The sequence below is a fragment of the Scyliorhinus canicula genome, chromosome 14, assembly GCF_902713615.1.
Source record: "Scyliorhinus canicula chromosome 14, sScyCan1.1, whole genome shotgun sequence".
Classification (NCBI taxonomy): domain Eukaryota; kingdom Metazoa; phylum Chordata; class Chondrichthyes; order Carcharhiniformes; family Scyliorhinidae; genus Scyliorhinus; species Scyliorhinus canicula.
Genome location: NC_052159.1, coordinates 111401547 through 111473635, shown reverse-complemented (window position 1 = coordinate 111473635; position 72089 = coordinate 111401547).

The following is a 72089-nucleotide window of genomic DNA, read 5'->3' as shown; positions in this document are numbered from 1 at the left end:
CCAGTCACTGCAGGACATGTCCCAGATGCAGCTGAACAGCTGAATCCATTAATTATATTGGATTCAATACAAGTGCACACTTCAAAGTTGCATCCTATTAGCGAGTTAAAAATAGTGAAGTAAAATTACTTCAGAGCATTTCCCAGTCTCAGTTGGGCATTGGCGAAGCATTGCAGAGCATGAGCCAGTCGCCGAAGGGACGTGTCCCAGATGCAAGTGGGCATAGTCGGGTACTGCAGAACATAGCCCAGTCACTGAAATCATCAACGCCATGGTGCAGACAATGGGGAACCACCAAGGCCACAGGGCAGGATGACACAGGGGCCTCTGGAGCTCACATCATCTGTCACCCCGTCCCATGGAGTCACCCAGGAGCTCACAGTACCGCCCAGGAGGAGGGAGAGCTGGAGGACCTCCAGGAAGACAATGGCACTCTCAGTGCTTCAGACTCTCTTCCCCAACCCCCCACCCAGCCCCCTTCCAACATTGACACACGTCAAGGTCAGCAGGCAGAACAGGGTGGCCCACAAATCTCCTGAACCTTCCTCACCCTTTGGTTTCCTGCCTTCTCTTGAGGTGCCATCCACCGGGCCAGTTGTGCTGGAGGACCCCGCCATGAACATTCACGCCTGGCCACAACAAGAGCCCCTACACCCCTTACTCCAGACCCCTGCCACGAGGGCACATGCTCAGGTGCCCTCCCCTGATCCACACACTCACCCTCTGGTTGTGGGGATATCCCCTTTGCTAAAGGCCTGCTCCAGAATGTTTGATTATTGGCTGCTGTCTCTGTGGTGATGACTTCCCCAAGGTTCACGCAAAGTGTCCAGGCCGCGCAGTTTGATTAGAATGCTAGGCAATAAAACTTGGCCGGCGTTCTCCGCCAGTGGGATTCTCCATTTTGCTGGCGCTAGGGGGTTTCCCAACGGTGTGAGGCTGCCCCACAATGGGAAACCCCATTGACCGGCGGACATAACGGAGAATCCTAGCGGTGGGTTGGGGTCGAAATATGATGCGGCAGGGCGGAGAAGCCCGGCCCTCATCTGCGAGACGTCACGTGTACTCCCAAGAATACCCTTAAAAGCTGTGAAATGTCCAAATAACTATCGATGCAAATTCCTTATTTGCAATAGCCTTCAGCTGTGCAGTCAGAGGCTGCTCACAGTTAGAGGGAGTTAAAGTACCTTCACCATATAACCTCGAACAGGACTCGGTCCCGGAAGGGTTTGGTGAGGTAGACAGGCAGCTGTTGTTTTCACCTCAGTTATGGGTATACGCAATCAGAGGGATGGCCAATAGGGCCCATAGGGTCCTTTAGGCCATATAGGACCCGGGGGCTCCCTGACCATGGAGGCAGCAGCTTCAGTGCCCCTGTGCTGTATTCCCGGAAACAAAAATGGCTTACTCACCTTGTCCGATCCCCTCAACATTGCGCTAGATTCGAGTTTTTAAAAAGGAGCACTAACGGGCGCCCGTGTGACCTCCTGCTGGGGAGCCAGTTATTTCCAGGGGAGCCATTGAATGGACATCCATATCATTAATGGGATGGAGATTGCCTGTGATTGGTGTCTCGCCACGTCCAGGTAGGATCTGGGGCGCACTAACGGGAGCAGGCTGATTTGATCCAAACTGATCGACGCCTGCCACAGATCCCAATGTCAGCCTCTCTCACGATCTAACACATGGATCTGCACCAGATACAACGTGGCCATTAAATCGCACCCATCGTCTCCTGTATCAAAACTCGACAACCCAGCTCGTAAACTCTTCAGTGGAGAGGTGCATTTATGAGAAGGAATACCCGGACCCTTATAACATCCGAGTTGTTTGAATCTAGTTAAAACTTGTTAAAAGGACTATTTGGAGGATGGTAATATTCTCTGTTGATTCCTTTCCTTCAGAAAGAGTTGGATCAGCTATTCTGACCCATTTCAATGTCTGTAGGGCCTGCTTTTCTCAACCTTATAGTGATCATCCAAGGAGTACGGCTGGAAGAGCCCCAGAAAGGGACTAGGATTATATATCACTTCACTATGTTGTCGCCATTCGAAGAGGTAATTATTTCCATGTTGGATATGAAACTGTTCAACTGCTCCAAATGTCTGGCACTGTTCAAATTCACTACTATGCTGGGAGTATGTTGACAAAATTTAAGGAGACATATTCTCTTTTTTTAAGAGATGTGTCTCAGTGCCCATCAGACAAATAAACTAGAGAGGAGTTGGATAGATCATACATGATGTACCATGCAAAGCAGAGCATTCAACATTCCAATCAAGAAAAGTATACAAGTAACAATTACAAAGTCTCATCAGAAGTTGAACAGAAAGTTTATCTAAAAGTGAAATAAACATCTAGGTTACGATTGTTACTTTAAATTTTACCACAAATGTTTGAAGATTTCTACCTAAGCTGAAGCATAAAGCCAGTTAACTGATATTAGTTCAGTTAAATAAGATTTCAGACATACATAAACTCAAAGTTCTCATTGAGCGGAGCTACGATAAATTTTGAAGCTAACGGAACTTAGCTCACTGATGCACAATATACCAGGCAAGATGCTCATAAAATTCGATGGCTTGAATTTGAAGTCTTTACAATGCTAAAGCTGAAGGTCAGGAATTCTGAATTGCAGTGCCAACAAATTTTTGATAGCATCTCAAAGCAGCTTGGGATTACTTGGCTTTAGATTTAAATCTTATTTAATAAGTTCAATAGCATAGCATATGCATGGAACTTATTAATACCAGACCCAATTGAACTATCCCAGAGTTTTGAATTAGTTTGATATGACCTCAGAAAATTTCCAAATGTTGGAAATGGGGACTCACCATTTTAAGGACTGCTTAAAGATTGAATTTTATTTCATGATCTGGATTCCTGAGGAGAGTTTAACGATGTAATATGAAAGGCTTCTTTATACAGTAGTATAGTTTGGGTGTTTGTCGTGTGACACAAATACACTGCATTATTTTCCTACTTAATGTTTGCTGCCTCATAGAGTATCCCAACTGTGTTTCATGAAATTCTCCAAAATAATTGTACTTTTTCTAAATATAGAGGCAATAGCATCTGAACAGGGCCGACAATTCCACCTCTAACCTGAGAGCTATGGAACTTCAAAGCTCCTTTTCAATGGATGGCAGTTTTAGTGCTGAACTATTGCTATGCGATGCTTTTTGGATTGTGACAAAAACACTGTTGTGTGTTAAACAGACTCAACAGATGTAGAAGGCCTGAGGGGAAAGTGCAGAAATGACAACAGAACAGGAGATCCACAAAAATGCCTTTACCTCTGCCACAATGCATGACTGCTTCCCTGGCAGGAAATAAAAATGCACCAAGGTTTTAGCCAGTTCTATGTATTCTGAGAATCCCACTGGAGTATGTGGGCTTGCTTGTTCATTCACACAACTTGATGACTGGAAAATGGATTTGATGTTTCGCGTGGAGTCCAGGTGGGGTCGGCAGTGGAATATAAAACCACAGCAACATTCGGCATCTGATTACAGCAGATGTTCTAAATAACAAATGATAAAGTGTAGGAGTTGTAAAGCCTTCACATATGAAAATGGCAACTGTTCAATTAGATAATTGCAAAAGGAAAAGCTTTCCCCCAGCTACTTTCTAAGCAGCATTTTTTATTCTTTCATTGGTGTAGGTATTGCTGGAAAGGATGGCATTTGATTCCAATCCCTCATTGCCTCCCTCATTCAGAAAGTGGTGATGAGCCGCCTCCTTGGACTCTTGCAGTCGATTTGGTGCAGGTACGGTGAGATGCTGTCAGGAAGAGAGTTTCAAAGGTGTAAAGGAGGACCAGCTAACCATGGCCACATGTTCTGGTCATGTCCACAATTAGTGGGGTTTTGGACCTCGGTATTTAAAACATTATCAAAAACTTTAGAGGTGGATATTTTACCAGGACCACGTGAGGAAATTTTTGGAATGTCAGAAATACAGGATTAATAGAAGGGAAAAGAGCGATGTGGTGGCCTTTGCCACATTGATCACCTGGAGGCGAATTCCATTAGAATGGAAGTCAGAAGATCCATCAAACATGATTGGGGGACCTTGCAGAATTCCTGAAACTTGAGAAAATTAAGTTTGCCCATTGTGGCTCAGGTGGGGAATTCTGGATGAGATGGAAGCTGTTCTTGTCTCTATTTACAAATCTATTTGTTATGGGTAAAGGGAAGGGGTAGGGGAGATGGGATGGGGGGGGGGGGGGGGGGGGGGGAACTTAATGGAAATAAAAGTGAAAATCTTAATTAAGCAGAGTTCATTTTGTTTTTGATTGCTTGTACGTTGTTATGTATATATTTATTTGAATAAAAATATGTTTTTAAAGAGGAAGAGAGATCCAGGAATTTGTATTTCTTTCTATTTGTTTGTAATAAATTTAGAATACCCAATCTAACATATCCTGTGTATGTTCCTCATGCCCTGTACTATTCCATCTTAGGGCCCACTCTGCTATCTCGTTACTGGTGAATGGGATGGGTCGCACGAGAATGTGCAAACTCAACACGGACAGTGACCCGGAGCCAGGATCGAACCCCGATCCTCGGCGCCATAAGGCAGCAGTGCTAATCACTGAGTTCCAAGATGTTGCCCCAGTGACAGTGAAGGAACAGTGGCACAGTTCCAAGTCAGACTAGTACATGGTTTGGAAGGGAACTTGCAGGTGGTGGTATTCCCAAGCATCTGCTTCTCATGTCCATCTCTAGAACATAGAACAGTACAGCACAGAACAGGCCCTTCGGCCCTCAATGTTGTGCCGAGCAATGATCACCCTACTCAAACCCACGTATCCACCCTATACCCGTGACCCAACAACCCCCCCTTAACCTTACTTTTAAGGACACTACGGGCAATTTAGCATGGCCAATCCACATAACCCGCACATCTTTGGACTGTGGGAGGAAACCGGAGCACCCGGAGGAAACCCACGCACACACGGGGAGGACGTGCAGACTCCGCACAGACAGTGACCCAGCCGGGAACTGAACCTGGGACCCTGGAGCTGTGAAGCATTTATGCTAACTACCATGCTACCGTGCTGCCCAATTATAGAAGTTGTTGGTTTGAAAAATGCTGCCGAATAGGAACCCTTGTGAGCTGTGCAATGCATCTTACATAGGGTGCCACTATGTAATTGTGATTGTGGAGAGTGTCAATGTTTAAGATGATGGATGGGGTGCCAATCAAGTGGACTATTGTCCCAGATCGTTTTGAGCTTCTTGAATGCTGTTAGAGCTTGTTGTCACATAACCCCTTTAAGAGGTGATCCTTCGTGGACCACATGACTCACCCAGAGCCTATGGGGATGGAGCACGCGAATTTGAGCCTATTGGGTGCCAGAACATGGACCAAAGAAATGGGAGATCTCAAAGTAAGTCTGGGAGTCGAGGGAACTAGTCCGAAGTTGGAGTTTTTTGGACTTGTAAAGTAAAGTTTTTCCTTTAATAATAAATCACCAATGTGATTTAACATTGCCTTCTTGTATTGCCTCACACTACAACAGAGCTGGATTCATCCAGGCAAGTGGAGAGTATTCCATTACACTCCTACATTCCTATTCACTATTGGATGCGAATGTATTGCAGATTTCAATAGCTTGTGCACCTACCACCGTGAGCAGCAATGCATGAGTCTCTCATCAGGCTGTGGCTGCAGGCCAAGGGCTAAAACATAGAGTTTAAGCTGCTGTTTGAAAATGTGCCAGTTTTTGTCAATGTTACCTGCTATTTGAAGCTGGGATGCCTTTAAACTCTCCATCTCGACCTTCACCATCTTTTATTGCGTTGAGTCGCCATACGCCATGGTTTACCAGGTTGGTTGAAGAACATTCCTTTTTTTGTTCTGTTCTTCAGTCGGTCTTCCTTTGTCTTTTCTGCTGTTTCCTTAAATGCTCAACACTCCTGGTACCATGTTTTGTTCTGTTGTCTTGCTGTTGCAATGATGCTCACAGGACTGCTGATGACTGACTTGGAATTATGGTTTATTAGTTAACACGTGGAAGGTTAACATGCAGAATTCTATGCAGGCTAGGTTGCTCTGAGAACTGCCCAACATGTGCTTGTCTTTGTGTATGCCTTGCTATCAACTGGTGGGTCTGCCACATCACGTGACTAAGGTCTGACGCCACCAGCTGGCTGGAGGTTGCAGTTTATCTGCATATACTCTTATTCACAGACATATTGTGGTGAATGAGATTCACACGGTATTATAAGTTACCAATGCCACTCTGTTCCCTGTATATATATGTACCGATATTGTAAGTGCCGTTGCACTACCTGACCACCAGAGGGAGTAGCTCTGGGAGTACTCGAGAGTTTGTACTGGGCTCCCCCCTTGGCTCCACCCAGAACTCCTCCCCCTGGAGCTGCTGTATAAAGATCCGTGCCACAGAGTCAGCCAGCCAGTTCACCGAAAGTTCAACGGCTAACATGCTGGCTCTGTTGTAAGTTAATTAAAACCGCTATTCTAATCCTACAAGCACGTGTCCGTAGAATTGATGGTTCCATCACATATCACCACAAGAAGGAAACAGGAAGTGGAAGAGGAAAAGGGAAAAAGAGGTAGGGAGAAAATGGAAGGGGATTCATTTCTGACCAGGTTGCAATGATCAACTCAACTGACTGGGGTTCAACACCAATCCCTCACTTAACAACAGTCCCCACATTTTACTAATATAAAAGCAAAACACTGCAGATGTTGGAAATCTGAAATAAACAGAAAATGCTGGAAAAAATCAGCAGGTCTGGCAGCATCTGTGGAGAAAGAGAAATTCCAGTCTGTATGGCTCTTCTTCAGAACCCACAGCTCTAAAAAAGAATCATACCCCGCGATAAATTACTGCTGAATTCTCCCACCCTGCCCACCATTGAACTCAATTTGGGCTCCCTTAACACCAGACATCATTATAGCCTTGGTCCAAACACAAGCAAAAGAGTTGAATTCAGCAGGAAAGGTGAAAATGAGTGCCCTTGGCAGACTGAATGTAACATCAAGTAACCCTAGTAAAATTGAAGTCAGTGAGAATCAGCGGGGAAAAAAAACGTCACTTGTTGGAGTCATAATCAACACAAAGGAAGATGGTTGTGGTTTTCGGAAATCTATTGTCTCAGCCGAGAATGCTGCTGCAGGAGTTCCTCAAGGTAGAATCCACTTTCTTTGGCTTCTCTCCATCAGACGGTCTGAAATGTGGATGTTTGCTGGTGCCCACAACATCCAGTTCTCTCTGCACCTCTGGACAAAGTGAAGCAGTCTGTGCCCTCATACAGCAAGACCGGGGCAACATTTATACTTTAATTATTAAGGGGCAAATAATACCTGCACCACAGATCTGTGTCAGCTAATGACTGACCATCTCTAACAAGAGGGAATCTAACCATTTCCCCTTGATGTGCAATGATATTAACTTCACTAAATTGACTCACCATAAGCATATGAGGGTTGCCTTTGGCTAGAAATTTCACTGGACGGGCAATGCACAGGAAATAGCTGCAAGAACCTATCAGAGGCTGGAATTCTGTGATTCATCTCCTGACTCCCCAAAAGATTGTCAATCATCTACAAGGAACAAATCAGGGGAGGGACGGAATTTGTTCTTTTAAGCAGCATTGGTTGCCCATTCCTAACTGCTCTAAAGAGTACTTTGGGAATACATTTACCTCGGTCAGCACAGCTCCAAAAACAACCATAAAACAGCTTGTTTAATTGGCACCCCATCCAACACTTTAAGCATTCAATCCCTCCACCTTTGGGTACACACTGGTAACCGTGGTCGGAATGTCCAGGCCATTCTCGCCAGCGGAATCTTCTGATCCGGCCGCCGGCAAACCCCCATCACGGATTTCCTAGTGCATAGAACGGGAAGCCCATTTGACAGCAGTGCGACCAGAAGATTCCACTGCCGGCCAATCACGAGCCACTTCCGCCACCGCAAAACATGCCGGGTCGGGGGGGGGGGGGGGGGGGGGGGGGGGTACGGAATACCCCGCCCTATACAATGTGCCAAGCCTCCCTCCCTACAATTTTCTCAGCCCATGAGCTGTATCACCTAGCGAAAGGGCAGCAGGCACATGGGGCTCATGCAACCTCCCTCCAAGCACACATCATCCTGACTTGGAACAAAATTGCCATTCATTCACTCTCATTGGATCAAAATCCACATGCTCCTAACAGCATTGTAGCTGAATCAAGATCCCATGGACCGTTACTGTTCAAGAAGGCAGCTCGCCACCACCTTCTGAAAGCAAATTAAGGATGGGCAACAAATGCTAACCTTGAAAGTGACACTCACACTTGCCACATGAATCATAGAATCATAGCATTTACAGTGCCGAAGGAGGCCATTCGGCCCATTGCATCTGCACCAGCCCTTGCAAAACGCACCCTACCCAAACCCACACCTCCACCCTATCCCTGTTGTCCCACCTAACCTTTTTTTGAACATTAAGGGCAATTTATCGTAGCCAATCTATCTAACCTACATATCTTTGGACTGTGGGAGGAAACCGGAGGACCCGGAGGAAACCCACGCAAAAACGGGGAGAACGTGCAAACTTTGCAAAGACAATGACCCAAGCCGGGAATCGGACCTGGGATCCTGGAGCTGAGAAGCAACTGTGCCAACCGCAATGCTACCATGCTGAATGAAGGAAATCTGGCTGTGAGCCTTGCAGTAGTATTATATTCATGGAAGTGAAGTAAAATGGTACATATAAGTCATAGGGCGAAATACGTACCCCGGAAGTGCAGAAGATTTTAGTTTAGATGGGCAGCATGGTCGGCGTAGGCTTGGAGGGCCGAAGGGCCTGTTTCTGTGCTGTACTTTTTTTTGTTCTTTGTTCTTGTTCTTTGACTGGCATTTACCAGGGTGGCCCTGATGTGGTGACCTTGCCGTGGAGACCATAAGACATAGTGGAAGAAGTATACCATTCGGCCCATCGAGTCTGCTCCACCATTCAATGATATCTTGACTGATCTAATATAATCCTCGTCTCCACTTTCCCACCTTATCCTCATAAGTGATTCCCTTACTGTTTATAATCTATCTATCTCAGCCTTGAACATAATTAATGACCCAGCCCCTACAGCCTGATCATGGCTAATTTTCAACTCCATTTTGCCACTGCTCTGCTGTGGGTTTCCTCGCAATATGGAGTGGATTCAATGGGAAATCCCATTGACAGCAGCAGGGCCGGAAGATCCCACCATCGGCCAATGGCAGGCCAGCTCCTACTGTCGAGAAACTGCCGCGAGGAGGCCAGAGAATCTCTCCTGTGATTGATTGAAATTGTTAGTCGGTGAGTGATAGTGAAGTGATGCATTGAGCAGTGTCTGAGGCTAGCGGTTCAGTTGGGTGGATATGACATTTGAAGATGTGCCCACCAATCTTAACCACTTGTGTGATGTCCTTGAATTTCTTGCTGCTCTGCATTCAGGTCCTAACGCCTGCAGAGCTGTCATTAACTGCAATGGCTATCTGGTCTCACTGCCTTTGCAATCTTTATCTGAGAGGACCTTCTAGTCCCCTGGCCACTTGGTATACCAATAACTCCAGTGCAGAATCCATCTGGGAATCTTGGAACACACTCTTTCTCCTGTTGCGCTACAGCCATTCTTCATTCAGGTCAGACAGCACCTGATCCAGCCAAAAAGCACCTCTCCTTTAGGAGATGTAAGCTGGGTTTAAGTAATGTCTGCCAACTTCTAAGTTTCAAGCTTACCTCACATGAACTTGGACTGCCTGTTGAGGCATGCAAAGAATCAACAACACATTTTATACTGGGTTTTCCAATTTTGTCCGCTTTATGTTTTATTCCAACATTAATACTGTGTTTTTCTTTCCTGAATTTCAAACATTTTCATTTCACAGCCCATGCTGAGTCTCAAAAAGCCTACTTGAAATGGTTGATGGACGCAATTGTTCTTGGTGGTGCTTTACTTCATTGGCATTCGCTTCGTCATCAAATCAAATTGCTTCGCATCTGCACAAAATTATTTTGTGTTTTAAGATTGGTCATTTAAGAGGGCCTCACGGTAGCATGGTGGTTAGCATCAATGCTTCACAGCTCCAGGGTCCCAGGTTCGATTCCCAGCTGGGTCACTGTCTGTGTGGAGTCTGCACGTTCTCCCCGTGTGTGCGTGGGTTTCCTCTGGGTGCTCTGGTTTCCTCCCACAGTCCAAAGATGTGCGGGTTAGTTGGATTGGCCATGCTAAATTGCCCGTAGTGTAAGGTTAATGGGGGGATTGTTGGGTTACGGGTATACGGGTTACGTGGGTTTAAGTAGGGTGATCATTGCTCGGCACAACATCGAGGGCCAAAGGGCCTGTTCTGTGCTGTACTGTTCTATGTTCTATGTTGGTGAGAAGTTAGCTGTCTTTCTCAACCTATCCTGCAGACATATTTTACCACAAAACTTACATTTGAAAGGTGGATTGTGTAACCACAGAAATAAGACATTTCTTTGCTTCTTTGGCAAAACATTTAAAATTGTAAACTCACTTCATAGACACGAATGGCACAGTTGCCTGTCTTTTACAGCTTCCTCCCATGTGTCATATGTTTATGTCACTATTATAACTCTTTGGGTTGGGTTTCAAAGTTTTTTCTAGCCACTAACACATCTTTATTTGGAGCTCTGTTTCGAAGAAAATAGCTGCCTCAGGAATCTAGAGATATTTCTTGGTTCATACCGACCTGCTTGTAACGGTGACTGTCAGCTACCCTAATATGGTTGTGACATTCATGCTGCCTAAATGGCTGCTATCAAAACTGCATAGTAATTTGCACCATGATTAATTTTCTGGTTTGATAAGTGTCAGGAGAGAGAGGACCAACTGAGCACTAGGCTGTTTAGCACAGGGCTAAATTGCTAGCTTTGAAAACAGTCCAAACGGGCCAGCAGCACGGTTCGATTCCCGTAACAGCCTCCCCGAACAGGCGCCGGAATGTGGCGACTAGGGGCTTTTCACAGTAACTTCATTTGAAGTCTACTCGTGACAATAAGCGATTTTCATGTCATTTCATTACTTCCATAGAAACAAGGATTTTTTTTTTTATTGCTCGGTTTTCTCTCTGTTAGACCCGATAGTCTCAATGGCAATCATCAGGATGTGTACATGAGAGAAGATACTTGCAACAATGAAATGTCTTTAATGGCAACCCAGCTGCTGCTTACCTACCATCCAAACAGTGTCAGAATGCCACGAAAGCACTTAGTTACTTGAAACGTTAGTCCTCCTATTATTGCCAGCAATGCAAAACATAACAAATGGTAAGTAGGTGGATTCATTGGCACGGTGGCTGGAATTCACCGGCCGATGGGATCCTCTTCTGTTACTGCTGGCAGCGCAACCCTGCCCATTGGTTTCCCGACGGTGTGGGGTGGCTTCAATGGGGCAATCCCAATTATAAGCGGCAGGAGTACAGAATCGTGCCGCCAGTGGATGGCATTGCCGAGAAACAGGTGGCTGGGGGAGTGGAGAATCCAGCCTCTATGTTCATAACCACTCACTAAGAACAGTTCTACAACTTTGTTTTTTAGTCGTTAATTTGAAATACTTTTACACAATATTTTGCAACATTAATTAATGGAACATTATGCAATAATTTTTAACAGTTGATTAAGTAACACCTCAAAGTTTTTGGTATGTTAGGATTAAAATTATGGACAGACACTGGGTGGGATTTTCCGGTCCCCCAGACGTGTGTTTCTCGGTGTTGCCACTCCCGCCGCTTGTCAATGAGATTTCCCATTGAAGCCACTCCATGTCGCCGGGAAACCCATCGGCAATGAGGCGCAGCAGTTGGAACAGAGAATCCCAATGGCCGGAAAATTCTGGGCACTGTTTCTTCGCAAACATAGAACATAGTGCCGAAGGAGGCCACTCGGCCCATCGAGTCTGCACCGACCCACTTCCTCCCTATCCCTATAACCCCTCCTAACCTTTTGGACACTATGGGCAATTTAGCATGGACAATCCACCTAACCTGCACGTCTTTGGACTGTGGGAGGAAACCGGAGCACCTGGAGGAAACCCACGCAGACACGGGGAGAACGTGCAGACTCCGCATAGACAGTGACCCAAGCCGGGAATCGAACCTGGGACCCTGGTGCTGTGAAGCCACAGTGCTAGCCACTTGTGCTACCGTGCTGCCCACCATTTCCCCTCCTTCACTACTTCTCGTTATTTGATGTAATGTCGCAATCTGCATCAGAATGAATAACCACAACTTCTTTAGCCAATCTTTGCCTCTACTAACATCAGTGAAAAAATAGACGTCCAAATATTGGTGTAGATCCTGCAGAATACATGAATGTTGTTCGGGTTTATTGCTATACCAACTGTACCAAGTTGAATGCATGTCAATACGATGCAACATGAGAAAAGAGCTCTTAATGAATGCTGTCATTATTCTCTATCGAAATCTCTATCTACCATTAGGCATGGAATTTGCTTTCTAAACATCCCCACCTCAAAAACTGAAGAATTAAGTGGAATAAAGGAATTATGCCAGAGAGATAAGCTGATACGAGAGCAAATTTGCTCATGCGTTACACAATAAACATATGTAGATACTTACTCAGCAACAGCCCTGGTTTTTTGGGTTTGGGGACAGCACAAAGGCAATTGCCGGACTGTGACAACAATTTGGAAAGAATCTGCTTGTACGAGGGTGGGCACTGCCATTATCAGATGAACTTACCTTCATCTCAATACATCCAGCTCTTTCCTAACTAAGCTCGGTGATATTTACAGTATCAGTTAATTTGTCATTCATAAATATCGCAAGCAGGTGATTGATATACTTTCCAACAAGACCTACACTTCCATTGCCATTCCCACTAAATACCCATGGCAACATAGCATAGTTGCCCAATTTCATTGAATGACCCCAAATCTAAGGAACCATCTTATTGACAAGGCATCCATCAGCCAAAAGCTTCAACTTCATCAGTATTCAGCTGGGGAGTGATCTAAACCTCTGAATCCTGCAGTTGTTTCTTCCATTAATTATATTGGATTCAATACAAGTGCACACTTCAAAGTTGCATCCTATTAGCGAGTTAAAAATAGTGAAGTAAAATTAGCATTTAAACATTTTATTCTAATTAGTGAGAATATAGCCTTGGATCTTACAGGGCTATAGCAAGTATATTTCTATGAAAAAGATACCAACAGAAGCAAAATATTCCACAGTAACATTATAGCATAAGTGGTCATTATTTTCATTTGCATACAAAAGGATGACAAATTTCAAATTATTGCTATATATTACAAAACGGTGTAGAAATACACCATAGTTGCCTATTTCTAGAAGGAAAATGGCAGAGGTGGAGGTCAGGAATGAAAGTATTCAGGGATTCAAGCTGGCTACCTAAAATGGGCATTAGGTCCTTGCATAATGAGGGTTTGACTGCCTGTTTTAGGATTCCCCAGGGAAACTGAGCAACCCTCAATAGTGTACTCATCTGGTTGCCTCTGCTCAGGTTCTTCAGGAGAAAATACAGCTTAGCAAGTTGCACCATAAAATGTTAAGGTCAAATTTGGTTTTATTTTAATACTTATGGAGCCACAAAAAGAAAGTGAGCTCCCAGCTCCATAGCATTCCTGCTCCCATCCATCCAGAGAGGTAGACACAACTCATGCATCGCAAGACCCATGGCACTCAACAGCTATGGTTCAAATACGTGCCCACCCCCCTCGTCCAGTCGCATCTGTTGGCCCTGCTCAAAAGCATGGCACCGTTCGGTGACACATGGTGCCTCCCCACCCCTACACCACAACCAGGTGCCACCCTGCTGGCGGGGTAGCACATGGCCCACCCAAGGAGGACACCCTCAGTAGGCCGCAGAGGAGGGTGCAGGACAGGGGCCGCAGAATGTTGTGCTGGCATGGTATCACCAGCCACAGGCACCTTTTCTGGCAGGGGCGGGTGGCAGAGTTAGAGGCTCCTTGCTGCCAGGCACCGACAAGGCCTGGGGAACGATGCGTATGGCAGTGTGTCGGGGGAACGTCCGGGAGTGGGAGGGGGACATGTGGGGCAGAGACTGAAATGCAGGTCAGGACCACCACGTAGCCCATTGGACATAGATGGACATGGGAGTACATACTATGCAAATATGCCTGCCCTTTATACCCTGCAAGCAATGAATTTTAAGTCCAGCAAGGATGGGCAGCATGGTAGCACAGTGGTTAGCACTGTTGCTTCACAGCGCTAGGGTCCCAGGTTCTATTCGTGGCTTGGGTCATTGTCTGTGCTGACTCTGCACCTTATCCCCATGTCTGCATGGGTTTCCTCCGGATGCTCCGGTTTCCTCCCACAGTCCAAAGATGTGCAGGTTAGGTGGATTGGCCATGCTAAATTGCCCTTAGTTTCCAAAAAGGTTAGATGGGGTTACTGGGTTACAGGGATAGGGTGGAGGTGTGGGCTTAGGTAGGGTGATCTTTCCATGGTCCGGTGCAGACTCGATGGACCGAGTGGCCTCCTTCTGCACTGTAAATGCTATGATAATTCTATGATTCTATGAATGGTTGGCATCTGCCTAGTTGCAGTATCCCTTGCAGACACAATGAGCCTGCAAAAGCAGGAGCTGCTTGGGGAGGACGCTGCAGAACAGGAGCCTGCCCCAGAGGAGCAGAGGCCAGCTAGTGAGGCTGTAGAGTCAGCCGTCCAGCAGGGCAAGGAGGAGGTGGGAAGGAGGCGCCGCATCAGGCCCCGTGTATTTCGGCAGCACCTGTCCTTCGACCTGCCGGATAAAGCATGTCACCGGGACTGAGCTACGTTGAGCAGGGAGACTGTGCGACATCTGAGCGAGATGATGGCGCACCTAGAAATGCCGGAGTGTAGGGGAGGATATGCACTCCCGGTGACAGTCAGGGTGACGATCACCCTCAAACATTTTGTCACGGGCTTCATCCAGAGCAGAGTTGGGACCAATCTGGGATCTCCTAGTCGTCCCTTCACAGGTAATTCTATGCTCTCACGGATGCCCTATGTGCCTGGGCGACACAATACAGCAACATCATTCTGAACTGAGCCCACCAGGTTGCCTGGGCAGTGGGATTCACCGCCATTGCAGGCATGGTCCAGGTCCAGGGGGTGATAGATGGGACACATGTCCCCCTCCGAGCACCGGCGCATGAGGGGGTGCCATTCATCAGCTAATAATAATAATAATCGTTATTGTCACAAGTAGGCTTACATTAACAGTGCAATTAAGTTACTGTGAAAAGCCCCTAGTCACCACATTCCGGTGCCTGGGGGACTTTAACTTTCCAAATATTGACTGGATACACTATAGTTTGAGTACTTTAGATGGATCTGTTTTTGTCCAATGTGTGCAGGAGGGTTTCCTGATGCAGTATGTAGATAGGCCAACAAGAGGCGAGGCCGTATTGGATTTGGTACTGGGTAATGAACCAGGAGAGGTGTTAGATTTGGAGGTAGATGAGCATTTTGGTGATAGTGACCACAATTCGATTACGTTTACTTTAGCGGTGGAAAGGGATAGGTATAAACCGCAGGGCAAGTGTTATTGCTGGGGGAAAGGCAATTATGATGCGATGAGGCAAGACTTAGGATGCATCGCCTGGAGAGGAAAACTGCAGGGGATGGACACAATGGAAATGTGGAGCATGTTCAAGGAACAGCTACTGCGTGTCCTTGATAAGTATGTACCTGTTAGGCCGGGAGGAAGTGGTCGAGTGAGAGAACCATGGGTTACTAAAGCAGTTGAATCACTTGTCAAGAGGAAGAAGGAGGCTTATATGAAGATGAGACATGATGGTTCAGTTGGGTCGCTTGAGAGTTACAAGTTAGCAAGGAAGACTCTAAAGAGAGAGCTAAGGAGAGCCAAGCGAGGACATGAAAAGTCTTTCGCAGGTAGGATCAAGGATAACCCTAAAGCTTTCTATAGGTATGTCAGGAATAAAAGAATGACTAAGGTAAGAGTAGGGCCAGTCAAGGACAGTATTGGGAAGTTGTGCGTAGAGTCCGAGGAGATAGGAGAGGTGCTAAATGAGTATTTTTCGTCAGTATTCACACAGGAAAAAGACAAAGTTGTCGAGGAGAATACTGAGATACAGGCTACTAGAGTAGAAGGGCTTGAGGTTCATAAGGAGGAGGTGTTAGCGATTCTGGAAAGTGTGAAAATAGATAAGTCCCCTGTGCCGGATGGGATTTATCCTAGGATTCTCTGGGAAGCTAGGGAGGAGATTGCTGAGCCTTTGGCTTTGATCTTTAAGTCATCTTTGTCTACAGGAATAGTGCCAGAGGACTGGAGGATAGCAAATGTTGTCCCCTTGTACAAGAAGGGGAGTAGAGATAACCCCGGTAACTATAGACCAGTGAGCCTTACTTCTGTTGTGGGAAAAGTCTTGGAAAGGTTTATAAGAGATAGGATGTATAATCATCTGGAAAGGAATAATTTGATTAGAGATAGTCAACATGGTTTTGTGAAGGGTAGGTCGTGCCTCACAAACCTCATTGAGTTCTTCGAGAAGGTGACCAAACAGGTGGATGAGGGTAAAGCAGTTGATGTGGTGTATATGGATTGCAGTAAAGCGTTTGATAAGGTTCCCCACGGTAGGCTATTGCAGAAAATACAGAGGCATGGGATTCAGGGTGATTTAGCAGTTTGGATCAGAAATTGGCTAGCTCATAGAAGACAAAGGGTGGTGGTTGATGGGAAATGTTCAGACTGGTGTCCAGTTACTAGTGGTGTACCACAAGGATCTGTTTTGGGGCCGTTGCTGTTTGTCATTTTTATAAATGACCTGGAGTAGGGCGTAGAAGGATGGGTGAGCAAATTTGCAGATGACACTAAAGTCGGTGGAGTTGTGGACAGTGCAGAAGGATGTTACAAGTTACAGAGGGGCATAGATAAGTTGCAGAGCTGGGCTGACAGGTGGCAAATGGAGTTTAATGCAGAAAAGTGTGAGGTGATTAATTTTGGAAGGAATAACAGGAAGACAGAGTACTGGGCTAATGGTAAGATTCTTGATAGTGTGGACGAGCGAGATATCGGTGTCCATGTCCATAGATCCCTGGAAGTTGCCACCCAGGTTGAGAGGGTTGTTAAGAAGGCATACGGTGTGTTAGCTTTTATTGGTAGAGGAATTGAGTTTCGGAGCCATGAGGTCATGTTGCAGTTGTACAAAACTCTGGGTGCGGCTGCATTTGGAGTATTGTGTGCAGTTCTGGTCGCCACATTATAGGAAGGATGTGGAAGCATTGGAAAGGGTACAGAGGAGATTTACAAGAATGTTGCCTGGTATGGAGGGAAGATCATATGAGGAAAGGCTGAAGGACTTGAGGCTGTTTTTGTTAGACAGAAGAAGGTTAAGAGGAGACTTAATTGAGGCATACAAGATGATCAGTGGATTTGATAGGGTGGACATCGAGAGCCTTTTTCCTCGGATGGTGATGTCCAGCACGAGGGGACATAGCTTTAAATTGAGGGGAGATAGATATAGGAAAGATGTCAGAGGTAGGTTCTTTACTCAGAGAGTAGTAAGGGCGTGGAATGCCCTGCCTGCAACAGTAGTGGACTCGCCAACACTAAACGCATTCAAATGGTCATTGGATAGGCATATGGACGATAAGGGAATAGTGTAGATGGGCTTTAGAAGGGTTTCACGGGATGGTGCAACATCGTGGGCCGAAGGGCCTGTACCGCGCTGTAATGTTCTATGTTCTATGTACACGGAGGGAGAATTCAGAATGTCTAATTCATCCAGCATCACGTTTTTCGGGACTTGTGGGAGGAAACTGGAGCACCCAGAGGAAACCCATGCAGACACAGGGAGAGCTTGCCGACGTCGCACAGACAGTGACCCAGTCGGGAATTGAATCTGGGACTCTGGAGCTGTGAAGCAACATTGCTAACCACTGTGCTACCTGCTGCCCACACTGGAACTGGAAGGGATTCCACTTGATGAATGTGCAGTTGGTGTGTGACCACCGGCTGCACGTCATGCATGTCTGCGCCCAGTATCCGGGTAGCGTGCATAACACGTCCACTCGTTACGACACCTTTTGGGTGCAGTCTCGGGTGAGGGGTTGGTTCTTGGGTGACAAGAGGTTATCCATTGCTGTCGTGACTGACACCTATCCAGAGGCGGCAGACCAACTTGGAGAACCGCTAGAACGATGCCCATGTAGCGTACATGGGTGTGATCGAGCGGTGCATCGGTGTCCTCATGATGTGGTACAGGTGTCTGAACCACTCTTTTGGGGCCCTCCAGTTTAGCCCCAGGAGGATTTCTCACATCGTGGTTACCTGCTGCGTCCTCCACAATATGGCGAAGCAGAAGGGTGGCATGTTGGAGGAGGTGAAGGAATCCCACCACCCTCCTGACACCAGCACATCCTGACACCGGCAGCAGGCAGAACAGGGTGGCACGGTGATGCCTGGAACGCTGATAAGTTGGCAAGTGCCCTTCGGCTCCAGGCCCTCCAGAGGATGCCCATTAAAGGTATTAAGGGCCACAGGGCATGGAAAGCAGCAGGCTGCCTCCACCTCTGAAGGCATGTGGACACATGTAGATGGAGCACTAGACTACGAAAGATCAAGAAGCTTGAGGAGCACTGAGTGGGGACTGGGGGAGGGTTCACTATCTATAGTTGGGGGGACTAGAAATGTAAAATGTTCTCTATTAAAACATAACACCTGATACATGTGAAGCCTCTATCACATTACTCTGTCACGTTAATCTTCACAGCAGTCCTGCCTGTACCCCCACCTTCTGCTGCCCTCCGTTCCCCCTAACCCCTGACCCCGGGCACAATGGTTCAAAATCAAAAGCCCCAATGCTAACCCTGTTCAGAGGATGGGTATGAGTGCGTTGTCAGCAGAAAGACAGGAGTCAGACTTTTGCAGAAACTGAGGAGATGCAGAGCTTTCCTCACACAAGCGATCATCCTCTTCCTCCAGCATGTCGCCTCAATGCAGTGCCATGTTGTTTAGGGCACAGCAAGCCATCAGAAAGTGGTAGGCCACCTGGCGGGTGTGTACTGCAAGACACCACCACAGTGGCCCAGGCACCGGAACCACATTTTCGGCAGTCCGCTGCATTGCTCAATGAGAGCACATTGATCTCCGCTTTGGGTCTCCACTTTGGTCTCCGGCCTCTGCAATGGCATTGTCAGCATTGACCTCAGCGGGTATCCCTTGTCCCCCAAGAGTCAACCAGCCAGTGGTTCAGGAAGACATCAGAGATCTCCGAGTGCCCCAGGATGTGGCTGTCATGCACACTCTCTGTGTAGTGGGCACACATGATATGGAGGTGGTGGTTGCACATGACCTGAGCATTCAGGGAGTGGAACCCCTTCCTGTGAATGTAGGTGCCCCGGTGCTCACAGGGCAACATGCTCGCAATCAATCATCCCCTGGATCTGGGGCACCCCAGTGATGGCAGCAAATCCTGTAGATCGGGCATCTTAGTGGCCTGGTCCCGCTCAAAGGTTTTTTAAAAATTTAGAGTACCCAATTAAGTTGCAATTTAGCGTGGCCAATCCACCTACTCTGCACATCTTTTGGGTTGTGGGGGTGAAACCCACACAAACACAGGGAGAATTTTCAATCTCCAGATGGACAGTGACCCAGAGCTCGGATCGAACCTGGAACCTCGGCACCGTGAGGCAGCAGTGCTAACCTCTGCGCCACCATACTGCCTCTTGGTCCAGCTCAAGTTGATAAAATCTGATGCTTGGGCACTCAGAGCATCCACCACTTCCTGGATGCACCCGTGGGCTGTAAATTGTGAAGTGCCACACAGGTACCTGCTCGAGCCCAGGAATGACCCAGTAGCATAAAAGGTGAGGGCTGCAGTGACCTTCATGGCCACCGGGAGCGGGCGCGCTCCTTCTCCACAGGGTGCCAAGTCTTTGAGTTTCTCAATATAGACTAAGTCTTCTGTGGCACATGGTGTCGGTCATCTCGGTGCATAACCATTGACCGCTGTACACCTTGGACTGCTGCTGACCTCACATTCTGGGTCCCTCCTTGGCCTGATGGGCAGCTAGGTCTTCAGGATGTGCAGCATACATGGGGTGCCCCCTCCAGCCTGTGTCCTTGTTGCTGCCTTCTCCAGAGCCTGCCCGCCTTAACTGCCACCAGCAGCATGAGGGCAGCCTCTGCGGGATCGACGCCAACAAACATCATTATATCTGTAAGGAATTGGAGAAGGAAAGAGACCGACAGTCAGTTAGTGCTTCCATCACGGGACCCTAAAATCCCCCAAGCCTCCCCCACCCTTACGTGTCCCGCCTTCTCTCAGAGTGCCATCCAGCGAGCCAGTTGTGCTGGCAAACCTAGCTCTGCATACTCACTCCCCCCATCTCAGGAGCTCCTAGACCCCCAGACCTCTGCTTGGAATTTTAGGGAGAGCGTGCTCAGGTGCCCTCCGTTGATCCTTTGATCGCGAGAGGATCCCCAATGCTGAAGCCCAACTCTTTAGTACTTGTCGTCGACAGCTGCCTCTATGGTTCTCCTGTTGCTTTTTTACCGACTGTAAATATGGTAGCGAGTGATGTTGCCCTCCTTTCTTTGGATATCTATATTATATTGCTCAGAGTCGCCAGGTATAAAATGATACCACCACAAGGTTAAACTGGCTATCGATCAAAGAGCCAAACACCAGTTGGTTAGTTCAAGATCAAGTGTACTTTATTTACACACACAATTAATCATGCAACATAGACACTACTAGTTAAAGTACGCCTATCAACTATGACAACCTGTACTTAACTTCAGGCACCCGGCTTAGGTCAGAGGAACAGTGGCCGTTGTTTGATTCTGGATCTGTAGAAGTAACTGCTGCTCAGCTAGGGTCATCCGTCTGGTAGCGGGCGTTGAACTTGAACTTGCTTCTGGTGGTGCTGCAATTGGAGGTGGACGTAGCCGGAGTGCCAGGTTGAAGAGAGGCTGAACACATGGTGGTCTCTCTTTTTATCCTTGGGGGTTTTCGCGCTCTTTTGGGCGGTCCTTCAGTTTGGACCCCACTAATTGGCTAATTCTTGATCACTGTGTTCGATTCGAACCAATTAAGGGGCGGGTACCTTGATAGCTGGGCATGTCCTAAACGTTCATTGACCCTGTCGTTTATGCTTCCCGAGTACAGGGAGTGGTGCCGAAATGTCTGGGATTGTATCGGTCGCTCAAGTATCAGTCCTTTGTCTGGCGGAGATGGGCCATCAAAATGCTAATCGGTTGGGGTTTCGATACCATCTGGATTCCTCACTTGCAAATATACATTCAGGCTCTGAGCCTGCCTGAATCTCGCATTGTCCATTCTTCCCGCTATGCTTTGCGACCTTCCCTGTTCTTGGTTGTAAGTGGTCATCCCAGATGGCTACACTCCTCAAATTCAGGCACACTGGGGCAGCACGGTGGCACAGTGGTTAGCATTGCTGCCTACGGCGCTGAGGACCCGGGTTCGAATCCCGGCTCTGGGTCACTGACCGTGAGGAGTTTGCACATTCTCCCCGTGTCTGCGTGGGTTTCACCCCCACAACCCAAAAGATGTGCAGGATAGGTGGATTGGCCATGCTAAATTGCCCCTTAATTGGAAAAAATAATTGGGTCCTCTAAATTTATAAAAAATAAAAAATAAATTCAGGCACACTGTTCAGACATCAAAGTTTGCTTGACATGCGGTGCACTAATCATTGTCTTTATTTGATGAGGGCCTGAGCACAGAACATTCCTCTACAAACCTCTCTATTTATCCTTTAAGGTGATGCTTAAAATCTACTTAGTCTCATGTTTCCTTCTTGGGCTCTGAGGTCAATTTTTGTCTGAGTACAGCGTGCAAAGATCCCAGCTTTAAGGGCGCTATATAAATGCAGGTTGCTGCTGTTATTATACTATTTAGTTACTTTAGAAAAGAAGCTTAAGACATATACAGCTACATTTCTCTCACCAAAAACATGTGTTTTGTCAAGTTATCCGTTTCCAGTTACTGACATTTAAATAAGCAACATCTGTTGATAGAAACTGAGTTAACATTTCAGGTCAATGATCTTTCATCAGAACTGATGTTAATTTTTGATGTTCTTTCTGCCTGCACATCATCCTTGTTATCTGTACATTTTCGGCAACATTCTCTGATCTATTCCCAACACTTACAGGGAGGCAGATAAGAATTATTAGGGTTCAAGTGCTGTCTAATTTAATGGCAGGAATTGGATACCTTTTTTAAAAAAATGTCTCCTGGCTGCAAACAATGAGATTGAGGCGCTAGTTAGATAGGAGGTGGGTACGTCCTGCTGCTCCAGGCTGTAGCCAGGAGCATAGAAGAGGGCGAGGGAGGAGTTGAGAAGAATTTGGAGGGCCAGGAAGATCGTGGTGGGAGGGGAAACATTCTGGAGGGCGCGTGGAGGACATAAGCGTGAAGCCCAAGGAGGAAATCACAGACCAAAGAGGGCATTTGGAAGGCATCAGGCTGGGTGGTGTCACTCCTGCTCCTTCTGACCCACAAGCAGTGCCAGAATAGCGCTTACCTGCTCCATGAAGCAGTCCTTACCTTACTTTAGCATTCAAGTTTTTCAAGGTCAGCGAGGCAACATTAAAACTGGATCAGAGCGAAACAAAACTGAGGCATGCACCCTCCTTAAACCATTTAAATTAAGAATATATGAAATGAAATGAAAATCGCTTATTGTCACAAGTAGGCTTCAAATGAAGTTACTATGAAAAGCCCCTAGTCGCCACATTCCGGCACCTGTTCGGGGAGGCTGATACAGGAATTGAACCGTGCTGCTGGCCTGCCTTGGTCTGCTTTCAAAGCCAGCAATTTAGCCCTGTGCTAAACAGCCCCTATGTCTCATATGTCTCATATCCTGCCTCTATTAAAGCTGGCAGACTGGGGTCAGGTTTGAAACCTTTTACATTTTCATTTCCTGCTGTTTTTAGGGGTGAATCTTCTCCCTAACTTTTCAGGTCATCGTTCTTTTCACTGACTTTTTTATGTATTGCATTGTAATTATCAGCTTCAGCAATTCCCCCTCGGTATTAGAATCAAGTCCAGTTGGCTATTTCAATGCCATTTATAATGTATGTTGATCACCCAAATTTCCTTCCAATCTATAATAGTTGCTGGAAGTCTCATTGAATTTCAAAACGTGGCACAGAGGCAGAACTTAAATCAATGCCCAGAAAAGGACTTTACTGAAGAAATTTCAAACATTAACAATTTAAAATTATGCGTACATGCAAAATTGTTGCTTGAGTTATCGTATGTCTATTTTAAACAGATACTAATTCACGATGAACTTTGGAAAAGTAAATTGAGCAATGATCAGTTAAGATTTCAATAATTGAATTAGTTGCTTGTTATTTGATACAGTTAAGTGTTACATTGGGGGAATATAAATCAGGCCTGATTTTGGGCATGGGCGTCGCTATGCATGATTACCACATGCCTGGTCCTATTCAGAAAGGCAGCAAGCAAACTGGGAGATTCTTGCTCATCCAAATGACTTCAACATGTAATCCAGCACGGAACACACTGCTGATTGTTTGCTCACTCGATGTGGGACCCAACAGTGTGTGTGGCTAGCATGGTGCACAGCTAACCTGGACCTTTTTAAGGTAGCCTGCCCCTCTTAAAGTGGCACTACATTAATTCAACGCCAGCTGCTACACACTGTGAAAAACGTGGCTGGAAGGAAAAGCAAAATATATGGAACAGCAGCCTAGAGAGGGCGCCCAGATTTTCTGATGTGGCATTGAAAGACTTAGTGATGGAGGTCGAAAGCTGGAGGGATGCCAGGTTTCCTCAGGGAGTCAGGAGGCCCTGAAGCAAATCTTGTGAAAGAAATGGGACCAGATGGCGAGGGAGGTCAATTCTCAGAGTCTGGCCCCGAAGATCTGGCAGCAGTGTTGGAACAAATTCAATTACTTCACATGGGTGGTGAAAGTCAGCGACTGCACCGTCACATGACAATTCCTACCCACTGCACCAACAACATCTTACACAGCTCAATGCCCACATCCCCATCACTCACCCATCAGCAACCTCTAGCAGTCAGAATTCATGCCCAACATGATACTCCACCTTACCCTCATACGCTTAGCAACACTGCCAGCTTCATACTCACCTCTTGGTGCTTCCACATAACTCCAGCTAGTCAGCTATGACAGGTTCTTCAGCCAAATGTATTGCAACATACCACTGACATTCTTCACTCTCTTGCATGGCATGCAGCACATGAATCAAGGAGCAGAGTAGAACTGGCAGGGAATGAGCACAATGCCCTAACTGAGGCTTTTGGGGGAAGATGATGTTCCACACCATGGGGCCACCTCTGACTGGCGCATGGGGCCACCTTTTGACAGCCAAGAGCATTATGGATGATGGGATATTCCTACCTCTTACCCATGAGTCTCAAGTGGAAGCTCAGACAGAAGTCATGAGATCGTTTTGAATGTATCATTACAAATCTTTTCAGTACATTATTGGAAGGTACTTCCAATGGGATGGTAACAATAGCAATAATGGCGGCCATGTTGCGTTCGATTCAGGATCTAACGCAGGGGTGGGCAAACTACGGCCCGCGGGCCAAGGTCTTTATGCGGCCCACCAAGTCATTAAAAAAAAATTTACTGGTATAGGGTGGATACGTTGACTTGAGTAGGGTGATCATTGCTTGACACATCAAGGGCCGAAGGGCCCATTCTGTGCTGTACTGTTCTATGTTCTATGTTCTACATGAGGCGCCCAGAATCATAACCGGGTGAAGTAATTATTTTACTTAATATACTATGCGGCCCTTTAAAATTGTGAATTTCTGAATGTGGCCCTTGCACGTAAAAGTTTGCCCACCCCTGATCTAATGGGATCTCATGAGACGTTGCATTCTGGATCTCGCCTTCAATGGGTGGAACCTAAATTTGCATATTTAAGTGTGCAGTTGGGCACACTTAAATTTGTCTCTGCCAAGCAAACTAGCACCCGGGACTATTGGCCTCGCTGAGGAAGCCCCACCGGGTGCCGTTTAGCACTGGTCTCCACAAATGAGGTGGTGAATCTGTGGAATTCTTGGCTACAGAGGCTGTGGAGGCAAATCACTGAGTGTCTTTCAGACACTTAATGTCCTGTTGGAGTTTCACCTGGTGTTGGAAGACTTCTTACTGTGCCTTAAAGACAGAGAGAGATAGATTCTTGATTAATAGGGGGATCAGGGGTGCCATGGTATGCAAACATGCAACCAATGAACACTCAGAATAGGACATGCCCAATGGGCAGTCAGGACACTCAGAGGTGGCATCACCACAAGGGGGCATGACATAAACACTATAAAATGGATGAGGCACTCACGCCTTGCCTCTTTCCACAAACAGACATCTAGAAAGTTAGACAGGGTTGATCAGCAGCATCACACCCCAGCACATGGCTTGGAGCAAGCTGGTACAGTTAGACTGAGTTACTACAGTTAGATTAGCAGAGAGTCAAACTCATTTAAGAACTGTGTTAATAGTTCAATAAACACGTTGAACTCATTTCAGAGCCTGGAGCATCCTTTAGTTAAGACTGCATCAAGTAGCAGCCTGGGTTATCCAAAGCAGCATAACACAACAAGGGGTTATGGGGAGAAGGCAGGAGAATGGGGATGAGAAACATATCAGCTATGATTGAATGGTGGAGAAGACCTGATGGGCTGAATGGTGTACTTCTGCTCCTATGCCTTATGGTCTTACGGCACTTGGGGGGAGGGGGGGGGGGTGTGGTCTCCCTGATGTTTGGAGGCACCGGGTAGCCGGCTTCTGGGCAGCATGCTATGCAGACACTGCCAATGCCACATTGGCACAGCCAACCTGGCACTGCCACCTTGCCACTCTGGCAGTGCCATGGTGTCCAGGTGGCAATGTCAGGCTGGCAGAGGCTCTACCAGGCTGGTGGTGTCATGGTGGCATTATGTCTGCATCAGGGATCGGGTCCTGGAGTGCCCTGCTCTTATGAGGTGCGGCACAGGTGGCTCGAGGACCCTCAACAGGGGGTCACGTTGGGGGATCAAGAGATCGGGGCACCATTCTCCAATTTCTTCCTGCACTGACAAATGGAGGTCCTCAGTGCAAGGAACAAGGGGAAGTGCGGCCTCCGCGAACCCTTCCCCGCCTAGGCCTGAAAAAAATAACAGGGTCCCATTCGATAGTGTGTAGCTCCAAGTGCTGGGAAACACCCCACTAAACCCGCCCACAACAAGACTCATCCCCTCCCCCCCATTAAATCGCGCCCTTTGTTAAAGCACCAGTAATCAAGAGGCCCAGACCAATGCTCCAGAGACAAGAATTCAAACTCCACCACAGCAGCTGGAGCAAATTAAGTCCAATTAAATTATGAAATCTGAAAAAAAACTACTTTCAGTAATGAAGATTGTGAAACAACCATATTATTAAAAACCCATCTGCTTCACTGATGTCCTTTCGGAAAATAATCTGCCCTCCCGACCTGATCTAGCCTTCATATGACCCCAAACCCAGAATACTGAATTGACTCTGAATTGGCCCACCAGGTCTCTCAGTTATATTAAAGTGCTACAAAAAATTCAAATAACAGATAAATTGGACAGCTAACCTGGCAGCAGCTGAGACACCAGGGGCGGGATACTCCCGTACCCGGCGTGAACCACTCCGGCATCGGGCCACCCCAAAAGAGCGGAATCCTCCTCATCCTCAGGGGCTAGGCCGGCGCCGGAGTGGTTTGCGCCCTGCCGGCTGGCATGGAAGGCCTTTGGCACCGCGCCAGCCGGGGCTGAAGGGACTCCGCCAGCCGGTGCGCGTCCGCGCATGCGCGGGAGCATCAGCGGCTGCTGATGTCATCCCAGTGCATGCGCAGGGGCGGGGGTCACCTTCATGCCGGCCAGCGCATAGGCTTACATGGCCGGCGCGTAGGAAAAGAGTGCCCTCATGGCACAGGCCCGCCCATGGATCGGTGGGCCCCAATCGTGGGCCAGGCCACCGTGGGGGCACCCTCCAGGGCCAAATCGCCCCCCCCCCCCCTTACAGGACCCCGGAGCCCGCCTGCAGGTCAGGTCCCGCCGGTAAGGGACCTAGTCCAATTTACGCCAGCGGGACCTGCATAGAACCAGCGCTGCCAACCAGCGCAGAGTGATTCCCGCCCCTGTCAATTCTCCGGCGCCGGCGAATTCGGCGGCCGGTGGGGGTGGGATTCACGCCGCCCCCCGGCGATTCTCCGACCCAGCAGCAAGGGGTTGGAGAATCCCGCCCCAAATGAGACAACGGCGCACCTTGTCCGGTGAATCCTGCAAAATTATCTTCATGACCATCCTCAGGGGCTAGGCCGGCTAGCACTTGGGAGAGATGTCCCAAAAGACTCGTCAAGCAACAGTCTGACATAGTCATGATCTCCATAGCTACCTTACGTTCAGACAGTGGGTAGCACTGTAGCTTCACAACTCCAGGATCCCAGCTTCAATTCCCGGCTTGAGTCACTGTCTGTGTGGAGTCTGCAAGTTCTCCCGGTGTCTGTGTGGGGTTCCTCCGGGTGCTTTGCTTTCCTCCGACAAGTCCCGAAAGACGTGCTTGTTCGGTAGCATTCTCAGTTCTTCCTCTGTGTACCCAAACATGGAATGTGGTGACTGATGTGTTGGGTAAGCTGGGTCTACGTGGACTGCATTTGATGCAGTGTAGAGAGAGACAGGCTTCCAACACTTGAAGATATGCAATACGATTTTATTGATCAACTAACTAATGCATGCTTAACTGTGGGTTGACTCTATGCTGACTTGACTGGAGACCTGAGGCTAATCTGACCAGACTATCTGACTACCACATGGTGTTTGTACTGGCTGCTGCTCACGAGCTCTGACTGTCTCAGAGGCTGGATCCCGAGAGAGTGGGAAAACTGGTGCCCTCTGCTTTATAGTGGTCGTGTCCTGTCTGGTGATTGCCTGCTGTGTGCTGTGTGCTCACTGGTCATCCCGTGTGTCAATCACTACCTGTCTGCCCTCCATCATATACCTGGATGTATATTATGACAGCGACTAGGGACTTTTTGTATTAATTTCATTGCAGTGTTAATGCATGCCTACTTGTGAATATTATTATTATAATTATTTTTATTATTAATGTCCAAGACTCCTTCATCACCATCGCTGAATGTTTCCTGTCCCACCAGCTGACTCACCAGATGTGGTTAAATAGTTGGAATGGAGTTGCCCTGGGCATCCTCAAATTGCCTTAAACATTGACTCCAAATCTGATGAAGTCCATGCCTTCAGGTCAAAACATGGGTGAGGGAACTGACAAAACGAAAAACTGCCAGATCTGACCCTTCTTCAAAAACAGAAGAAATTTAATCCACCTGATTATCACCCCATCCGTTTATTCTTAATCACCAGTAGTGTTGGAAGATATTTTCAACTGAACCATAAAAGCACTAATCAGCAATAGACTGCACCGTGATGCTCAGTTTGGGTTCCAAAAGGACCACTTGGCTTTAACACTCATGACAGCCTTGGTCTCAACATGGATAATGGAATTGAATTCAAGTGATGAGGTGAGAATGACTGCCCTTGACAGCAAGGTAAGTATTTGATTGTGGCATCACAGAACTCAAGTAAAGTTTGGAATCAATGGAAATCAGGGGGGAAACTGTCCGCATGTTGGAATCATGCCTCGCACAAAAGAAGATGGTTGTGGTTGTTGAAGGCCGATCATAGCCCCAGGACATAATTTCAGGGGTTCCGCAGGGCAGTGTCCTCGGCCCAACAATCTTTGTTTGCTTCATTAATGACCTTCCTTCCACAATAAGATCAGGGGCGAAATTCTCCGACCCTTCGCCCGGGGCCGGAGTAATTCCCGTCCCCACCGTGGCCGGAATTCTCCGCCACCCGGGAATTGGTGGGGGCGGGAATCACGTCCCGCCGATTGGCGAGGCCCTTGCGGCGATTCTCCGTCCCGCGATGGGCCGAAGCCCCATGGTTTGAACCACCTCTGGTGGCAGCGGGATCGGCGGCGCGAGCAGGCCCCCGGGGTCCTGGGGGGGCACAGGGCGATCAGACCCCGGGGGGTGCCTCCAAGGTGGCCAGGCCCGCGATCGGGGCCCACCGATCGGCAGGCGGGCCAGTGCCGTGGGGGCACTCTTTTTCTTCCACCACCACCACGGCCTCCACCATGGCGGAGGCGGAAGAGATTCCCCCAGAACGCATGCGCCGGTGGTGACGTCAGCGGCCGCTGACGCACCGGCGCAGCACGAACCGGGGAAGGCCTTTCGGCCAGCCCCGGCGCCAGGCGGCGGGCGTCAAAGGCCACTGGTTTGGGCGCCAGTCGGTGTGGTGCCAACCGCTCCGGCGCGGCACAGGATGACTGTGACAGCCCAGAGATGGAGTGTACAGCTGCCTGACACAGGATGAATGTGGCAGCCCAGAGATGGAGTGTCCAGCTGCCTGACACAGGATGACTGTGACAGCCCAGAGATGGTGTATACAGCTGCCTGACACAGGATGACTGTGACAGCCCAGAGATGGTGTATACAGCTGCCTGACACAGGATGACTGTGACAGCCCAGGGATGGAGTGTACAGCTGCCTGACACAGGATGAATGTGGCAGCCCAGAGATGGAGTGTCCAGCTGCCTGACACAGGATGACTGTGACAGCCCAGAGATGGTGTATACAGCTGCCTGACACAGGATGACTGTGACAGCCCAGGGATGGAGTGTCCAGCTGCCTGACACAGGATGAATGTGGTTGCCCAGGGATGGAGTGTCCAGCTGCCTGACACAGGATGACTGTGACAGCCCAGAGATGGTGTATACAGCTGCCTGACACAGGATGACTGTGACAGCCCAGAGATGGAGTGTACACCTACCTGACACAGGATGAATGTGACAGCCCAGAGATGGTGTATACAGCTGCCTGACACAGGATGACTGTGACAGCCCAGAGATGGAGTGTACAGCTGCCTGACACAGGATGACTGTGACAGCCCAGAGATGGAGTGTACAGCTGCCTGACACAGGATGACTGTGACAGCCCAGAGATGGTGTATACAGCTGCCTGACACAGGATGACTGTGACAGCCCAGAGATGGTGTATACAGCTGCCTGACACAGGATGACTGTGACAGCCCAGAGATGGTGTATACAGCTGCCTGACACAGGATGAATGTGACAGCCCAGAGATGGTGCATACAGCTGCCTGACACAGGATGACTGTGACAGCCCAGGGATGGAGTGTACAGCTGCCTGACACAGGATGACTGTGACAGCCCAGAGATGGAGTGTACAGCTGCCTGACACAGGATGAATGTGATAGCCCAGAGATGGTGTATACAGCTGCCTGACACAGGATGACTGTGACAGCCCAGAGATGGAGTGTACAGCTGCCTGACACAGGATGAATGTGACAGCCCAGAGATGGAGTGTACAGCTACCTGACACAGGATGACTGTGACAGCCCTGAGATGGAGTGTACAGCTGCCTGACACAGGATGAATGTGACAGCCCAGAGATGGTGCATACAGCTGGCTGACACGGGATGAATGTGGCAGCCCAGGGATGATGTAGACAGCTGGCTGACACGGGATGAATGTGGCAGCCCAGGGATGGTGTATACAGCTGCCTGACACAGGATGAATGTGGCAGCCCAGAGATGGTGTATACAGCTGCCTGACACAGGATGAATGTGGCAGCCCAGGGATGGAGTGTACAGCTACCTGACACGGGATGAATGTGACAGCCCAGGGATGGAGTGTACAGCTGCCTGACACAGGATGACTGTGACAGCCCAGAGATGGTGGATACAGCTGCCTGACACAGGATGACTGTGACAGCCCTGAGATGGAGTGTACAGCTGCCTGACACAGGATGACTGTGACAGCCCAGAGATGGAGTGTACAGCTGCCTGACACACAATTACTGTGACAGCCCAGAGATGGAGTGTACAGCTGCCTGACACAGGATGACTGTGACAGCCCAGAGATGGAGTGTACAGCTGCCTGACACAGGATGACTGTGACAGCCCAGGGATGGAGTGTACAGCTGCCTGACACAGGATGACTGTGACAGCCCAGGGATGGAGTGTACAGCTGCCTGACACAGGATGAATGTATCCTGAGTGCTGCCGGTTAGGATCAGTTACTGGTCACACAGCAACTGATTTTAATGGAGCGATAGCCCTTGCTGCAGTGGACCCTTTCCCACTTAACATGTGGTGTTGTCAGAGTCATACGTGCGCAGTTAACTGTCCTTTGTAACATTGGGAATCCCATCAGCCTATCAAAACCAAATGCGTTCTCCTGCTCTCTCTGCTCAGGGGCTGGTTTAGCTCACTGAGCTAAATCGCTGGCTTTTAAAGCAGACCAAGCAGGCCAGCAGCACGGTTCGATTGCTGTGCCGGAATGTGGCGACTAGGGGCTTTTCACAGTAACTTCATTGAAGCCTACTTGTGACAATAAGCGATTTTCATTTCAATCATTTTTCATTTCATTTCAGAAGATTATGAAGTGTCCCTCTATAAAGGGCCTCTGTGATCTCCCTAAAGCAGCAACAGTTGCTGAACTATGAGACATTGTTAATATCTCCCAATCCATGCAGAAGAATCTACTGCTTTCGGATGATGGTGACCTTGACAGCCACTGACAGTGCCACCCTTGTGCAACAGTGCATTTGCAGGTCAGGTTGTAGGAAGTGGCGCAGCTCACTGCATATGGACATGGACTGCTTCAGTACATGAGGAACAATGAGTGGTGCTGGTTATTGTTTGACCTTCAAGGAACATCCCCATTTCCTACCTTCTGATGGAGGGAAGATCATTGAATAAAATGTTTGGGCTCAGAATATTGCCCTGAGGAACTCTTGCAGCAATGTTTGCCTGCCAAGGTATCGTTAAAGGCTGTTTGATGTTACAATCCGCCTGCTCAGCATGCTTCTGGTGCACTACATGAGCCATGCCACAAGCATTCCAGTCAAAATGTTTTCAGTTTGGGACTTTCACAGCACCATCAGAGCTCAGTTTCACAGGCCTGAATTGTGTGTCTCTCTTGGTGTGGGATTTAACAGAGTGAAAATCAAGCAAGCAGCAAAGTGGACATGCTCTGTCAGATATTCTGATACTGTGCCCCAGAGTTCAAACCCATTTCACATGATGCCTTCTCAATATGATTATTAACAATGTAAGCATTTTTCATGTAAGAGCAAGATTCCTGCCAAGAGCCATGAAAGAGTTAATGGCTAAACTGGAAATAGTCACAGACGCTTATCAAGGTATGCCCTTGGGCCCTTCCATTGCTGGCACATTATCATGACTGGCCTGCATGAATTATATTATTTCACCTTATTCCAAGCTATTTCTGAGGCCTATCAATTTAGAGGACTATATCTATTTGCATCTTTGGCTTCATCAACTACAGTTAAACAAATAATCAACATTTTATTTTTGGACTGGCAAAATTTGCCTATTTCTTTCTGAATTTGCAAATGATACAACGAGATATGAATTTCCTACAAATACACCTAGGTGTTGTTCAGGAGGTGTAATTTGTTAAGAGGCAGAATGTTGTCAGTTTTACCTTCTGTTCAATTTAATCCTTAAAAACAGATGTTCACTAAAATACTGCCAATTTTTAATTGCAGTGTGAAATCCAATCACAAAAGTTTATCATCCGTGATTACTGGCACTGTTCAATGTTCTATCTTACTGCAGAATAAACTTGAAAATAATAGAAAGTTTTTGAAACCTTTCCTTTCAGATCTTGCCAAGCCTGTTTGAAATGAATAACGGAAGCTATTTGTGTACAGCGATTGAAGTCCCTGAGACCAACACTGTAACAGAGAAAACACTAGCAAGAACAGGAAACATCATTTATACAACCATTGTTTGGGCAAAACAAGGACTAAAACAATATTTACAGACTATCAGATACCAAAGGATGGAAAAAGCTGCGAAGGATAAGTATAGAGCGAGATAATTAAATGTTCCCCAGGACACACAGGCCTCTGTGTTTTTTGTACCTGGGACGTAAGTGAAAGAAAGTTGCTGTCGGTCAAAGGGAAAATGCTGGGATTGGATAGTGTACTTGTGAAGATGGAGGAATATCGATAATATTTTGATGGTCAGTAGTATTTATTAAGGGCTTTCATAGTGGTAATATCACTGGATCAGTAACCCAGAAGCCCAGGTAATGCTTTGGAGACATGGGGCGGGATTCTCCACGAACCGATGGGGTGGGCCACTCCGGCGGCGAGGAGTGGCGTGAACCTCTCCGGCGTCGGGCCGCCCCAAAGGTGCGGACTCCTCCGCACTTTCAGGGGCTAGGCCGGAGCCGGAGTGTTTGACGCCGCGCTAGCCGGCGCTGAGGGGCTTGGCACCTCGCCAACCAGCGCCGAAGGTCCTCCGCTGGCCGGCACGAGTTGGCGCATGCGCGGGAGTGCTAGTGCATTCTGCCGTCATCACAGTGCATGCACAGGATGGTTCTTCTCCGCACCGGCCATGGCGGAGGTTGACAGCGGCCGGTGCAGAGGGAAAGAGTGCCCCCACGGATCGGTGGGCCCTGATTGCGGGCCAGGCCAATGTGGGGGCACCCCCCGGGGCCAGATCCCCCCAAGGACTCTGCACGCCGCCCATGGAGTCAAGTCCCGCCGTTAAGGACCTGTTGTTATTTACGCCAGCGGGCCCGCCGAAAATGGGCAGCCACTCGGCCCTTCGTGGGCTGGAGAATCACCGGGGGGGGGGGGGGGGGGGGGGGGGTGGGCGCTGCCAGCGGCCGCCGACTGGCGCGGTGCGATTCCTGCCTCCACCAAAACCCCGGCGCTGGAGAATTCGGCAGCCGGCGGGGTCGGGATTCACGCCGCCCCCCGGCGATTCTCCGACTCGGCGGGGGTTGGAGAATCCCGCCCATGGATTCAAATGCTACTAGGGCAGCAGGTGGAATGTCAATTCAATTAATAATCTGGAATTGTAAAGCTTGTCCCAGTAATGGGACCATGAAACCATTGTCTAATGTCGTTAAAAACTCGTCTGATTCACTGATCTCTTTCAGAGAAGGAAATCTGCCATAATTAGTGGTCTGGCCTACTTGTGACTCCAAAGCCACAGTAATGTGGGTGACTCTTAATGCCCTCTGAAATGGTTTGGCAAGCCACTCTGCTCTTTCAAATTGCTGCAGAAAAACCCAAAAGGAATTAAAGCTGGACAGAACCCGGCCACGACCTGGGCACTTGGAATGACAATGGCATACCCAGCACTGTTGACACTGGAATGTCCTCCTTAGTAACCTCAGGGGTCTCGTACCAAAATTAGGAAAGCTGTCCCACAGACTGGTCAAGCAATAGGCTGACAGAGTCATGCTCACAATACAGACAATGTCCCAGCACCTTGCCTGTCCCTGTCCAACGACAGGACTGACCCACCAGAGGTCACGGACAGGAGTATACAGTCTGAAAGAAGTTGCTCTTGGATCAACGATGGGCAACCTAGGCTGGTGGGTGGGCCACATAGAATGGCCCTCCTTCACCTCAGATGGCTGCAAGACTGAGATTAGGCTTATTCACTCACCATGACCCTATGATTAAGATTAAATACATTTAATACATGCTGAATATTTCATAACCAGTTATAGAAGATACTTAATCATTTATTTTTAATAGAACTATCATTAACTTCAAATGGTAAAACCAAAATAAATATTTACATTTTGGACGCAGAGGAAGCACACAGCTCTCACAATCAATGTTGTGTGAAATCAGCACACACCCCACTTTACTTGCCCTTGCTTTATGTACAGATCACTTCAGTCATACCAGTAGGAAAAATCTGCGTGGACAGAAATCAGTGGAATGAGGCATCCTGGCACGTGGGCAGCGGTCAACAAAATGTCTCGTTGGCCGCACTCAGAACCCAGATGGGATGCATGTAGCTCCTGGGCCGTAGATTGCCCACCATTGCCTTAGAGTGCTCAACATTGAATGCAGATCCCTTGAAGTTTCATAGCATCAAGTCAAACATGGGTACAGAAAATGTGTGCTATTTACCACCCATTGCCTCCTTCGCTACCTCACCCCCCCCCCCCCCCCCCCCCCCCCCGCCCCCGCCCCGCTCAGCTAATAAATCAGTACTCCATTTTGAACAACTCTTGGAAGAAGCCCTGAGGGTGACAAGGACACAGGATGGTGGGCTTCAATATCCTTCACTATGTGGCTCAATAGCATCACTATGTGCTTAGCTGGCCAAACCCTAAAGGACATAACTGCTTGACTGGATCTGCAGTAGTTGGTGATGGAATCAAGATGAGGCAAAAACATATTTGACCTCATCCTCACCAATCTGCCTGTTGCACACGTAAATATCCATCACAGTATTGGTAGAAGTGACCATTACAAAGTCGTACGAAGATGAAGTTCCTTCTTCATGTTTGAGGATACTCTCTATGGTGGTGTGAGGTTCGACCACCATGTCAATTGGATAGATTTTGAACATATTTAGCAGCCATTGGATGACCAGTAAAAATCCTCTCCAATTATAAAAACCACAGTTATACAGCGAGAAACTGGACTTGGCAGTACCTGCTTTTTAGGCATTAATCGTTCTCTTAAAGGTTGAAATTAGCTCCGACATTAATGTGCACATTTATGAAGGACAACCTCCCGGCACAGTAATTTGTGGACATGCATCTAACGCTTGCTGGCAGTATGTAGTGTAGGTGGATTATGAAGTTAATCAGCGAAAAGCTGATTTGATGTTAGTGATAACTGTGGAATGTCAAGGCCCTCACATTGTCTTAACTTTGCAGAACCCATCCCATCAGTACTTCACTGTGAGTGCAATTGTAGATATTTGTGGAGCTTTCCTCTACTTGCATAACATTTTAAGTATTCTTGCGAGAATTAGTGCTGCTGCTGACACACATTTCTGTTGATTGAAAAGCCTGTGCCAAAACAAGCTGCCTCCAGACATTTGTGATCTGGTACAAGTTCTTCTTGACATTGAGTATGGCTGTGAGACTGAAGAGAGGTCAACCAGAGCGAGACAAACTTCTCGAAGCTGAAGAACATTGCTGAGAAGGGCTTTCGGCTGGAGGTCATACCTGGTAAGGATCTATAAGGAGCAATTCAGCAAGAACCAATGAATTAAATGTCTTTCCCTCATTAAAGAAGTTGTGACTGAAATCTGTATTTGTTGCAGCCACAACTGTAACCCCAAAGCATAGAAATTCGCATTTTTTCTGTTACTGGCAAAGTGGCTGTGGCTCTTAACCTTAGTCACCTGGCTTCTTCCAGGTTGCTGCTGGAGCTATGAGCAACATCTCACTTGTTCATACACTGTGATATAAAGAAGGTCACTGAGGCTCTCGATACGCAGAGAAAGACTCAATGGGCTGAATGGCCTCGTTCTGCATTGTACATTCGAGCTCCGGTTTGGTAGATTGGTCACGCTAAATTGCCCCATAGTGTGCAAATGTCAGGTGGTGTTGATGGGTTACAGGGATAGGGTGGAGGTGTGGGCTTAGGGAAGGTGCTCTTTCAGGCACCAGTGTAGACTCGATGGGCTGATTGGCCTCCTTCTGCACTGTAATTTCTATGATTTCTATGATATCTGTGTTAAAAAGACATGCTTCGTGTCGTAACGCGTGTAGCCTTCGCATTAAAGCAGATGAATTAATCACACAAATAGATGTAAATGGGTATAATACAATTGGGATTATGGAGGCATAGCTGCAGGGTGATCAGCGATGGGAACTGAAATGGGAACTGAACATCCAGGGGTTTTCAGTATTTAGGAAAGACAGATAGGAAAAGGCGATGGATTGAGGTGCAGGTTAAAGAGAAAATTAACCCAATAGTAATGGAGGATATTAGGTCGGACAATGTGGAACCTGCATGGGTCAAGCTCAGGAACACCAAGCGGCTAAAATGTTAGTTGGCGTGTATATAGACCCCCAAACTGTAGTGGTGATGTTGGGAATGGCATTAAACAGGTAATTATAAATGCATGCAATAAAGGACGCATCTTTAATTACGAGTGATTTTAATCTGCATATAGATTGCACAATTCAAATTAGCTGTGAGGAGAATGCATAGATTCTTCAATGTAATTTGGACAAATTGATTGAGTGGACAAATGTATGACAGGTGTAGTATACTTTGGATCAATGCGAGGTTATCCACTTTGGTAGCAAAAGGAAGGCATACTATTATCTGAATGGCCTTAAATTAGGAGAGGGGAATGTGCAACAAGACTTGGGTGTCCTCGTACACTAGTCACGGAAGTATAAAAGTACAGCAGCAGCAATGCCTAGCTGCAATAACACAGGGCATTGGTGAGGGCATACCTGGAACATTGTGTGCAGTTTTAGTCTTCTTATCTGAGGAAGGATGTTCTTGCTCCAGAGGGAGTGCAGCGAAGCTTTATCAGACTGATTCATGGGATAGCAGGATGGACTTATGAGGAGAGGTTGAGTCGGTTAGGATCGTATTCACTGGCGTTGAGAAGAATAAGGGGTTATCATAGAAATCTCTACAATTCTCACAGGACTAGACAGGATAGATGCAGGAAGGATGTACCCGATAGTGGGTGTGTCCAGAACCAGGGATCACAGAGGATGTGGGGAGACCATTTAGGACAGAGATGAAGAGAAATGTCTTCACTCGGAGAGTGGGCAGCTTGTGGAATTCATTACCACAGGAAATAGGTGAGGCTAAACATTGTATGTTTACAGATAGACATAACACTTGCGTCGAAGGGGATCAAAAGATATGGGGGGAAGGCTATTGAGTTGGATGATCAGCCATGATCATAATGAATGGTGGAGCAGGATTCAAGGCCAAATGGTTTACTCCTGTTCCTATTTTCTATGTTCCTATTGTTTTGTTATGCTCTTGACGTGGCATTAGCTGCTTCCTTTATGTGCACTCTGACAAAGGAAGGTTCAGACTTGGAGATAGCTTTAACACATTTATTAAACTGTTAATGATTCTCCTACTTGGATTCAACTCTCCTGTTAATCCTGCTATAGCTACTCAGACTATCTAACCAGTCTGCTACAATCCACATGGTGGGTATGATGTGTTCCAAATCAACCCTGTCTACTCACTAAGTATCTCCACTGGAAAGAGAAAGATCATGTGTGCTGTGTCCTTAGATATGGGTTTGTGTAATGCCCTCCTGTGGTAGTGTCACCTCTGTGTGTGTCTTGAATGCCCTTTGGTTGTGTCCTATCTTACTGGCCTATTGGTTGAATGCCTGTGTGTCATGTCTCTGGTGCACCCTCTAGCGTCTATCTAGTCTACGTGTATTTACATTAACCCCCTGTGTATTTACAGTGATGCATATCACCACATCCCCCCTTTTTCATTTTACATATTTTCTGTACAGTGTTAAAGAAAATTGAACAAAAAACAGGTAGATAAGTGATGCTATGTACAAGTTATGATAACAGTGATCATTAAACAATAAGTCCAAATCATATGCATGAGTCCAAAACTAATTAATTATCATGGTTGAGTGTCTTTCTTGTTTGGTTGGTGAGTTGGTGATGTTGATGGTGGCATGTCCTTGTGAACACCATCAGTGTCCCTGTGGGGAAGGAACCAAGAAGTGGTCAAATCACTTAGTTTTCTGATGTGGACTCTTTCTTTTTTTCGATGCTTGTGGTAGCGATGTATGCAATCTGTGTCGTCCTACCATGGTGTGTCATTGTACTGAGTTGAGCAGTAACAGTGTCCCATATTTGCAGAGTTGTACCATGTCGTACCAGTCGTAGTTCCATTGTTGTTGTCTTTGTTGTGCTTGTTGTCGATGTTGTTGCCTTTAGTACGCTTCATGTCGTTGTCTTTGATATGGTTTTCATAGGTTGTGTTGTGTTGGTTGGTTTTGTTGCCGTGTTTGCTGTGCTCAAGGACCACACTCTGTGGATAATACGAGTCCTTCACACAGTTACTCGTGTTAGCGTCCTTTGTGGCATCTTCTGTTTCCTTGAGTGTCTCGTCACTGAGTTCGTGGCGCTCCCTGTCTGGAGTCATGTCCGGCTTACATGAATCAGCTTTGGCTTGTCGATCCTCACTGTCTGGAGTCCGGTCTGTGTTACCTGAATCAGTTTTGGCTTGTCGAAGCTCCCCGTCTGGAGCCCTTTCTGGTTCACTTGCATCTTCTGAGGTTTCTTGATGCTCCACATCCGGAGTCAAAACGTTCAGGAATACCTTTGAAGTTTGAAGTAACATGATGTCACCGGAGTCGCCAGTAGTCTCATTGTGATTGTCGAGTGCCTCTGTACACACTAGCTGAGGTCTGTCATGTTGCACATCTGGTATGGAAAGTGGGATGCCGTCATCACTTGTCGCACATACTGTGGGTACAGCCTCAGTATCTTCTTGTCATTCACGTGAGCTGGGGTAGACTGTCAGAGTCTTCTTCTTGTTCACAGGAGCGTGGTAGACTGTCATATTCTTCTTGCTGTGCACTTGAGCATGATAGACTTGCATCATCTGCTGCTGGCTGCTCAGAGGAGTTTGCTAGACCTTCATGGTCTTGTTCACGCAAGGACTGCGCTTTGGAGTCTTGCGCTGCTTCTATCGTGGAGGCTGTCCATGAGCTCGCTGTGGAGGCTTGTGTCACTCCCTCTGTGGAGTCTTGCAGCATTCCCTGTGTGGAATCGTGCATTGGTCTCGTTGTGGAGACTGTCATCACTTCTTGTTCATGCAAGGACTGCGCTCTGGAATCTTGCATTGCTTCTATCGTGGAGGCTGTAATCGCTTTCTGTGTGGAAGCTGGGACCCTTAGTGGCACGTGGACCACTCTGTGTGTGGCAGCAGGCCACACTCTGTGGGCTTGTACCACTCTCTGTCTCTTGGCGTCAGGCCGCAGCAAAATCCTGCACTCACGAGTCGGGATGTCATATATGCTGGGCTGAAGATTCCCCAATCAAAAGAACTTGTCGTCGGGGTCTTCAATGTACAACACGTCTAGTTGCGGTTCGGATTTGGTACTGGGGTAGCCACCTCCCAAGATGAAATCGTCGTCTGAGTCGTAGTCTTCTGGAACCATATCATTACGTTTTGTGTCGGAGCTGGCATTGGGCTTGCGATGTCCAAAGAAGAATTCAAGGTCTGAGTCATAGTCTTCAAGGGCTGTATCATCTCTTTGAGTGGTGCTAACTGCTTGTTGCAGGGTTCTGCAGAGGTTATTTTCAGCTACTGGTCGAATTTCAGGCATTGTGCTGTCGTTCCAGGTGAAAGAATCTGGTTTTGTGGCTTTAAATTTTTTTTTTCGTGTTTTAGGACATGTCCCCTTTAAGTGGGCGTGGTCCGGGGCCTCTGACGTCATGAAGCGTGTGACGTAGGTCGTAGGAAACGATCGCGCAGATTGCTGTTCCTTTACTTGGGGCCTTTTTCGCAATTGCGCATGTGCAGCTTCTCGCGCATGCGCAAACGGACTTTCCCATTCTGTGTGCTCTTTGCGCAACTGCGCATGTGCAGCACCTTTTCCAAGATGGCTGAAAATCAAAACTGCTGTTTGTTTCTGCAAGCCTACCTCGTGGTGAGTGTTGGCGCCTCTTACCTTTTCTTCTTGTATCTTCCTCGCATTCTTTGAATTTGTCCAGGACTGCCTGGAAGTCGCTCTTGTTTTTCCCCTTTGAGTATTTGAAGATCTGGAAGATTTCAGCTGCTCTTGGACCCGCGATGGTAAGTAGAAGCTTTATTTTCTCTGCATCCGCCAAGCCATCTAGGTCGGACGCCAGCAAGTAGATCTCGAATCTCTGCCTGAACCAACGGCAGTTTTCACTGAGATTGCCTTGGTACCTGAGCTGCTGTGAAACCGGAATCTCGAACATCATCTTGCCTGGGTGCCGTTGCTGTTTGTCATTGTTTGCTGAGTTGTAACTATATGGATTTAAACAGTTCACTCACTGGTACCATGTTTTGTTATGCACTTGACATGGCATTAGCTGCTTCCTTGATGTGCACTCTGACAGAGGAAGGTTCAGACTTGGAGATAGCTTTAACACATTTATTAAACTGTTAATGATTCTCCTACTTGGATTCAACTCTCCTGTTAATCCTGCTGTAGCTACTCAGACTATCTAACCAGTCTGCTACAATCCACGTGGTGGGTGTGATGTGCTCCAAATCAACCCTGTCTACTCACTAAGTATCTCCACTGGAAAGAGAAAGATCATGTGTGCTGTGCCCTTATATATAGGTTGGTGTAATGCCCTCCTGTGGTACTGTCACCTCTGTGTGTGTCTTGAATGCCCATTGGTCATGTCATATCTTACTGGTCTATTGATTGTGTGTCATGTCTCTGGTGCTCCCTCTAGTGTCTAAGTAGTCTACATGTATTTACATTAACCCCTTGTGTATTTACAGTGATGCATATCACCACACCTGTGAGTCTCTTACCATCATAAGGCCAGAAGTGGGGATGTTCGCTGATGATTGCACAATGTTCAGCACCAGCCATGACTCTTCAGAGACTGAAGTAATCTGTGTCCAAAAGCAGCCAGACCTGGACATAATCCAGGTTGGGCTGATAAGTGGCATGTAACATTCATGCCACACAACTGCCATGCAATGGCCATCTCCAACAAGAGAGAATCTAACTATCTCCCCTTGACATCCAATAACATTCCCATTGCTGTATTCCTCTGCCAACAACACTCTGGATGTTATTGTTGACCAGAACCTGAACTGGACCAGCCATATAAAAACTGTGGCTACAAGAGCAGGGCAGAAGCTAGGAATTCTGTGGCGGGTATCTCACCTCCTCACTCCCTCAAAGCTTGTCCACCATCTACAAGACACAAGTCAGGATTGTGTTGGGATACTCTCCACTTTACAGGTGAGTGCAGCTCCAACAATACACAAAAAACTTGACACTATCCACGATAAGGCAGCCTGCTTGATCAACACCCATCCACCACATTCACTCCTTCCACCATTGCCATACAGTGACAACAATCTGCACAAAATGCTTTGCAACAACTCGCCAAAACTGACTTCAACAGCGCTTTCCAAACCCGTGACTTCTACTCAAAGAAAGACAAGGGCTGCAGACGCATGGGAACACCACCATCTTCAAGTTTCCCCCCCATGTCACATACCATCCTGACTTGGAATTATTGTCGTTCATTCACTGTCGCTTGGTGAAAGTTAGGAACTCCCTCCCTAATAGCACTGTGGGTGTTCTGAAACCACATACACTGCAGCATAGAACATAGAACAGTACAGCACAGAACAGGCCCTTCGGCCCTCGATGTTGTGCCGAGCAATGATCACCCTACCCAAACCCACGTATCCACCCTAAACCCGTAACCCAACAACTCCCCCAACCTTACTTTTAAGGACACTACGGGCAATTTAGCATGGCCAATCCACCTAACCCGCACATCTTTGGACTGTGGGAGGAAACCGGAGCACCCGGAGGAAACCCACGCACACACGGGGAGGACATGCAGACTCCGCACAGACAGTGACCCAGCCGGGAATCGAACCTGGGACCCTGGAGCTGTGAAGCATTTATGCTACCGTGCTGCCCTAGGAAGCAGTTCAGGAACGTGGCTAAAACAACCTATGGATGGGTAATTAGGGATGGGTAATAAATGTTGGTCGAGCCAGTGACACGCGCATTGTGTTGATCAATATGATAAATTGCATTCAATGTTGTTGCAAAACATTATTACCAGTTCATAAAACATTCTTACAATTACAGATAAATGCACACATACGCATTAGAATTGTAAAGTTGCGTATTCTTACATGGGTTAGCAATATTTATTGTACAAAGAAGCATGACATTCACCTATTTAATTACTTGGTTTCAATTATAAAATTTCCAGTGCCCTTTGCTGGTTTTAATAACCAAATTTGTTTCTTTACACTCCTGACTGACTTCATTGCTAGCAATATATGAAAATATTTTAGTAAATTTGCTATGTTAATTATTTTTGCTTTGCAATGCACTCTGACTCAGTTTGTCAGTTATGTGCAAATAAAAAAGTGAATGTAATTTCAAATTAATGCTTAAATGTAATAACTGAGATAGCTTTAAAGGTGCCACACTTTGAAGATTTCTTTAACGTCAGATTCTTAAATGTTAATAATAACGGGATCCATATTGTTTTCCTCAGGAAACGGCGAGAAATAGTATAACTGATATTGAAACCTTCCAGTGGCTTTTTAACAATGCATGGACTGAGAACTAAGCAGCACAGTGGCACAATGGTTAGCACTGCTGCCTCACAGCGCCAGGGACCCGGGTTTGATTCCGGCCTTGGGTGACTATCTGTGTGGAGTTTGCACGTTCTCCCCATGTCTGCATGCATTTCACCTTTAGTGTTCAAAGATAAGTGGATTGGTCATAATCAATATGCAGAGTCATGGGGATGAGGAGTGGGCCTCGGTAGAGTGATCTTTCAGAATGTCGGTGCAGACTCGATGGGCTGAATAGCCTCCTTCTGCACAGTAAGGTTTCTATGGGACTGTCAATTCTCATTTGATTGAAGTGAGGGTCACTCGTTTTAGCTTGAAAATCTGAATGATTTTCATGAATTTTATTCCAAGAAGTGCCTTGGAATATCGTGACATGAATAGGCAAGTCAGTCCCCACAACCTGCATTTAGAATGTGGCTATTCTGACCTCAGCTCCAATTACTCACCTTAAATTAATATTCCTTGACACATGATACAAGTCTATCAATCAAAGTCTTGAAAGGTAAAATTTTCCTAGCATCCATAAACATTTAGGGAGGCAACTTCCAGGGTTTGTTATGTGCTTTGTGTGAATACCTGTCTCCTTATTTTCCTCCTAATTGGCTTGGCTCTGATTTAGTTAGGCCTTTTCCTTATTGATTCTTCCATCAGAGAAAATTGTTTGCCTCATTTAGTTACCCTATTAAATACTTCTAACATTTGAAACACTGACGAGATCACCTTAGAATTTTTATATTCAAGGGAATACAAGCCCTTGCATGAATACGTTCATGCAATTTGGCTGCATAATTTAACTCTCTAAATCCAGTATCATTTTTATGAATCAACTCTGTACTCGTGCAAGTTCAATATATTTTTCTTGAGGTGTAGTGCGCATAACTGAGTACTGTAGTCCAAAGACTGGGGTCTGACCGAGCCTCTACAGAGTAGCTTTCTCCCCTTTGTACTCCAGTCCTTGCTAAATTAAAAGGATATTTAATTCCCAGTTGGAAAGGAGCATGGGGTGGAGGTAGAGTAAAAACTTTGTAGATCTAATACCCTGACTGGTGCTTCCTTTAAGAACAGCTCCTGGTCCAGAGCAAGGAATCATCTGACACAGAGAAGTGGTCCTAACAGAACTGGATTGAACTAAGGCAGTGATGGGAAACGTCGGCTCGTGAGTGGGCCGCATGAATGGCCCTTCTTCATTTCAGTGGGCTGCAAGATTGAAATCAGGCTTTTTCACTAACCATGACCCCATGAATAAGATTAAGTATGTTTAATATGTACCAAATATTTCAGAACAATTTATAGAAAGGGCTTAATCATTTATATATGAATAGAAGTTTTGTAATGAACTCCAATTGGCTTTATTGGTTGGCCAATTGGAGTATGAGCTCCCTCAATGATAGCTCATTGAGGGGGCCCATATAAGCACCTGTGTAGGCTTTGTGAGCCAGTCTTAAGTTGACTGGGCTGCTAGCAGCACTGTTTGTAGCTGCTCCTGTAATATCGTTATTGGAAATAAATATTAGTGTGGTGACGGAACTCCTGACTCCCGTGGATTACTACAAGTTTCATTAACTTCAAATTATAAAAACAAAATAAATATTTCCACTTTGGATGCAGCCAAAGATCTCAAAGCCAATGTTGTGTTCAGTCAGCATACTCCTCACTTCACTTACCCTTGCTTTACATGCGAGCCACTTCAGTCGGGGAGGCATGGTAACACAGTGGTTACCACATTGCCTCACAATGCCAGGTACCCAGGTTCGATTCCCAGCTTGGGTCACTGCCTATGCGGATTCTGCATGTTCCCCCCGTGTCTGTGTGGGTTTCCTCCTGCCGCTCCAGTTTCCTCCCACAAGTTCCGAAAGATGTGCTTGTTAGGTCAATTGGACAATCTGAATTCTCCTCAGTATACCCGAATAGGCGCCATAGTGTGGTGACTGGGGGATTTTCACAATAACTTCATTGCAGTGTTAATGTAAGCTGACTTATGACACTTATAAAGATTATTATTATCATACCGGAATGAAAAAATATAACGTGGAAGGAAATTAGTGAATGTGGCAACCGTGTACATAGATCACCTGAAGCGTATTTGTGGCCCCTGATCAATGGGAAGGAAATTAAAAGTAAAGTTCACAAGTGATTTGAAGAAGAAAATTTTCAATTTAAAGACTTTAAATACTGTACAATGGTCACCTTGAACTTGTACAGGACCTTATTGAGGCCATAATTTCAATGAAGTTGCAGTTTTGTGTATCCCTTCATAGGTAAATATAAAAGAAACGGAAATTATGCAGCATGAATTCAGCCAGTATTTGCTGAGGACGAGTGGCTACAGCTACAAGAAGATTGAGAGAGTTCTTCAAGATGACAAATAGTCATGATAGGGTAAATGCTAAGGGAATATTTTCACTGGTAAGTCAGATGACAATGAGAGGGAAATGGCAGCAATTGGACTTGCATCCGAGGTAATAATGAAATCCTTTACACGAGAGGGTGATGAGAATGTGGAATTTACTGGAATGAACCACATTAAAGCAGTACCTAAATACTTTTAAAGAGCATAAACAGCTGCTGAATAAATAATAGTACTTAGAACAAGCAATTAATTAAGATTGTGCTTCCTGGCTGATGGGAAAAAATGCTGGCAAAACTTGACAGATAAAATGGGCTCTTTCTTCTTGGATTCTCTGATTTTGTTATATTCTGACTTGACTATTCCAATGATCTCCTGGTTGGTGTTACAACTTCGACGTTCTCATATGAACTCTCCAAATTTGCTGCTTATATGCTAGCTCACACCAAGTCCTGTGATTACACACGTATACTGGCCCCTGGCTCACTAATGGGACAAATTTAAAAATTCTAATTCTTCTCCATTATTATGTATCAGAGAATACTTCCTTGCTGGTGAAGCGTCACTTGAACTAAGATTAAGAGCAACACCTCTTAATAAAACCTCCATACCTTTTCTTTTTGCAGCTACCTCAGAGATGTCACAAAAGAGAGAACTGGCGATGAGGATGGGATGCAAGAGAACAAATTGCTGAAGAATAAAACTGTTGATAAAAACAGTGGAGATGGCTTCGAGAGCAGAAAAAAATTCTCAGGACTAGAACCACACACACATACATGTTGGACGAATTAAGCTACCCATGCTGAAGGTTTAAAAAAAAATAACACAACCATGAGTAAGGACTACATTTTGAAAACTTGCTTACCGTTGAAATGGGTAGAGTCTAGGCTGCAGGGGCTAATCTAAATGGCCTGTTGGGAACTGGGATTCAGAAGCATTTCAACTCTTTACAGGCCATTACTGGGGGGAAAAGTCAAACCACAGTCAAACAAAAATAAAAAAATTCTTAGTTGCATATTGTGGATAAGGGGATAATTTGTGCCGCACATCTAAAATAATTGGAAAGGAGGAAGTTGGTTGAAGTATAGAATCTCTGAGTTGGTATCCAAACTGGTGGGAAAAGTGGGCACCAGGGATGCCTTTGATGAAGAACATGAGACTTGGAACTCATATGAGGAAAGATTCCAATTATTCCCCATAGCAAATCAAACACTGGAGGGCGTAAAGGTCACAACATTTCTCAGTTCAGTTGGGGGTAAAACTTTTATGCTGCAACAAAATTTAGTTCACCCAGCAAAACCTGGAGAAAAGATTTATATCAAACTCATGAACATTTTGGAAATGCATTTCTCACCTACACAGAAGTTTTGTTGCCACTACCGTAGTCAGGAAGAAGGTGAAAGCATTTTATAATTTGTAGCGATTTTAAGAAAGTTTGCAAAATACTGCGAGTTTGGTACAACAATTTATGACACGCTTCATGACAGGTTGGTTTGTGGACTCCGCAGTGAAGCTATTCAGAGAAAGCTGCTTACAGTAAGTGATTGAACTCTCAAAGCTGCTGTGGAAGTTGCCACGTCAGTGGAGCTAGCAATAAAAGAAGCCTCACAGATAGGGATTGGAACAAAGATACACAACATGGTGCCATAAAGAACAAGGCTGTAAGGGTACAACCATGTCACTGATATACACAGGTTGGAACACTGGAGTAGAGAAAATAAGATCAAGAACTGTGGCAAAAAGGGCCACATTGCCAAGACATGTTGAGCTCAGATAACACCCCTAATACCAGGAATCTGCAAAAAAATAAACACACCTAAGCCAAACAGCCATGTCTATAAATTAGTAGACGAAGTTCAAGACCACTCAGAAAAGGACATACTCAAGCAAGTTCAGGAGTTGAAACGAGGCGTCTTGTCAGCGAAGGCCGGTCTGCAATATTTTTGGGCATATCCAAAACTGGAGGGTCGCAAATGAAAACAGTGGATACTGTCGTGGTATCCACTTGTGTATATGGTGAGATGCGGACAGGCAGTGATTGACACGTGGGATGACCAGTGGGCATGTGTCACAGTGCAGCCAATCACCAGACAGGACACTGTCACTGTGGGGCTGGGGGGCACTGGGTTTCCCGCTCTCTCGGGACCCAGCTACTGAGACAGTCAGAGTCCAGGAGCTAACAAGTGCAAACACCATGCGGTAGCTAGTAAGTCTGGTCAGGCTACTACAAGGTCACCAGTCAGATCAGTATAATGTCGACCCACAGCTGAATATGTACAGCAGTTCTATAGTTGAATAAAACAGTGTTGGATCTTCTCCAGTGTTCGACGTCTGTTTCTAACTTCCCTGCATCGAGTGCAGTCCGCATCGAACCAACCTCCCTAACACATCAGATACAGGCTCAGCTATATCATTAATACCTGAAACAAATTATAATAAAAAATTGAAGCATCTGCCTTTAAAATCATCAATTGTGATCCTAAGGACATGCACTAAAGAAGTTATACGGTTAAAAGGATGCATTATGGTCAAAATAGAAGCAAATTGACAAACGGCAGAATGGCCTCTTTACACTGTCCATGGAAATCTTCCAGCTTTATTTGGAAGAGCATGGTTGTCAAAGATTAAACTCAACCGAGGAGCAATAAATTAACTACGGGACGCAAAGGGCAATTTGCAACAATTTCTGTGGAAGTATGAGAAGGTTGTCGAAGATTCACTAGGCTCAATGACGAGAGTTGCAGTGCAGCTAAAAATCAAGCCAAACAGTGCACCAAAATGTCTTAAAGCTAGAACCGCACCATATGCCATCAGGCCAAGGATTGAAGAAGAGCTAGAAAGTCTATACAAACAGGAGTAATTGAACCAGTTACGACAAGTGATTGGGAAACACCAATAGTTCCTGTATTGAAATGTGATGGCTGAGTGAGAATATGTGGAGATTTTAAAACAACTATCATCCCTTTATTGTGTGCAGATCACTATCCATTTCCATTGATTGAAGACTTGTTTGCTGGATTTTCTGGAGGGCAGAAATTCAGAAAAAATGGTGGAATTCTCCGACCCCCCACCAGGTCAGAGAATTGGCGCGGCGCCGCGCGAATCGCATCATGCCGCCCAGACGCCAGGACACAATTCTCCGCAGAGCGGAGAATCAGCGCTATCGGCGCGGCACTAGTTGGGGTATGCGCCGACTCTCCGGCCCAGAACGGCACGGGCCATCGCGCGTGATCTTCCGGCCCGGTTGGGCCAAGCGGCCATCAAAAAAAATCCGAGTCCTGCCGGCGGCCTTTTAACATCCTCTGAGCCGGCAGGATCTCGCCGTTGAAGGGTCCGGGGGCGGCCTGTGGGGGGGAGGGGTTGTCCGACCCCCGGGGGGACCTCCATAGTGGCCTGACCCGCGGTCGGGGCCCACCGATCGGCGGGCCGGCTTCTCTTGCTGGGGGCCTCCTCTCCTCCATGCCGGCTCTGGTAGCCCTACGCCATTTGGCGTTGGGGCCGGCGCTGGGAAGGCCACTACGCATGCGTTAGTTGGCGCGGGCCCAACTGAGCATGCGCGGACCCCGCGGCGCCGGGTTCATGCCGGAATCGGCAGCTGGAGCGGTGTGGGCCACTCTAGCACTGTGCTAGCCCCCTGTGGGCCGGAGAATGGGGTCCCGGAACGGGTGCCAACGCCGGAGTAAAACACTCCTGTTTTTACGCCGGCTTCGACACTTAGCCGCCCGATGGGGGAATCCCGTTTCCTATCGTTCACAGGTGTATTTACAAATGAATGTGGTTGCAAAATCACAACTGTTACTCACCATTGTGATGCACAAAGGCCTGTTTCTTTACAGAAGCCTTCCGTTTGGAATAACGTCTGCTCCTATTCTTTTTCAGAGAGCTATTGGTCAAATTCTGAGTGATCTAAATGGCGTATAATGTTGTGTAGATGACATCCTCATCACTGGTTCAAGTGAACAGGAACACTTGAAGAACTTGGAAGCTACTCTGGAGCATCTGCAGAGCCACAACCTTCGAGTAAAAAAAGGAAAAGTGTGACTTTTTCAAGACATCCATAAATTACATGGGCCACATCATCGAGAAAGGTGGCGTATCAAGGAGCCAAAGAAGCTGACAGCAATCTTAGAAGCAGCACGTCCTCAAAATGTGACAAAACTAAAGTTGCTTTTAGGGTTGAGCAATTATTCCGGTAAATTTGTGCTGAAATTAGCAACATAATCAAAGCCTGTTCACAGCTTGTTATGTGCCAAATAGGTATGGCACTAGTCAGAAGACTGCCTCAGCTCATCCAATGAGGTAAAAGATGCTTTACAGAAGCCAGAGCTGTTGGTCACTACAATCCCAAGCTGAAGTTACAACGTACTTGCGATGCATCACCCGATGGGGTTGCTGCAGTTGTCTCGCACACAATGCCTTCAGGAGAGGAATAACCAATAGCATTTGATTGGATTTGATTTGATTTGATTTGATTTATTGTTACATGTACCGAAGTACAGTGAAAAGTATTTTTTCTGCGGCCGAGGGAACGTACATAGTACGTACAGAGTAGACAAAAAGAATAATCAACAGAGAACATTGACAATGGTACATCGACAAACAGTGATTGGTTACAGTGCGGAACAAGGGGCCAAACAAAGCAAATACATGAGCAAAAGCAGCATAGGGCGTTGTGAATAGTGTTCTTACAGGGAACAGATCAGTCCGAGGGGGCATCATTGAGGAGTCTTGTTGCTGTGGGGATGAAGCTGTTCCTATGTCTTGATGTGCAAGTCTTCAGACTTCTGTACCTTCTTCCTGATGTAAGTGGCTGGAAGAAGGCAATGCATCGGTGGGAGGGGTCTCTGATAATGCTGTCTGCCTTCCTGAGGCAGCAGGAAGTACATAGAGTACATAGAACGCAGAACATACAGTGCAGAAGGAGGCCATTCTACCCATCGAGTCTGCACCGACCCATTTAAGCCCTCACTTCCACCCTTTCCCTGTAATCCAATAACCCTTCCTAACCTTTTTGGTCACTGAGGGCAATTTAGCATGGCCAATTCACCTAATCTGCACATCTTTGGACTGTGGGAGGAAACCGGAGCACCCGGAGGAAACGCACGCAGACACGGGGAGAAAGCGCAGACTCCGCACAGACGGTGACCCAGAGGGGATTCGAACCTGGTACCCTGGCCCTGTGAAGACACAGTGCTATCCACTTGTGCTACGGTGCTGCCCAACATTTAGAGAGTGGTTGTTTTCGGTACACCATGCAACCAAGTGATTTATCTCCTGTAGTCTGATTTGTTGTTGTTTGAGATATGGCCCACCACAGTCATTTCATCCGCAAACTTAAAGATTGAGTTGGAGTGAAATCTTGCCACACAGTCGTGTGTGTATAGGGAGTACAGTAAAGGACTGAACACACTTCCTTGCAGCGCTCCAGTGTTGAGGACTATTGTGGAGGAGGTGCTGCTGTCTCTCCTGATAGATTGCAGTCTGTTGGTGAGAAAGTCGAGGATCCAGCTACACAGGGAGGGGTCAAGTCCAAGATTGCGGAGTTTGGTTATTAGTCTTGTTAGGATAGTGGTGTTGAATGCGGAGCTGTAGTCTATGAACAGCAGTCTTACATAGGTATCCTTGTTGTCGAGGTGTCTGAGTGTTGATTGTAGAGCCAGGGAGATAGCATCTGGACCTGTTGCGGTGATAGGCAAACTGTAGTGGCTCGAAACCGTCTGGGAGGCTGGCATTGATCCGTCTCAGGACTAGCCACTCGAAGCATTTCATGATCACAGATGTCAGGGCCACCGGTCGGTAGCTGTTGAGGCAGGCTACCTTGTTTTTCTTTGGTACTGGTATTATGGTGGTCTTCTTGAAGGAGGTGGGGACCTCAGAGTGGAGGAGCGAGGTGGTGAAGATACCTGTGAATACATTCACCAGCTGGTCTGTGCAGGCACTGAGTGCTCACCCAAGGACTCCGTTGGGGCCCGTCGCTTTCCGTGGATTCACTTTCAAGAAGGCAGCTCTTAACTCTGAGGCTGTAATAGTGGGCATGGTGGTGTCCAGGGCTGTTGGGGTGGGTGGCACTGATACATTGGCTGACTGCTCAAAGCGGGCATAGAACTTGTTCAGATCCCCAGGTAGGGATGCTTCAGCCCCACATATTCCGCCTGGCCTTGCTTTGTAGCCTGTGGTCTTGTGTAGGCCCTGCCATAGTCGTCACGGGTTTGTGTTGTTGGCATGGGTCTCGAGTTTGATGCGATATTGTCTTTTTTGCATCCCTGATGGCTTTCCGTACGTCGCACCTGGATTTCCATCTTAGATTGTATGAGTAACATGTCTGAATAAAACCTCTCATCTTGTTTGCAAGAATCTAGAGTGTGGGCACTTTTTTTTTTTTTATAAATGTTTTTATTCAGTTTTCGTATTTTATATTGAACAAATTACAAATTGTTAGGAGAGAGAAAAAAAAAACAAACAAAAACAAACACGCAAAAATTAACACACATATTTACAGGTAAGCATCTTCGTAGTAGTAACTGCGCCCCCCCCCCCCTCCCCCCCTCAACATGTTTATTTAGCTTGGTTTTGGGCCTTAGCTAGCCATCGAACCCCCGTAACGAACCTGTAGCCCCCCCCCCCCCTCCCGCTACCTTCCCCCGACTATTCTTCCTCTTGTACATTGGCCACAAATAGGTCCCGGAACAGTCGCATGAATGGCTCCCACGTTCTGTGGAAGCCGTCGTCCGACCCTCGGATGGCAAATTTGATTTTCTCCATTTGGAGAGATTCCGAGAGGTCGGACAGCCAGTCCGCAGCTCTGGGCGGTGCTGCTGACCGCCAGCCAAACAGGATTCTACGGCGGGCGATCAGGGAGGCAAAGGCAAGGGCATCCGCCCTCCTCCCCAGGAATAGATCTGGCTGTTCTGAAACCCCGAAGACCGCCACTATCGGGCATGGCTCCACCCTCACTCCCACCACTTTGGACATTACCTCGAAGAAGGCTGTCCAGTACTCCACGAGTCTGGGGCAGGACCAGAACATGTGGGCGTGGTTGGCCGGGCCTCTTTGGCACCGTTCACATCTGTCTTCCACCTCCGGGAAGAACCTACTCATACGGGTTCTTGTTAAGTGGGCCCTATGTACCACTTTTAGTTGCGTCAGGCTGAGCCTTGCGCACGTGGAGGTGGAGTTGACCCTATGCAGTGCTTCGCTCCAGAGTCCCCACCCGATCTCCATCCCCAGGTCGTCCTCCCATTTCCTCCTTGTTGCGTCCAGTACGGTGTCGTCCCTATCTACCAGTCGGTCATACATGTCACTACAGTTCCCTTTCTCTAGGATACTTGCGTCCAGTAGGTCTTCCAGTAGTGTCTGTCGTGGCGGTTGTGGGTACGTCCTTGACTCCTTTCGTAGGAAGTTTTTGAGCTGCAGGTACCGTAGCTCGTTCCCCCCAGCTAGCTGAAATTTCTCTGTCAGTTCGTCCAGTGTTGCGATCCTGTCGTCCGTGTATAGGTCCCTGACTGTCAGTGTCCCCCCGTCCTGCCTCCACCTTTTGAAGGTGGCGTCGGTCAGTGCTGGTTTGAACCTATGGTTGTTGCAGATGGGAGCCCTGTTCGACATTTTGGTCAGGCCAAGTTGCTGCCGCAGTTGGTTCCAGGATTGGAGGGTGGCTGTCACCACTGGGCTGCTGGAGTGTTTTTTGGGTGGGGATGGGAGTGCTGCCGTGGCGAGGGCCCGGAGGGAGGTTCCCATGCAGGAGGCCTCCTCCGCACGCACCCACTCAGCTTCTGGCTCCTGGATCCATCCCCTTACTCGCTCGGCTGTTGCTGCCCAGTGGTAGAATTGTAGATTCGGGAGGGCTAACCCTCCCCTGGTTTTTGTTTTTTGTAAGACCTTCTTTGGGATCCTAGCATTTTTACCCCCCCATACGAACGCCATGATGAGTTTGTCCAGCGCTTTGAAAAAGGCCTTGGGGATGTAGATCGGAATGGATCTAAACAGGAAGAGGAACCTGGGCAGTACGTTCATTTTGATCGTCTGAACTCTCCCCGCGAGGGAGAGCGGGAGTGTGTTCCATCTTTGCAGGTCCTTTTTAACTTCCTCCGTCAGGCTGGTGAGGTTCCATTTGTGGATCCCTTTCCAGTCATGGGCTATTTGGATCCCCAGGTAGCGGAATTTATGTCGGGCTTGTTTGAACGGCAGCCCCTTTAGTGCTGCCCCCCCCCCCCCCCCCCTTGCGGGTGTAATGGGAAGATCTCACTTTTGCTCATGTTGAGTTTGTAGCCCGAGAAGGCTCCAAACTCTTTCAGGAGCGCGATGATTCCGTCCATGCTGCTTTGTGGGTCCGAGATATAGAGGAGCAGATCATCCGCATAGAGTGAGACTCTGTGCTCTCTACCTCCCCTTCGGATCCCCCTCCAATTTTTTGCTGCCCTGAGCGCGATTGCTAGCGGTTCGATTGCTAGTGCGAACAGCAGCGGGGACAGTGGGCATCCTTGTCTGGTGCCCCTGTGCAGCTGGAAGTATTGGGAGTTGGTATTGTTGGTCTGTACACTCGCCATGGGAGCGTTGTACAGGAGCTTTACCCAAGCGGTGAACCCTGTTCCAAGCCCGAACCGCTCCAGTACCTCTATGAGGTATTTCCATTCGACTCTGTCGAAGGCCTTTTCTGCGTCCAGGGAGACGATCACCTCTTGTGTTCTCTCCCCGGAGGGGGTCATTATCACGTTCAGCAGGCGCCTGATGTTCGCGGTCAGCTGTCTACCTTTGACAAAGCCCGTCTGGTCCTCTGTGACCACCTCAGGTACACAGTCTTCTAGCCTTTTGGCTAGGATTTTGGCCAGTATTTTGGCGTCTGCATTCAGCAGAGATATGGGTCTGTATGACCCACATTCCGTTGGGTCTTTGTCTTTCTTAGGTATCAGCGAGATTGAGGCCTGTGCTAACGTGGGTGGCAACGTGCCCCTAGCTAGCGAGTCTGTGAACATCTCCCGCATGTGCGGGGCCAGCGCTGTCGCAAATTTTTTGTAGAAGTCCGCCGGGAATCCGTCCGGTCCCGGCGCCTTCCCCGCCTGCATGGAGCTAATGCTGTCCATGATCTCTCCCAGTGCTAGTGGTGCTTCCAGATCCCGTTTTCTGCCCTCTCCCACAACTGGTATGTTCAGTCCGTCAAGAAACCGGTTCATCCCAGCCTTCCCCGTTGGGGGCTCTGAGGTGTACAGCTCTTGGTAGAAGGCCTTGAAGGTTTTGTTAATCTTCTCTGGTTCTGTTTCCAACGTGCCTCTGGTATCTCTGATTTGCGCGATTTCTCTGCTGGCTGCCTGCTTTCTCAGCTGGTGGGCCAACAGGCGGCTGGCTTTGTCTCCGTGTTCGTATAGGGCCCCGCGTGCCTGGCGGAGTTGGTGTACTGCTTTCCTGGTGGAGAGCAGGTCAAAGTTCCTTTGTAATTCTTTTCTCTCCGCCAGGAGTTCTACAGTCGGGGCCTCGGAGTATTTATGGTCTACCTCCAGTATGGAGTCGACCAGCTTCTGCCTAGCCACCCTTTCCTCCCTATCTCTTTGCGCTTTGTAGGCTATGATTTCCCCTCTTAGTACGGCCTTAAGCGCTTCCCAGAACGTGGAGGGTGAGACCTCCCCGTTTTGGTTGATCTCAGTGTACTCCGCTATGGCCTGCGCTATCCTTTCGCTGAAGGCCTTGTCAGCTAGTAAGGCACCGTCCAACCTCCATTTGGGGCGCTGGGCCCTTCCCGTCTCTAGCCGCACATCCATGTAGTGTGGAGCGTGGTCTGATATCACAATTGCGGAGTATTCCACCTTGTCTATCTCTGGAAGCACCGTTTTCCCCACCACAAAGAAGTCAATTCTGGTGTACACGTTGTGTACTGGGGAGAAGAAAGAGAATTCTTTCTCCCCCGGGTGGGCGAATCTCCAGGGGTCTACTGCTCCCATCTGCTCCATATAGTGGCTGAGTTCCCTTGCCATGTTTGAGGTTTTCCCCGTTCTGGGGTTTGATCTGTCCGTCGTTGGGTCCTGTACACAGTTGAAGTCCCCCCCCATGATTCGTCGGTGCGTCGCTATGTCCGGGATTTCTGCCATGGTCTTTTGGATGAAGCTCGTGTCGTCCCAGTTGGGCGCGTACACGTTAACTAGAACTACCGGCGCCCCATCCAGGGCCCCGCTGACCATGACATACCGTCCCCCTGGGTCCGTAACCGTCTTTGTCGCCCTAAACATTGTCCTCTTGCCAATCAGGATCGCCACCCCCCTGGCCCTTGCCCCATAACAGGAATGATAGGTTTGTCCCACCCAGCCCTTTCTTACCCGCAGTTGGTCCCGCTCCCTCAAGTGCGTCTCTTGGAGGAAGACTATGTCGGCCCTCATGTTTCTAAGGTGGGTGAGGACTCTAGATCTCTTCACTGGGCCGTTAAGTCCCCTTACGTTCCAGGTGACTATTCTGGTGGGGGGCTTCTGCCCCCTTGCTCCTGTGGGGTTAACCATATTTGTCCGGTGGACGCGCCCCTGCCCTCTGGGGTTTCCCTATGTTAGGGGGCCGTCCAGGATGTCCACTATCACTGCTCTCCCCATGCGGTCGGGTCCCTGCGCTCCGGGGTTCCCCCTTGTCCCGGGGACACCCGCCATGGCCGTCCACTTTGTGTCCGCCACGCGGGTAGTCCCCTGCACTCCGGGGGGCCCCTTCACCCACAGACCGTACTGGGTGGGTGCTTGCAGCAGTTCCCTGTTTCGAGCCCTTGTCTGTGGCACTTTGTGGCCCTATTCCCTTACTGGCCTCTTTTGTCCCTTCGTCCCTGCGTTTCCCCTCCCTGGTCTCTCGCCCCCCGGGTGCCCCCCCCCCCCCGCTCTATCCCTTTCGGGGATACCCCTGTGTACCCCTCCATTGCCCCTCTCTCCCCCATTCCTGTCCCCATTTGCTCTCCCACCTTTGATGGGTGATCCCCCCCCTCCCCTGCCTGGCGCCTTCCCCCCTGTTGGGGGTGCGCTGCGGCCCTGCTCTGTTGCGCGCCCCCTTCGCTAGCTTTCCTGCTAGCACGGTGGCTCCCCTCTCGGAGGTTGCTGTCCCGCTTCCCCTCTCCCCTCTCCAGTACTCCCGTTCCCTCGTGCCGGGGCCTGGCCTCCCACCTGGAGCGGGCCCTAGGGCATTGGGTTGTTTTCCGTTCTGGGTGTTTCTGCCAGGGGGGAGGGGGCTGGCTTTGCCTCGCCCCTCCCCACCCCCCCGTCGGCATGACGTGTCTCCTTGCCATGGGCCCCTCGTCCCTACTTCCCATGGCGTTTTTCCAGCCCGTGCTCCTCGACGAATCTATTCGCCTCGGCAGGGGCTGTAAAGAAATATTCCTTGTGTTGGTATGTGACCCAGAGTTTTGCTGGGTACAGCATACCAAAACGTACTTTGTTCTTATAGAGAGCTGCTTTCGCTCTGTTGAACTCCGCCCGTCTCTTAGCTATGTCCGCTCCAAAATCCTCGTAGATTCGGATGGCGTGCCCGTCCCAATTGCAGGCTCTATTCTCCTTGGCCCAGCGCAGGATTGTCTCCCTATCCCGGTACCGGTGCAGTCTGGCTATAACTGCTCTCGGTTTTTCCCCTTCCTTGGGCTTCGGGCGCAGTGACCGATGAGCTCTGTCCATTTCCGGTGGGGTGGGAAAAGTTTCCCGCCCCACTAAGGAGCCCAGCATCGCAGCCACGAATGTTGTGGGATTTCTGCCCTCTATCCCCTCTGGCAGGCCCACTATCTTGATATTTTGCCTTCTCGAGCTGATCTCCTGGTCGTCTACCCTGCCCTTCAGGCTCCCCTGTGTTGCACTCAGTTTCACCATTCCCCTCTCCAGGGATATGACCCGGTCGCTCGCGTCAGTCGCTGCCTTCTCCAGCTCTTTAATGGTTGCCCCCTGGGCTTCCAGTATCTTCCCTTGGGCTTCCAGTATCTTCCCTTGGGCATCCACTTTCTTCTCCAATCTGGTCAGAACCTGCTGCACCCCTGACATGGCCCTGGTCGCTGCTGCCTGTGCTGCGGCCTCTGCGTCTGCTTTTAACTCTGCCTTGAATGCCTGCAGCTGCTCCCTCACCACCTCGGCAAAGGCTTCCTTCCAATTCACGCCCCCCCTCTAACCCCAGGGGAGAGGTTGCCCGCCCGTCCAGCTCTTCTGGATGCGGCGAAGCATCCTTCCCGCCGCTTCGCGTGTTGACTCGTTCGCCCGAGCTGGCTTTCCCTTTGCCCAGTCTACTTCCGGTGCCCCCTTTCTCTTGGCTCCTTTCTGGCACTTTTTTCTCCCCCTTCCCCTTCATCTTTTCTTCTCTCCTTGTTCTTCTTTTTCCCCCTTTTCCGCACCCTATTTTTATTTTATTTATTATTATATATCTATATATGTATATATATATATATATATTTTTTTTTTTTTTTAATTTATTTCCCCTACCCCTTTTCTCTTTACCAGTTTTCTTTTGGGAAGAACAGAAATACAAGTCTCTTTTTTCTTTTTTCCCCACTCAACCAGGAGAGAGAGTCCCTTTGTCTTTGCCACGTGGTGGTCACAGCAGTTGGGGGGGGGGGGAGGGGCGAGTGGGCCGGTGGTCGCTGCTGGTTGGGGGGGGGGGGGTCCCCGCTGCTGGTTGGGGGGGGGGGGGGTCCCCGCTGCTGGCTGGGGGGGGGGGTTGTGTCCCCGCTGCTGGCTGGGGGGGGGGGGGGTTGTGTCCCCGCTGCTGGCTGGGGGGGGGGGGGTTGTGTCCCCGCTGCTGGCTGGGGGGGGGGGGGGGTTGTGTCCCCGCTGCTGGCTGGGGGGGGGGGGGGTCCCCGCTGCTGGCTGGGGGGGGGGGGGGAAAGAGAAGAGGGGCCGCCGCCGCCGCACCGCTCCTGGCCCGCGTGGGGGGGGGGGGGGGGGAGAAGAGGGGCCGCCGCCGCCGCACCGCTCCTGGCCCGCGGGGGGGGGGGGGGGGGAGAGAGAAGAGGGGCCGCCGCCGCCGCACCGCTCCTGGCCCGCGTGGGGGGGGGGGGGGGAAGAGAAGAGGGGCCGCCGCCGCCGCACCGCTCCTGGCCCGCGTGGGGGGGGGGGGGGGGAGAGAAGAGGGGCCGCCGCCGCCGCCGCCGCCGCCGCACCGCTCCTGGGTCGCGTGGGGGGGGGGGAGAGAAGAGGGGCCGCCGCCGCACCGCTCCTGGCCCGCGTGGGGGGGGGGGGGAGGGAGAGGGGATGGACCTGCTGCTGTTGGGCCCCCCTGTCGCCGCTCCGGCTCCTCCGCTCCGGCTCCTCCGCTCCCGCTCCGGCTCCTCGGCTCCGGCTCCTCGGCTCCCGCTCCGGCTCCTCGGCTCCTCCGCCCCGGCTCCTCGGCTCCTCGGCTCCTCGGCTCCCCGGCTCCTCGGCTCCTCCGCTCCGGCTCCTCGGCTCCTCGGCTCCCCGGCTCCTCGGCTCCTCGGCTCCTCCGCCCCGGCTCCTCGGCTCCTCGGCTCCTCGGCTCCCCGGCTCCTCGGCTCCTCGGCTCCTCGGCTCCCCGGCTCCTCGGCTCCCCGGCTCCTCGGCTCCCCGGCTCCTCGGCTCCGTCTCCTCGGCTCCCGCTCCGGCTCCTCCGCCGTCCGGCCTGTCGGGGGGGGGCGAGTGTGGGCACTTTAATAAGGGCACGGGGAGTCCATCAAGTGGCGATGGTTTAGAGTCTTTCTTGTTGGGGATGGTCATTGCCTGGCACTTGTGTGGTGCGAAAGTTAGTTGCCATTTGTCAGCCAGATTCAGGGTAAACCAGACAGAGATGAGGTGACATTTCTTCACCCAAAGAGTGTTGAGCCTGTGGAATTCATTACCACAGGAAGTAGTTGATGCTAAAATTTTGAATATATTCAAGAGGCGGCTAGATATAGCACTTGGGGAGAATGGGATCAAAGGCTCTGGGGAGAAAGCAAGATTAGGCTATTGAGTTGGATGATCAGCCATGATCGTGATGAATGGCGGAGCAGGCTCAAAGGGCCAAAAGGCCTCCTCCTGCTCCTATCTTCTATGTATCTATGTATGTATACCGAATAAAATAAGAAAACAATATAAATGCCTACGTGGGGAGTTGGATCAGTACATTTCAGCTGTCCACAACACCCTCCACCCTCCCAGAGTCACACTCCTCGATTGGGCAATTTAGTGAAGAGGCTCCCGTGACACTATATGGTGCGCACCACACACATGTTCCGGTGCAGCAGGTGGTGGTAGGAACTCCCGAGGGGGCGGACGGTTGAAGGGAGGGTTGACCTCAGAGACCTCAGTTGTCCAGGCAGGTTTCTGGCTTCTGGAATGAACGGTACCATCGATTGTGGAGAGGCAGTTGCAGAGCCAGGGACTGCATGAAGGGTTTTCGGCGAGAATCTAACACCTTCAGGTGCAGTTGGAGGAGTCCAACCACATGCCGGAGAAGGAGGTGGTGCCGACCATGCATGTCACCCAGGTCAAACCGCACGGGTGCTGTCCACGGTGGAGGCCTGGGGGTGAAGATCTCGGCCATGGATCAACAAGTCTAAGGCCTGGGGCATTCTGCAGCCAGTGGCCAAAGCCAAGGACGGGGCTGCCCTATGACAGGCAACCATGTACTAGAGCCACCCGGACATTGCAGCGGCATTCCAGAGCATGGACCAGTCACAGCGGGCCATGGCTGAGAGCATCGGCAGCAATGCCCAGGTACTGGCATCATGGCACAGACATACAGAGAGGTGGCGCAGTCCCAGAGGAAGATGGCACAGTCACTGGCGTGATGTGGTGCAGTTCCAGAAGGACTATATAAACATCGTGATGGACCACGCCCAACATGATGCCCGGGCAGCAGGATTCTCCACCATTGCCGGGATGCCCAGGTCCAGGGGGTAGTGGATGGCATCCATGTTACTTTGTGCGCACCAGGCCACCTGGGAGTGCCCTACATCAACAGGAGGGGTTCCAGTCCCTTAAAGTCCAGCTCACATGTTACCACCTCATGAAGATCATACATGTGTGTGCACGCTTCCCAGGGAGTGTGCTCGTCAGCTACATCCTGAGCAGTCGGACATCCCCGGCCTCTTCGACAACCACCCCAAGATGGCTGGTTGGCTCTTGGGGCATAAGGGGTGCCCGCTGAGAACCTGGTTAATGGAGGCTGGTGACCGATGCAGAGACCCGATACAACAAGGCCCATGCGGTCACCCAGGCTGTCATTGAGCGGCGTATCGGACTCCTCAAAATGCAGTCTCAATCCCTCGACCACTCCAGTGGTGCCCTGGTGGGTCTGCCGCTCTGTGGTGGTCGTCTGTGTTCTCCACAACCTGGCACTGCAGCAGGAATACGTGCTGGAGGAGGAACATGTGGTCACCTCCGAGGAGGGGGGTTGGGCAATGAGGAGCTTCCAGACCAGGAGAGGTTGGAAGATGACTGGGAGGGAACCGAATGTCCAGTCGGATGCTCGAGGATAAGCGACTGTGCCAAGGATCCAGCAAGCCCGAAGTGTAGGGAGGCCCTCATCACCGCACGCTTCACATAGGACATCATGTCCATCATCGCAGTCCCTTTCCCTTCATCCCCCTTCCCTCCCCCATCCCTCTGCGCACCCTCCACCCTCCCTATCCTCCCCTCCTGCCTCCGGACGCCCCCCCCCCCCCTCATTTTTCACCCTCCAAGTGTCTGTGTTGCATCACTCCAGGGTGTTGGGACGGTGTCAGCGCTGTCAGCAGGTCACTGTCAAGGGAAGGAGGAGGTGATGATAACCCAGAGAGCTGAGCGCTGGTGCTCCTCATTCTAAGTCATAGTCTGACACCCTCAGGGTCGGCACCTTCGGCAGTGGTCCTCATTGACTGGGACAGAACTCCACCAATACCTGCCTGTGACTGGGATAAGCTCAGCAGCACCTTGGCTATTCCCATCTGAGACTGGGGCATGTCCCGCAGTGCCTGATCCTATCTGTAGAATTCACTATAATATTCATGGAACAGGCTGTGTCATATCCATGAACTGACTGTTATATCCATGGAACAGGCCGTGTTATAGCCATGGACTGGATTGTGTTATACCCATGGAACTGGCTGTGTTATATCCGTAGATCAGATTATGTTATAGCCATAAACCAGGCCATGTTATTTCCATAGAACAGGTTTTCATAGAATTTACATAGAATTTACAGTGCAGAAGGAGGCCATTCGGCCCATCGAGTCTGGTGCTACGAATTGTAGCAAGAACAGCTCATTATGATTTGGTCTGTAGCGGTGTGTGGGAAGGCCACGGGGAACCTGGAAGGACACAGTTGTCGAGCAGAATTTCCTCCCTGGAGTGCCAGCAGTTTTTCTCATTGTTCAAAGACCTGCCTTTCCTTTGTATATTCAGGACATCGATGGTCACGATGAAAGAAAACATTTTAAAGGAACCTCTCTTGGGAGGGATGAGAGTACACAATTGGAAAGAGCACCCTACCCAAGGTCAACACCTCCACCCTATCCCCATAACCCAGTAACCCCACCCAACACTAAGGGCAATTTTGGACACTAATGGCAATTTATCATGGCCAATCCACCTAACCTGCACATCTTTGGACTGTGGGAGGAAACCGGAGCACCCGGAGGAAACCCACGCACACACGGGGAGGATGTGCAGACTCCGCACAGACAGTGACCCAGCGGTTGTGTTATAACTACGGACCAACTTGTGTTATATCCAAGGACAGACTGTTACATCCAAGAAATCAGACTGTGTTATATCCAGGGAACGCAGTGTGTTATAGCCATGGAATAGACTGTTATGTCCATGGAACAAACTGTGTTATATATAGAAAAATACAGCACAGAACAGGCCCTTCGGCCCACGATGTTGTGCCGAACTTTTGTCCTAGGTTAATCATAGAATTTTGGACACTAAGGGCAATTTATCATGGCCAATCCACCTAACCTGCACATCTTTGGACTGTGGGAGGAAACAGGAGCACGCGGAGGAAACCCACGCACACACGGGGAGGACGTGCAGACTCCGCACAGACAGTGACCCAAGCTGGAATCGAACCTGGGACCCTGGAGCTGTGAAGCAATTATGCTATCCACAATGCTACCGTGCTGCCCAGGGCGGCCCGGGACTAAGTTCACTCATGGTCCTGCTGGTCAGGGGCGGAGAATAGCAGAGCAGGATTCCAGCAATGGCCGCAATTAGATGCGATGCGGCACAGCATACACTCCGAGTGTGCCGCTTTGCTGCAGAATCGGGGAACAGGCACCTGTCTCAATTCCGTGCGGCGTAATAGATTCTGTGCCATGGCGCCAACTGCGATTTCGGCGTTGGGGTGCGGAGAATCCAGCTCTGTGTATATCCATGGAACAGACTGTGTTCAATCCATAGAACAGACTGTGTTTACATCGACAAAATGGACTATGTTGTATCCATGGAACAGATTGTGTTGTATCCATGATTCAGTTTGCCTTATGTCAGTAGATCAGTTATATCAATGGAACCAACTGTGTAATATCCATAGGACAGACTGTATTTATATTGATGGAACAGACTGTGTTTACATCCATAGAACAGACTGTGTTATATCCATGAAGCAGATTGTATTATATCTAAGGATCAGAGTGTTGAATCCATGCTACCGGCTGTGTTCTATCCATGGAACTGACTATGTTTTATCCATGGAATAGGCTGAGTTATATCCAGAGAATAGGTGATTTTATATCCATGGAACAGACTGAGTTACATTTCTGGAATAGACTGTGTTATATTTATGGAACAGACTGTGTTATAGCCATGGAATAGACTGTAAGATCCATGGAGCAGATTGTATTATATCCATGGAACTGGCTGTGTTATATCCATGGAACAGGCTGTGTTATATCCATAGAACAGACTGTGTTATATCCATGGAACAGACTGTGTTATATCCATGGAACAGTCTGTGTTATATCCATGGAACAGTCTGTATTATATCCATGGAACAGACTGTGTTTTATCCATGGAACAGACTGTGTTATGTCCATGGAAGAAACTGTTTTATCCATGGAACAGACTGTCGCACGGTGTCCGTTCATTCATTGTCGCAGTGTCTGCATGGTCTCGCCAATGTACCATGCTTCAGGACATCCTTTCCTGCAGCGTATGAGTTAGACAACAAAGGCCAAGTCTCACGAGTATGTACCGCGTACCTGGTGGGTAGAGTTCTCTCGTGCAATGGTGGTATCCATGTTGATGACCTGGCACATCTTGCAGAGATTGCCATGGCAGGGTTGTGTGGTGTCGTGGTTGCTGTTCTGAAGGCTGGGTAGTTTGCTGCTTGAAGTTGTGCGGTTGTTTGAAGGCAAGTAGTTGGGGTGTGGGGATGACCTTGGTAAGATATTCATCTTCATCGATGACTTGTTGGAGACTGCGAAGAAGATGTTGTGGTTTCTCCGCTCTGGGAAAGTACTGGACGACGAAAGGTACTCTGTCGGTTGTGTCCTGTGTTTGTCTTCTGAGGAGGCCGGTGTGATTATTTGCTATGGCGCGCTGGAACAAGTTTGAACAAGGCCCCCTCACCGCATAGGACCTTCAACCAATGTTATAGACCAGATACATCAATGACATTTTTTTCCTTTGGATCCACGGCGAAGAATCACTGAAACGACTACACGATGACATCAATAAGTTCCATCCCACCATCAGACTCACCATGGACTACTCTCCAAAATCAGTTGCATTCTTGGACACACACATCTCCATCAAGAACGGTCACCTCAGCACTTCACTTTACTGCAAGCCCACAGATAACCTCACGATGCTCCACTTCCCCAGCTTCCACCCCAAACACATTAAAGAAGCCATCCTCTATGGACAAGCCCTCTGTATACACAGGATCTGCTCAGATGAGGAGGAGCGTAACAGACATCTACAGACGCTGAAAGATGCCCCCGTACGAACAGGATATGGCGCTCGACTCATCGATCGACAATTCCAATGCACCACAGCAAAAAACCGCACCAACCTCCTCAGAAGACAAACACAGGACACAACCGACAGAGTACCCTTCGTCGTCCAGTACTTTCCCGGAGCGGAGAAACTACGACATCTTCGCAGCCTCCAACACGTCATCGATGAAGATGAACATCTTGCCAAGGTCATCCCCACACACCCACTACTTGCCTTCAAACAACCGCGCAACCTCAAACAAACCATTGTTTGCAGCAAACTACCCAGCCTTCAGAACAGCGGCCACACCACACAACCCTGAAATGGCAATTTCTGCAAGACGTGCCATATCATCGACATGGATACCACCATTACACGTGAGAACACCTCCCACCAGGTACGCGGTACATACTCGTGCGACTCGGCCAACGTGGTCTACTTCATATGCTGCAGGAAAGGATGTCCCGAAGCGTGGTACATTGGCGAGACCATGCAGACACTGCGACAATGAATGAGCGGACATCGCGCGACAATCACCAGGCAAGAATGTTCCCTTCCAGCCGGGGGAAACTTCAGCAGTCAAGAGCATTCAGCCTCTGATCTCCGGGTAAGTGTTCTCCTTGTTCAAGAAGGGGAGTAGAGATAACCCCGGTAACTATAGACCAGTGAGCCTTACTTCTGTTGTGGGGAAAATCTTGGAAAGATTTATTAGAGATAGGATGTATAATCATCAGGAAAGGAATAATTTGATTAGAGATAGTCAACATGGTTTTGTGAAGGGTAGGTCGTGCCTCACAAACCTCATTGAGTTCTTCGAGAAGGTGACCAAACAGGTGGATGAGGGTAAAGCAGTTGATGAGGTGTATATGGATTTCAGTAAAGTGTTTGATAAGGTTCCCCACGGTAGGCTATTGCAGAAAATACAGAGGCATGGGATTCAGGGTGATTTAGCAGTTTGGATCAGAAATTGGCTAGCTCATAGAAGACAAAGGGTGGTGGTTGATGGGAAATGTTCAGACTGGTGTCCAGTTACTAGTGGTGTACCACAAGGATCTGTTTTGGGGCCGCTGCTGTTTGTCATTTTTATAAATAACCTGGAGGAGGGCGTAGAAGGATGGGTGAGTAAATTTGCAGATGACACTAAGTGGAGTTGTGGAAAGTGCAGAAGGATGTTACAAGTTACAGAGGGACATAGATAAGCTGCAGAACTGGGCTGACAGGTGGCAAATGGAGTTTAATGCAGAAAAGTGTGAGGTGGTTCATTTTGGAAGGAATAACAGGAAGACAGAGTACTGGGCGAATGGTAAGATTCTTGGTAGTGTGGACGAGCAGAGAGATCTCGGTGTCCATGTCCATAGATCCCTGAAAGTTGCCACCCAGGTTGAGAGGGTTGTTAAGAAGGCGGACGGTGTGTTAGCTTTTATTGGTAGAGGAATTGAGTTTCGGAGCCATGAGGTCATGTTGAAGTTGTACAAAACTCTGGTGCGGTCGCATTTGGAGTATTGCGTGCAGTTCTGGTCGCCGCTTTATAGGAAGGATGTGGAAGAATTGGAAAGGGTACAGAGGAGATTTACAAGTATGTTGCCTGCTATGGAGGGAAGATCTTACGAGGAAAGGCTGAAGAACTTGAGGCTGTTTTCGTTAGAGAGAAGAAGGTTAAGAGGTGACGTAATTGAGGCATACAAGATGATCAGAGGATTAGATAGGGTGGACATTGAGAGCCTTTTTCCCTCGGATGGTGATGTCCAGCATGAGGGGGCATAGCTTTAAATTGAGGGGAGATAGATATAGGACAGATGTCAGAGGTAGGTTCTTTACTCAGAGAGTAGTAAGGGTGTGGAATGCCCTACCTGCAACAGTAGTGGACTTGCCAACATTAAACGCATTCAAATGGTCATTGCATAGGCATATGGATGATAAGGGAATAGTGTAAATGGGCTTTAGAGTTGTTTTATAGGTCGGCGCAACATCGAGGGCCGAAGGGCCTGTACTGCGCTGTAATGTTCTATGTTCTATGTTCTAAGGCGGCCTTCAGGATGCGCAACAACGTAAAATCGCCGAGCAGAAACTTATAGCCAAGTTCCGCACACATGAGTACGGCCTCAATCAGGGCCTGGGATTTATGTCGCATTACATTCATCCCCCCTCATCTGGCCTGGGCTTGCAAAATCCTACCAACTGTCCTGGCTTGAAACAATTCACACCTCTTTAACCTGGGGTTACCCCTATCTCTGGATCTATAAAGATTCAATTACCTGCAAATGCTCGCATTCTAAGCATTATCTGGCACCTTTGAATTTGTATATATATATGCTTCTGGAATATACCTCTTCATTCACCTGAGGAAGGAGCAGTGCTCTGAAAGCTAGTGTTTGAAACAAACATTTTGGACTTTAACCTGGTGTTGTAAAACTTCTTACTGTGCTCACCCCAGTCCAACGCCAGCATATCCACATCATTATATCCATAGAACAGGCTGTGTTATATACATGGAACAGGCTGTGTTATATCCATGGAACAGGCTGTGTTATACCCATGGAACAGACTGTGTTATAGCCATGGATCAGACTGTGTTGAATCCATGGAACTGGCTGTGTAAAATCCATGGAATTGATTGTGTTGAATGCACGGAATAGGCTGTGTTATATCCATGGAACAATCTGTGATATATCCATGGAACAGATTGTATTATATCCATGGAACAGACTCTGTTATATCCATGGAACATACTGTGTTCAATCCATGGAACAGACTGTGTTGAATCCATGGAACAGATTGTGTTGTATCCATGGAACAGGCTGTGTTATAGCCAGGGAAGACTGTGTTATATCCAAGGAACAGACTGTATTGAATCCATGGAACAGGCTGTGTTATATCAATGGAACAGACTGTTATATCCATGGAACAGGCTGTTATATCCATGGAACAGGCTTATATCTATGGAAAAGGCTGTGTTATATCCATGGAAAAGGCTGTGTTATATCCATGGAACAGGCTGTGTTATATCCATGGAACAGGCTGTGTTATATCCATGGAACAGACTGTTATATCCATGGAACAGGCTGTGTTATATCCATGGAAAAGGCTGTGTTATATTCATGGAACAGACTGTGTTATATCCATGGAACAGGCTGTGTTATATCCATTGAACAGACTGTGTTGTATCCATGGAACAGACTGTGTTGTATCCATGGAACAGACTGTGTTATATCCATGGAACAGGCTGTGTTAGATCCATGGAACAGGCTGTGTTTTATCCATGGAACAGGCTTTGTTATATCCATGGAACAGGCTGTGTTGAATGCACAGAATAGGCTGTGTTATATCCATGGAACAGGCTGTGTTATATCCATGGAACAGACTGTGTTATATCCATGGAACAGGCTGTGTTATATCCATGGAACAGGCTGTGTTATATCCATTGAACAGACTGTGTTGTATCCATGGAACAGACTGTGTTATATCCATGGAACAGGCTGTGTTAGATCCATGGAACAGGCTGTGTTTTATCCATGGAACAGGCTTTGTTATATCCATGGAACAGGCTGTGTTATATCCATGGAACTGGCTGTGTTATATCCATGGAACAGACTGCGTTATATCCATGGAACAGACTGCGTTATATCCATGGAACAGGCTGTGTTATACCCATGGAACAGACTGTGTTATAGCCATGGATCAGACTGTGTTGAATCCATGGAACTGGCTGTGTAAAATCCATGGAATTGATTGTGTTGAATGCACGGAATAGGCTGTGTTATATCCATGGAACAATCTGTGATATATCCATGGAACAGATTGTATTATATCCATGGAACAGACTCTGTTATATCCATGGAACATACTGTGTTCAATCCATGGAACAGACTGTGTTGAATCCATGGAACAGATTGTGTTGTATCCATGGAACAGGCTGTGTTATAGCCATGGAAGACTGTTATATCCATGGAACAGACTGTATTGAATCCATGGAACAGGCTGTGTTATATCCATGGAACAGACTGTTATATCCGTGGAACAGGCTGTTATATCCATGGAACAGGCTTATATCTATGGAAAAGGCTGTGTTATATCCATGGAAAAGGCTGTGTTATATCCATGGAACAGGCTGTGTTATATCCATGGAACAGGCTGTGTTATATCCATGGAACAGACTGTTATATCCATGGAACAGGCTGTGTTATATCCATGGAAAAGGCTGTGTTATATTCATGGAACAGACTGTGTTATATCCATGGAACAGGCTGTGTTATATCCATTGAACAGACTGTGTTGTATCCATGGAACAGACTGTGTTATATCCATGGAACAGGCTGTGTTAGATCCATGGAACAGGCTGTGTTTTATCCATGGAACAGGCTGTGTTATATCCATGGAACAGCTGTGTTATATCCATGGAACTGGCTGTGTTATATCGATGGAACAGGCTGTGTTATATCCATGGAACTGGCTGTGTTATATCCATGGAACAGACTGCGTTATATCCATGGAACTGTCTGTGTTATATCCATGGAACAGGCTGTGTTATATCCATGGAACTGGCTGTGTTATATCCATGGAACAGGCTGTGTTATATCCATGGAACAGACTGCGTTATATCCATGGAACAGGCTGTGTTATATCCATGGAACTGGCTGTGTTATATCCATGGAACAGGCTGTGTTATATCCATGGAACAGGCTGTGTTATATCCATGGAACAGTCTGTGTTATATCCATGGAACAGGCTGTGTTATATCCATGGAACAGACTGTGTTATATCCATGGAACAGACTGTGTTATATCCATGGAACAGACTGTGTTATATCCATGCAACAGGCTGCGTTATATCCATGGAACTGGCTGTGTTGAATGCACAGAATAGGCTGTGTTATATCCATGGAACTGTCTGTGTTATATCCATGGAACAGGCTGTGTTATATCCATGGAACTGGCTGTGTTATATCCATGGAACAGGCTGTGTTATATCCATGGAACAGACTGCGTTATATCCATGGAACAGGCTGTGTTATATCCATGGAACTGGCTGTGTTATATCCATGGAACAGGCTGTGTTATATCCATGGAACAGACTGTTATATCCATGGAACAGGCTGTTATATCCATGGAACAGGCTTATATCTATGGAAAAGGCTGTGTTATATCCATGGAAAAGGCTGTGTTATATCCATGGAACAGGCTGTGTTATATCCATGGAACAGGCTGCGTTATATCCATGGAACTGGCTGTGTTGAATGCACAGAATAGGCTGTGTTATATCCATGGAACAATATGTGATATATCCATGGAACAGATTGTATTATATCCATGGAACATACTGTGTTCAATCCATGGAACAGACTGTGTTGAATCCATGGAACAGATTGTGTTGTATCCATGGAACAGGCTGTGTTATAGCCATGGAAGACTGTGTTATATCCATGGAACAGACTGTATTGAATCCATGGAACAGGCTGTGTTATATCCATGGAACAGACTGTTATATCCATGGAACAGGCTGTTATATCCATGGAACAGGCTTATATCTATGGAAAAGGCTGTGTTATATCCATGGAACAGGCTGTGTTATATCCATGGAACAGGCTGTGTTATATCCATGGAACAGACTGTTATATCCATGGAACAGGCTGTGTTATATCCATGGAAAAGGCTGTGTTATATTCATGGAACAGACTGTTGTATCCATGGTTCAGACTCTGTTACATCAATGGAACAGACTGTGTTATATCCATGGAACAGGCTGTGTTATATCCATTGAACAGACTGTGTTGTATCCATGGAACAGACTGTGTTATATCCATGGAACAGGCTGTGTTATATCCATGAAACAGGCTGTGTTATATCCATGGAACAGGCTGTGTTTTATCCATGGAACAGGCTGTGTTATATCCATGGAACAGGCTGTGTTATATCCATGGAACAGACTGTGTTATAGCCATGGAACAGGCTGTGTTATATCCATGGAACAGGCTGTGTTATATCCATGGAACAGTCTGTGTTATATCCATGGAACAGGCTGTGTTATATCCATGGAACAGGCTGTGTTTTATCCATGGAACAGGCTGTGTTATATCCATGGAACAGTCTGTGTTATATCCATGGAACAGGCTGTGTTATATCCATGGAACAGGCTGCGTTATATCCATGGAACTGGCTGTGTTATATCCATGGAACAGACTGTTATATCCATGGAACAGACTGTGTTATATCCATGGAACAGGCTGTGTATATCCATGGAACAGACTGCGTTATATCCATGGAACAGGCTGTGTTATATCCATGGAACTGGTTGTGTTATATCCATGGAACAGACTGTGTTATATTCATGGAACAGACTGTGTTATATCCATGGAACAGGCTGTGTTATATCCATGGAACTGGCTGTGTTATATCCATGGAACAGGCTGTGTTATATCCATGGAACAGGCTGTGTTATATCCATGGAACAGACTGTGTTAGATCCATGGAACAGGCTGTGTTATATCCATGGAACAGGCTGTGTTATATCCATGGAACATGCTGTGTTATATCCATGGAACAGGCTGTGTTATATCCATGGAACAGCTGTGTTATATCCATGGAACAGGCTGTGTTATATCCATGGAACAGACTGTTATATCCATGGAACAGCTGTGTTATATCCATGGAACAGGCTGTGTTATACCCATGGAACAGACTGTGTTATAGCCATGGAACAGGCTGTGTTATATCCATGGAACAGGCTGTGTTATATCCATGGAACAGGCTGCGTTATATCCATGGAACTGGCTGTGTTATATCCATGGAACAGACTGTTATAGCCATGGAACAGACTGTGCTATATCCATGGAACAGACTGTTATATCCATGGAACAGACTGTGTTATATCCATGGAACAGGCTGTGTTATATCCATGGAACAGACTGCGTTATATCCATAGAACAGGCTGTGTTATATCCATGGAACTGGCTGTGTTATATCCATGGAACAGACTGCGTTATATTCATGGAACAGACTGTGTTATATCCATGGAACAGGCTGTGTTATATCCATGGAACTGGCTGTGTTATATCCATGGAACAGGCTGTGTTATATCCATGGAACAGGCTGTGTTATATCCATGGAACAGACTGTGTTAGATCCATGGAACAGGCTGTGTTATATCCATGGAACAGGCTGTGTTATATCCATGGAACAGCTGTGTTATATCCATGGAACAGGCTGTGTTATATCCATGGAACAGACTATTATATCCATGGAACAGCTGTGTTATATCCATGGAACAGGCTGTGTTATATCCATAGAACAGACTGTGTTATATCCATGGAACAGGCTGCGTTATATCCATGGAACTGGCTGTGTTAGATCCATAGAACAGGCTGTGCTATATCCATGGGACAGACTATTTTATCCATGGAACAGACGGTGTTATATCCATGGAACAGGATGTGCTATATCCATGGAACAGATTGTGTTTTATCCATGGAACAGGCTGTGTTAGATCCATGGAACAGGCTGTGTTATATCCATGGAACAGGCTGTGTTACATCCATGGAACATGCACTGTTGCATCCACAGAATAGACTGTCTTGCATCCATTGAATAGACTGTGTTATATTTCTTGGCAGAGCCTGTGTCTCTCCATGGAAAAGGCTGAGTTATATCAAGGAGCAGACAGCCTTTTACTTTGTACAATGGCTGAACATGTCAGACGTCAATGCCAGGGATGTTG